Raw genomic sequence first — 69,775 nt, forward strand, 5'->3', positions numbered from 1 at the left:
CGATGCATTTAATACAATTCAACCTGATTTGCTTTGTCAGAAACTCCAGAAGACTCAGGTGGAGGCCTCAACAATCTCCTGGATCAAAGACTACCTGACAAACAGACCACAGTTTGTGAGACTGAAGGGTTGTGAGTCTAACCAGGTAGTCAGCAGCACAGGAGCACCACAGGGGACTGTACTCTCACCATTCCTTTTCACTCTGTACACCTCAGACTTCCAGTACAAGACAGACTCCTGTCATCTGCAGAAATACTCGGATGATTCTGCAGTTGTGGGGTGGATCAGAGATGGACAAGAAGCTGAGTACAGGAAGGTGGTGGACCGCTTTGTGGCATGGTGTGGAAACAATCATCTCATTTTGAATGTGACTAAAACAAAGAAGATGATTGTAGATTTTAAGAGAAACAGGAATAAGTCAAAAACTATTTTCATCTTGGGAGAAGAAGTGGAGGTGGTGGAGGAGTATAAATACCTCGGTGTTCACCTGGACAACAGACTAGAGTGGAGATGCAACTGTGAAGCCATCTACAAGAAGGGACAGAGCAGACTGTACTTCTTGAGGAAGCTTAGGTCCTTCAATGTTTGCAGCAAGATGCTGCATATCTTATATAAGTCTGTTGTGGAGAGCGTGATCTCTTCTACCATCATCTCCTGGGGAATCTGCATCAGAGCCAGGGACTTAAAAAAGCTCAACAAGCTGATAAAAAAGGCTGGCTCTGTTCTGGGGACTCCTCTGGAACCTCTGGAGATCATTGTGGAAAGACGGATTCTTCATAAAATGAAGAACATTATGGAGAACCCTGAGCATCCTCTTCATGAGACTGTCCTACAACAACAGAGTGTCTTCAGTCAGAGGCTTCTTCAGATCCGCTGTAAGACGGAGCGCTACAGGAGATCCTTCCTGCCCACAGCCATCAGCATCTACTACTAATATGAGCTATAACAACATTTAATTTCCCTTTGGGATTAATAAAGTATTTTTGAATTGAATTGAATTGAATTGAATTGAATTGAATTAAGCGCCATGGTCCCGTAAATATCCTGATCCACACTCCATTCCAGTTAGTGGCAGTAATGTCCCAAAACGTTGCATGCCAACTGCCATTGAACAAGAAGAGAAAGAAGAAGGCGAAGAAGAAGAATGACGCCATTTCGATGACAGAAACCAAACTTTAGCCTGTAGTAGCATAACAACTCGGCTTCGTGAAATATAAAGGCTCTCCGACGCACCTTATCCTGATTGTCATATTTAAATGCTGGCATGGGGCTGTAGGCAGTGTTTATAAGCAAAGGTAATGCTTTTTAAACTGGTTCCGGTTTGGGAATAGATAACTAAACTGAGCTTTTAGTGCACCGCTACAATACGAAACTGACTTCTATAGCAGCTAATACCGAGAAACACAAAATATATTTTAGTTTTTTGTAGGCACAATATTTATTGCTTTTTATCGTGTAATCTACCGTTAAATGGATAATGTCACCACTTTAACTGAATTTAAATGTTAATAGATACGATCTTAAACAAAGCAGCTCTTACACATTTCATTTTGAACACAAGGAGGAAACACCTTTGCGGCAAACATAATAAAACGCAGAATGAGCAGTTCATAGCCTCTGTTGGCTCTTTCAGTGTTGAGGAATGGTCTGACTGCAGCAGCAAACATGCACAGCCGTTTGCAGGAGCTGAAGAAGGAAGAGGAGACCCTCCTCAAAATCAAAGTCATGCTGCAAGACCAGCTCAACCGCCTGAAGGTCAGTGTGAGTGCATGAAGATAAAGGTGTTTTTGCACATACCCGTGCTTCATCTGTTGTTTGCACATTGTATTGTAGTTTGAAGAAGGGGCCTTGAAGTCCATCATCAACGCTCAAACAGAAGAAGGAGCCTCCCTGGACCCTTTACCAGAAAATAAGGTAAAAATAAATCACTTCAGGTCAGGACATCACATGGTTACAAGTTATGACAGTCTAAATAATGTCTGAACTTATTTAATGTCTGTAGAACCTCATTGATTATCCCAGTGGGAAAATTATGTTTGTTAGTAAATTGGGTATTTTGCAGTACATCTAATACATTTTATATAATGTTCACAATATCTAAGAAACCCATAGCCAGGTGGTTATTTTATAGCAATAATATAGTAATATACCAGAGTATTTTTTTGGCACCTCTTAACCATTTTTGGATGAATAAATGATTGCAGATAAATGTAAATACAGGGGATGTACTATTACAAAGCTGCATTTTGAATTTAATTGGATTTGCACAAACACTTAATCGGACATAAATGATTTTTGGTGTGGGGGTGCTTTTTTTCAGCAGGTGCAGGTAACCTGGTCAGAGGTAATGGGAAGATGCATGGAGCTTAATACAGGACAAACCTGTTGGAAACCCTGCTAGAGGTTGCGAAAAACCTTGCAGGAGGACAACAACTCTAAACATACAGCCAGAGCTACAATGGATAGGTTAAGATCAAGGAATAAATCCCAGTCGAAGTCCAAACCTAAATCAAGCTAAGAATTTGCCATTGATGCTCTCTGTCCAGTGCGATTGAGCTATTTTATAGAGACGAACGAGCAAAAATCTCGATGTACACAACTGGTAAAGATTTCCTAAAACACTTTTTGCTGTAATTGCAGTGAAAAGCAGTTTTACTAAATATTGGTTTAACTTGATTTTATTTAGAGGTATCAGAGTTAAGTAGACTAAATTCACATTTTGGATTTTTGTCAGAAACTTTGAAAACCATGTGTTGTTTTCCTTCTACTCTACAATGATGCAAACTCCGTGTTGCTCTATTACAAAAGATCTCAATAAAATACCTTAAAGGTTGTAGGTGTACCAACATGTGAAAAGTTTTAAAGGGTATAAACACTTTTGAAAGGTGCTGTATCTGCAGGGTGCAAATGATCTTGATCGGGTTTTAAAAAACTCTTTACATCATGTGACAGCATTCTGCCTAACATTCTCATACTGACTGTATCACTAAATGATATCTTGTTCACATCATTCTATAAATATTATGATGAGAAGTTGTGCCTTGCATGCTTTTTCTTTGCCTCTGATTAAAATCTAATTTGTTCCTGCTCTTCCAGGTTCATGTTAATCTTGATGATGAGAGCGAAATCAATCGAACCAAACTCCTGCTGAATAGTGCTGAGGATTATGACATGGAGGAAGAGGATGAAGACGAGGAGAATGAATATGATGAAGACGAAGATGACAATGAGCTTGAATTTGTGCCTGAAGTGGATGAGGAGGATGACGATTACTAAGAATAATGGGTTGTGTGTGTATTGCGCCACTTAATGAGAACATGGACACCTTTTATTTGTATTAGTTGATGAGTAATTTATTTAGATGGAGTTACAGTTACAGTGTAATAGTCAGCGGTGCTACCAGTGCCCATTCTTTGCCTGATTTAAAGCATATCTGCATTTCTCCCCATCATTAATTTCAAACTTAGTGAGAAATGTGTCCCTGATATGCATTAAGGTGTTGTCATTAGGTGCTTATTCAGTAGCTTTCTAGACATGTTTTTGTTGAAGAATTCAGAATCCCAATTGTTCATGTGTGTGTCATGAAACATTATGGCTGGGCCATAAAAGAGGATAAAGTGTACGTGTTATATAAGAAATGAGAATTGTAAGCACAAAAAATAAATGTTTTGCTTTGTTTTTTGTGTCTGATTTAGATATTGTTCACTTGTAATTTTTCTCAAGCGTGTTTTGCCTGGTACGTGTATATTACAGGTGAATTTCAGTAAATTACCATATGATTGAAGAGTTAATTCATTTCAGCAATTCCATTTAGAAAAATGCATCTTTTCAAGCCTTTACTTCAGATTTTTTTTATTAGCTGTAAGCCATAATCATCAAAATTAACAAATGAGTGGATGTAATAAGTCTAGATGTTTTGTTTCGTACTCGTACTCGTCGTCTTCCACTTATCCGGAACCTGGTCGCGGGGGCAGCAGACTCAGCAGAGATGCCCAGACGTCCCTCTCTCCAGACACCTCCTCCAGTTCCTTCAGGGGGAGCACAAGGCGTTCCCAGGCCAGCCGAGAGACATAGTCCCTCCAGCGTGTCATGGGTCGTCCCCTGGGCCTCCTCCCGGTGGGACGTGCCTGGAACACCTCCCGAGGAAGGCGTCCAGGAGGCATCCGGTATAGATGCCCGAGCCACCTCAACTGGCTCCTCTCGATGTGGAGGAGCAGTGGCTTTACTCCGAGCCCCTCCCGGATGGCCGAGCTCCTCACCCTATTTCTAAGGGAGTGCCCGGCCACCCTACGGAGGAAGCTCATTTCAGCCGCTTGTATCCGGGATCTCGTTCTTTCGGTCATGACCCAAAGTTTATGGCCATAGGTGAGGATAAGAAGGTAGACCGACCAGTAAATTGAGAGCTTTGCTTTTCGGCTCAGCTCTCTCTTCACCACAACAGACCGGCACAGCGCCCCCATTACTGTGGCAGCCGCACCGATCCGTCTGTCAATCTCCCGCTCCATTTTTCCCTCACTCGTGAACAAGACCCCGAGATACTTAAACTCCTCCACTTGAGGCAGGAACTCCCCTCCAACCTGAAGAGGACAAGCCACCCTTTTCCGGTCAAGAACCATGGCCTCGGACTTGGAGGAGCTGATCCTCATCCCAGCCGCTTCACACTCGGCTGTGAACCGCCACAGCGCATGCTGTAGGTCTTGGCTAGAGGGGGCCAGCAGGACCACGTCATCTGCAAAAAGAAGAGACGAAATCCACTGGTCCCCGAACCCCTCCGGCCCTTGGCTGCGTCAAGAAATCCTGTCCATAAAAGTTATGAACAGGACCGGTGACAAAGGGCAGCCCTGCCGGAGTCCAACATGCACTGGGAACAGGTCCGACTTAGTGCCAGCAATGCGGACCAAACTCCTGCTCCGCTTGTACAGGGACCGGATGGCCCCTAGTAAAGGGCCCCCGATTCCATACTCCTGGAGCACCTCACACAGGGCATCACGAGGGACACAGTCGAATGCCTTCTCCAGGTCCACAAAACACATGTGAACCGGTTGGGCAAACTCCCATGAACCCTCGAGCACCCTGTAGAGGGTATAGAGCTGGTCCAGTGTTCCACGGCCGGGACGAAAACCACACTGCTCCTCCTGAAGCCGAGGTTCGACTATCGGCCGGACTCTCCTCTCCAATACCCTGGCGTAGGCCTTACCAGGGAGGCTGAGGGGTGTTATCCCCCTGCAGTTGGAACACCCTCCGGGCACCCTTCTTATGTAGGGGGACCACCACCCCAGTCTGCCAGTCCAGAGGCACTGTCCCCGACCGCCACGCAATGTTGAAGAGCCGTGTCAACCATGACAGCCCCACAACATCCAGAGATTTGAGGTACTCAGGGCGGATCTCATCCACCCCCGAAGCCTTGCCACCGCGGAGCTTTTTAACCACCTCGGTGACTTCAGCCTGGGTGATGAAAGAGTCCAACCCCAAGTCCCCAGCCTCTGTTTCCACCACGGAATGCGTGATGGCAGGATTGAGGAGATCCTCGAAGTACTCCTTCCACCGCCCGATAATGTCCTCAGTCGAGGTAAGCAGTCTCCCGCCCCCTCTATAAACAGTGTTGGCGAAGCACTGCTTCCCCCTCCTGAGGCGACGGACGGTTTGCCAGAATCGCTTCGAGGCCAACCGGTAGTCCTTCTCCATGGCCTCACCGAACTCCTCCCAGGCCCGAGTTTTTACCTCTGCCACAGCCCGGGCCGCAGCACGCTTGGCCTCACGGTACCCGTCAGCCGCCTCAGGAGTCCCACAAGCCAACCACAGCCGATAGGACTCCTTCTTCAGCTTAACAGCATCCCTTACTGCCAGTGTCCACCACCAGGTTCTGGGATTGCCGCCGCGACAGGCACCGCAGACCTTACGGCCGCAGCTACGGGCAGCAGCATCGACAATAGATGCGGAGAACATGGTCCACTCGGACTCTATGTCTCCAACATCCCCCGGGATCTGGTCGAAGCTCTCCCGGAGGTGGGAGTTGAATACATCCCTGGCCGAGGGTTCTGCCAGGCGTTCCCAGCAGACCATCACTATTCTCCAGCGGATCCAACTCACCACCAGGTGATGATCAGTGGACAGCTCAGCCCCTCTCTTCACCCGAGTGTCCAAAACATGCGGCCGAAGGTCTGATGATACGACAACAAAGTCGATCATCGACCTCCTGCCTAGGGTGTCCTGGTGCCAAGTCCACTGATGGATACCCGTATGTTTGAACATGGTGTTCGTTATGGACAATCCGTGACTAGCACAGAAGTCCAATAACAAAACACCACTCGGATTCAGATCGGGGAGGCCATTCCTCCCGATCACGCCTCTCCAGGTGTCAGTGTCGTTCCCCACGTGGGCGTTGAAGTCCCCCAGCAGAATAATGGAGTCCCCGGGAGGGGCACCATCCAGCACCCCCGACAGGGACGCCAAGAAGGCCGGGTACTCTGCACTGCCACTCGGCCCGTAGGCTGAAATGATAGTCAGAGATCTCTCCCCAACCCGAAGGTGCTGGGATACGACCCTCTCATCCACTGGGGTAAACCCCAACACGAGACGGCTGAGCTGGGGGGCAACAAGCAAACCCACACCAGCCCGCCGCCTCTCCCCATGGGCCACTCCAGAGAAGAACAGAGTCCAACCCCTCTCAAGGAGATGGGTTCCAGAGCCCACGCTGTGCGTGGAGGCGAGCCCGACTATTTCTAGTCGATATCTCTCGACCTCCCGCACAAGCTCAGGCTCCTTCCCCCCCCAGCGAGGTGACATTCCACGTCCCTAGAGCCAGCCTAAGCATCCGGGGATCGGGCCGCTGAGGTCTCCACCTTTGTCCGCCATCCAATCCTCTTTGCACCGGTCCCTCACGGTTCCCCCCGGTGGGCCCACTGGGGGATGGCCTCACGTCTCTCGTTCGGGCTTGGCCCGGCCGGGTCCCGCGAGGAGCAACCCGGCCACCAGGCGCTCTCCGACGAGTCCCGACCCCAGGCCTGGCTCCAGGGTGGGACCCTGGCTCCACCGTACCGGGCGACGTCACGTGCCTCGATATTTTGTTCTTCATGAGGGATTCTTGAACCACTCTTTGTCTGACCCATCACCTAGAGCCTGTTTGCCATGGGAGACCCTACCAGGGGCATTTAGGCCCCAGACAACATAGCCTCTAGGATCATTTGAGCACTCAAACCCCTCCACCACGTTATGGTGGTTTTGTTTTCTCAGTTGAATTACTGATTTAAAAACATAAAGCTTTTTGATTATATTCACATATATACAGATGCACTGGTATGATGTTTTAACCTCTTGATATTGTCACAAACATGCCTTACACCACCACGTTGTCAAGTTGGCTTCTGTATACCACTTGATGCATGAATAGCGGATCATATTGAAAGTACTTCTCCATCTAGTGGTCAGAGTTATGCCCAATTATGTCAAATGTGGCTAATTTGCCAAAAGACACTTGGTAGTTGGTAGCACTGTTGCCTTGCACCAAGAAGGTCCTGGTTTCACCTTCTGGCTGGGGATCTTTCTGCATGGAGTTTGCATGTTCTCCCAAACATGCCTGGGTTCTTACTAGGTACTCCGGCTTCCTCCCACAGTACAAAAACATGGCTGTGAGGTTAATTGGTTTCTCTTAATTGCCCTGAGGTATGAATTGATGTGTGCATGGTTGTTTGTCCTGTGTGTAGGGTTGGGCGGTATCCAAATTCTGATACCTTCATACCGTCTCCACATTTTACCTCGGTAAACGGCATTACCGTGACTAATTAAAAATTATGACTTAAGGCTGAGACGGCATCACCAAACTGTTGACTTGTGCCTACTTGTTCAGAAATTAAATACCAAACACTAATAATGAAACAATAACAACATAATGTGCACAATATTAACGTTTATTAGAAACTGCTTAAAAAGTACAAATATAACAGTCAAAAAAATTAAATTACCCTGACCACCCAAAATAGTTTTTGCGCAGAATGCGCAGACAAATCAATTAAATTAAATCACAGCCTGAACAACTTTAAATAACAAAAAGAGCGACCTTTAAAAAAGTGGTAAAAGTAAAAGAAACAAATAATAGCAGTGAGCTGGGTGGCAAGTGTCAACAGGTTTAGTCAAGATTTTTAGCCAGAAAAACCAGCATGTTAACTTTTTCTGGATTTAACAGGGAACGTTGGGGACTTACAACTTTTCCCGCGGTGCTGAAAACCCGTTCCGACGGCGAGCTTGTGGCACAGATGCACAGGTGCTTTCTGGCCACCCGTGACATCAGGGGAAAACGCCGGGCAGCACATTTCCACCACAGAAGTGGGTCTTTGTCTGCTTGGATAACGGGCTCCAAACAGTAGGCTGTTATTTCAGCTCCAACTCGGTCTTCTACGCTGCCAATGGGACCTGCCACTGCATCGGCTTGTTTTTGCAGAAGACTTCCCAGAGTCACCCTTTTTCGTGGGGTTTCAGGTTGCGCCTCTCCCTCTTCCACTCTGATGATGACCACTGGACCTGCTGATGCTTGGTTCTCTAAGTTCACGATCTCAGCCTGTAATTCTGCCTTGGTCTCAGCCAATGCGCTGGCATCAGTCTCATATCCTCCACGGTAACGAGGGTCGAGGAAAGTGCATTTTCGCATTAATTTGCGCACTGAATCGGATTCATATTTGGCCTCTAGCTTTTTTAGAATTCCAGTTTTGATTGACTTTGTTAGCTGGAGGTCATATTCTGACAAAGCCAACACATTGTCCCTGCATAGCTGGAGTATGGGGAGGATAGAGGAACTGGTCACATAATGTTCTCCTGACAAAATATCAGTGAAGTCACCGACTGGTTTCAGTGCGTCGTGAACAGCTTTCAAGACGTCTGTGTCCTGCCAGGTCAGGGACAGGCTGCTCCTTCTGTCGTCAGACAAGACGTGTCTGATCCCCTGGGCCTGCTCCAGGATGCGCTCCACCATTGCCAGTTTGGAGCCCCAGCGAGTTGCGCAGTCCTGCCGATGGATGAATTAATTAATTAATAAACAAATGAATTAATAGATGAATAAACAAATGAATTGATAAATAAATAATAAATAAGCCCCTTAATGTATATGATTATATTTTTAGTTTGCCTATGTTATAACAGATTCAGATTTTTAGATACAAATTTCTGCTTACCGTTATGAGGCTATGTTCTGGGAGTCCCAACTCCACTTGCTTCTTGTGGAGTTCACTCTTACGTTGCCAGCTGTGTGAAAAGGCCCCGACAATACAACGGCACACTCCGAGGGCGCGCTCGGTTTTTTGCCTATTGTCATGCATTGCATTTGTGACAGCCAGGTTTAGATTATGACCGAAGCAGTTAAGCCACGGCCACTCCAGGGACCTGATTGCGGCAGAAATGTTGGCAGTGTTGTCAGTGGTTATGGCTGAAAGTTTTTTCTCGTCAAGTTGCCAGTCCTGAAGTGCAACTCTGAGCGCTGCAGCAAGGTTGTCCGCCGTATGACTCTCAGGAAAATACGTTGTTTGGAGGCATTTGGATTCAAGTTTCCACTCAGGTGTACAATGGTGTGGACAGTCAGGGACATATATGGAGTCATGTTAACTGATGACCACATGTCAGTTGTTAAAGAATAACTCTCGGCCTCTGACAGCAGTACTTGAACCTCGTCTCTAACTTTAATATATAAATGTGGGACGGCTGTTTGTGAGAAATGTTTCCGTCCTGGTAGCTCGTACTGGGCATCTAGGACCTTTACCATGTCCTTAAAGGACTTTTTTTCCACCGTGTGGAAAGAGACCATTTCCTTTGCCAAGTATTTTGTCACTGCATCCGTGCAGGTTTTCCAACGGACACTGTCCCTTTTGTACTTCGTTGTTTTCCCGAAGGCCCCTATTATTGTCGACTGCGTATAAGTGGCGGTGGACTTAGTTGTTGTTGGTTTTGGTCCTGCATCGGTATCAGCGGGAGGTGTTGAAACTGTTGCGCTTATTGAACTCGGGGCCAAATGCGTCCTCGCAGCAGTGAGTGGATGGTTAACTCTGAGATGCGTCCTTAGGTTTGACGTGTTTCCGTCCCTTGCAGTCACCTTTTTATCACACAATTTACATATTGCCTCATCAGTATTTACTGGCTCCCCCGTCTCATTTGCTAGGAACCCGAAGTATTGCCAGACTGCAGATGTCGTGTTCTTCTTAGCGACGAGTTCATACGGTGCGTGACTTGCCATCTTTCTCTCTCTCCTCCTCCTCGCTGTCACGTGGTGACGTCACGTTCATAAACATCAAAAGTCTCACTACTGTGGAAGTAAAACTGAAAATTCAACCACATATAAGTGCTGCTGGACATAGATTAATTTTTAGACATTGATTTAATTATCTTATATTTAATCCTTATCTCCTATATTTTATTGAAACTGATACCGTTGCTTTTGAAAGATACCGCAGGTATACCTTATTACCTTATTACTGCCCAACACTACCTGTGTGTCCCTGTGTTGCGCTGCGATGTACTGGCGACCTGTCCAAGGTGAACCCCACCTCTTGCTTCTAGACTGCTGAAGATAAGCACCAGCCCCCCTGTGAACTTGTTAGGAAGAAGCGGGTATAGAAAATGAATTGATGGATGGATATATGTGTGTGCTGTATTCAGATTAATCATTTCTAATCCATTTCTAATCATTTTCAATGCAAAATCTTTTATTTTTGTATGTAATTGCATATACATTCAGATGGTAAGGGTTTCATTTACTTGTAAGCTAATGCAAATACAGTCATTTCTATCCTCACCTGACCCAGACAAATGGGGAATGCAAACACTTTGAACTAAATAAACCATTCAGCATTTTCTAAACAGGTAAAACAATACACTGACTCTCACAATGCGGCCAGCTTTCACAATGACCCCAGCAGACGGCTCTGGAGAAGAGTGGTGCTACACCATGCTGTGCAGACTTCTTCATTAGACGTACCCAGCTTTCTACATCTGCTGCTTTTGGAGGTATTTTGGGAGTAATTTGTCAGCTTTAAGTGAATACGGTCTTCATAGGTTTACAGGTAAATAAGGCAAAGATGGTTTGGAGTTTTAATGTTTTTGTCGGGGAAGATTGTAAAAGATAATGCATGGGTAGAAAAAAATTGTTTTCTTTGTTAAAGCAAAGAAAGCACACTGATTAAAAGTGTGATACATGACCGTAAATTATATCAGGTTAATTATATTTTGCGCTATATTTCCAATTTGATATTTGAAGTGTTAGTGGCACTATATAAGTCAATGATTGCAGGATTTTAAAAGTAGCATGAAATCCCATACGAATGCTGAAAAATCCAAAGTTTTAATGTCCATATTTATTTGTGTGGAAACATACAAGCATTGTCATGTGACTGTGGACTGTAAATGTATCGGTCTCTCAAACATTAGCTTTGCTTACAGAGGTGAAACCACAGTTTGTATAGGATCTGTCTGCCTCAGCACGATGAGCTCACACTCCATTGAGTTAGAAAAGAGGCATTTGGCTTTGCATTAGGGGGCCGAGACCCCCCACAGACCATCACACTGGATGCTTCTAGACTGCTTGACCTTTCATGGATGTTTATGTTTGTCTATGAAACAAGTTTCCTTCATTTTCAAGAAATTTGTTGGCTGGTTTATAACATGTTTGTTCATGTGATTGAATGTTGTTACTGAAATTGTTCTCGTCCCTGTGCATACATCAGAGAGGATCTCATCAGCTGAGCTGAAGGCTTTGGAGTATCATGCAGCCCCGCTGTGCAATCAGTGTGTGCCATGTGTTTATGTTGGTGCTGTGTCTGTCTGCGGCTGAGGACTTCGACTGGACAAAGAACAACCACGGCTCCTTCTATTATGGCACTTTTCCAGCTGGTACACATATTTTGTACAAAGTCCTTTGTTAATTTTCCCAGACTTGCCCTCTGTGAGAGCTGACCAAACTCTCCGATTGTTGCATTGGTAAGGATTTTCGTGGGGTGCCGGAGGTTCAGCCTATCAAACAGAGGGAGCTTGGGACAAAGATGGAAAAGGACTGAGCATCTGGGATGTGTTCAGTCACAAAAAAGGCAAAATCCAACTCAATGACACGGGGGACTCCTCCTGTGAGGGCTACTATAAAATCAAGGTGGGGAGTTATACAGATTTTTAGAGACAGCAGGAATTTGCGTTGCATGGAGATCTAAATCTAAATATCTCACTGCATGGCATGTATTTTGTACAGGATGATATTTCTCTGATGAAGGACCTGAGGCTGAATCATTATCGCTTCTCGATCGCCTGGCCAAGAATTATTCCCACTGGTGTAAAATGTGAGTAGTGCTTTATGAAGAAATTCATACCTCTGGAGTTTTTTGTTTTACTTTTTGTTATATCATAACCACAAAAAAAGAATTTTATTGGGAGTCCATGTGATAGACCAAAACAGAGTCGCACAAAATTATGAAGTGGAAGGAAAAGGGTCTATGATTTTCACAACTGTTTACAATAACATTTTTTGCAAGTGTAGAATAAATTTGTATTCCAATCACTTTACTTTGATACACCTAAATAGTAAATGTGCAATGTGTATGTAATTAAAAATGAGTACAAATACAAGTATTCTGTGAAGGTTATAAAACACTATCCAAACCTTTGAATGTCTCATACAGCACAGTTCAATCCATCATCTGTAAATTGAAAGAATCTGGTGACAGGAGAACTAACAGTTGTGGACCACACAAATCTGGCCTTTATAGAAGGCAAGATTGCTGAATTGTTGGAGTAAAGCCATAATAAGTTCTGTATGTAGTTTGAGCCGTTCTGAGGACTTAGCAAAGATGTGGACAAAAATGCTTTGGTAAGATAACAACTTAGATGAAAACTTTGCATTTTAGCCATCCTCAACATGCTGTGGGAATGCTTTTCTTCAGCAGGAACAAGAAATCTAGTCATAGTTGATGGGAAGATGGAGGATGGAGGTTAACACAGGCCAATCCTGGAAGAAAACCTGTTAGACTTAAGACTTGGGTGGAAATTCCTCTTCAAGCTAAACATACAGCCAGAGACACAATGAATATGTTTGGATTAAAGCATAATCGTGTTAGAATGGCCCAGACAAAGTCTAGACCTAAATCAAATTGAAAATCTGTGGCAAGACCCGGAAATGGATGCTCACAGATGCTCTCCATCCAACCTAAATAAGCTTGAGCTATTTTGCAAAGCAGGATGGACAAGACTTAAGCCTCTTAATGTGCAAAGCTGTCAGAGACAGACCCAAAAAGACTTGCCACTGTAACTGTAGCAAAAAATCTGTTTTGACTCAGGAGGGCTAAATAGAAATGAAAAGTATATATTTTTTCTCCTTCAGTTATGTATTTCTTTGTTTTGGTCTATCACATTTAATCCCAGTAAAATACATTTGTTAGAACATGCAAACATTTGGGAAATGTTCAGGCGATCAAAGTTTTTAATGTTTCATGTAAAGAGTTATCATCGCTCTAAACTTGATCACCATTTGCAGCTGACCATGTAAATGAAAAAGGAATACAGTACTATGATGAACTAATTGACCACCTACTGGAGAGCAACATCACTCCCATTGTTACGCTGTATCACTGGGATCTCCCTCAGGTTGGTGTGTTTAATGCTGACCACCCCATGTTTAACTTTGATGCCCCTTCAAGTAATAAATTGTATTGTTTGTTCTTCTAGGTTTTACAAGAGAAATATGGCGGATGGCAAAACATAAGTATGGTCAATCATTTCAATGACTTTGCCAACCTTTGCTTTGAGAAATTTGGCGATCGAGTGAAGCACTGGATCACTTTCAACAATCCATGGGTGTGTTTGCAATTAGTATTTATATTGCTTTTGGAGTTTGCAACAGGTTTGCCATATTCAGAGTTCAAAATCACATTATTTTTCTTAAACTCAGACTCATGTCTCTTTACTTGACATCTACTTACAGTCTGTGGCTGTTGAAGGCTATGAGACAGGTGAGCACGCTCCTGGGATGAGGCTGAGAGGTAATGGGGCCTACAGAGCTGCACATCACATCATTAAGGTAAGAGGATGCTGTAGATGTGTTCAAACCTAATTAAAATTAGATAACAAATTAAACCTTAAATGGTAACTTTTTCCATGCAGGCACATGCCAAAGTTTGGCACACTTATGATACACAGTGGAGGGCGAAACAAAAAGGTAAACAAGGTTGGAAAATCTGTGGAAAAACGTTTAACATTCAACCAGCAGTGGGTTTCCAAATCCTGAGAGCTGCTTTTCATGTCTGCAGGTCTTGTTGGCATCTCTCTGTCGGGGGACTGGGGTGAGCCGGTGGACATCAGCAACCAGAAAGACAATGAAGCAGCGGAGAGATATGTCCAGTTCTACCTGGGCTGGTTCGCCACACCCATCTTTCATGGAGACTACCCTCAAGTAATGAAAGACTTTGTTGGTAAGTTATGTGGTAAACACTTCATTTTGCGGTAATGACTGAAAAAATGATTAATCTAGACTCGCGTGCAGGAAGGAAGAGTGTGCAGCAAGGACTTGGGACGTCTCGACTGCCCACGTTTTCTCCACAGGAGAAGAGCTACATAAAGGGGACGTGTGACTTCCTGGGCATCGGCCATTTCACCACCCGCTACATCACCCACAGGAACGACCCACCAGGCCATAGCAGCAACAGCTACTTCACAGACCGTGACCTGGCTGAGCTGGTTGACCCGCGGTGGCCTGATCCTGGGTCAGAATGGCTCTACTCTGTGCCATGGGGTTTCAGACGTCTGCTGAATTTTGTCAAGGTACAGAGTAGACATACTGTTATTTGTGCTAAACCTAAAGTGATCTCAGCTCAGACCCAATTTAAATAAACTGCACTGTTTTCTTCCTCCCACAGACTCAGTACGGAAACCCAAATATTTACGTGACTGAGAATGGAGTCTCTGAGAAGATGATGTGCACAGAGCTGTGTGATGAGTGGAGGATACAATATTATAAAGACTACATCAATGAGATGCTAAAAGGTGAATGATTCCAAACATAATATACAATAAAGGGTCACGGGTTAACTTATCTAATCATGGTTTTCTCTCACTCAGCTATCAGAGATGGAGTCAATGTAAAGGGCTACACTGCGTGGTCCCTGCTGGACAAGTTTGAGTGGGACGAAGGTTACTCCGAGAGATTTGGCTTGTACTATGTGGACTTCAGGAACAAAAACAAGCCACGTTATCCAAAAGCTTCTGTGCAGTTTTACAAACGGGTAATCAGCTCCAATGGATTTCCAAATCAAAGAGAGGTGAGAGACACTGGCAGAGTGCTGATTTATACATTTTTCTCCTTTCCTTGCTCTTTACATTGAACTGTGGGCTGCCTGCTGGAGCAGTTGCTCACAATACTGCCTTGCAGCAAGAAGGTCCAGGGCACAACTGTCCATGTGCTGATTTCCTCCTGGTGCTCCAAATTCCTCCATCTAAAAATATACATGTTTGGATAATTGGCAAGACAGTATGATGCCTCTCAACCACTGGCCCTGCCACATCCCTGGAAGGTTAAAGTGGGTGTAGAACATGGATTGGTGGATTTTATTCTTCAAACACACCAATGGCTGAATGACATTTTATCCCTTGCCTCTTAATCTTAGCCCTCAACAGTATGTTTATATTATATTATATATCTATATTATATATTTAACATTAAAAAATAATGCGTGTTCCAGAACCGGTAAGCTTATAGAAAACATTTCGTGGGAGCAGATAATGCATCTGCTTCTTGTACAAGAGTACTATTTCTTAGTGGGATGTTTCAGCCACAACCTTCATCAAGTACCAGTGTATAGGTGCAAGGCAAGGTTAGAGGTTACCAATGGAAAAGGGGCTCAGTCTAAGCCTATCATTTTTTTGGTGAATATTCACAGGTTGAAAACTGGAAGAGAAAGGCTGTGGAGATGTGTTCTTCCAGCAACCAGCTGTTAGCTGCAGGTTGGTTAATGTTGGTTTCTGTGACAATTTTGTCTTTGACATCTAGCTGGGGTAAACAAATAAAGATTTGGTAAAAAAAAAAAAAAAAAAGGTCATTTGTTAATGGTAATAAGCAGAAGTTATTACAATTTGTATTGAATCCAACTTTGGGGCACATACAATTACCTAGAAAACACAATTGTAAAAATGCAAAACCCAGTTCTCAGAATTTATTGCAGAATATCTGAGATATCTTCTTTGTTTGCCCTTCCAGCTAGAAGAAAATCCAAGGAACATGCTGAGATGCCAAAGGTTTGGCCAGTGCATGACGAAGTTTAAAGCTTCAGGGTATATGTCTTTTAAAATGTCCCAACTTCTCTTTTTGGACTGAGTGGTTTAAAATCTAATTAACACAGTGAGGCCTCTGCAGCTTAACAAGTAACTTTTTACCAAGCTTTTGGGGGAGGGTTGCATAAAGAGTATTTCAGCAAGCAGGACAATCTACTTAACCAAATGCAGTATAGTATGGTATGTTAAAAGAAATTTAGAGACTACTGACTAAGGTTCTGATTATACTTAAAGCAAGGCTTGTGTACATTGATCTGAAATTTTTTGGCCTCCTGATTTATTCTGGATTTGCTTTATTTTATATAAATGTTTCAAGTCAACAAACAATTTCTATTATCATAAAAGTAAAAATTTGCAAAGAATAATTTTATTCAATAAGGGAAAAAAATCTATCTAAATCTACCTAAGCTCTATGATTGCTCCACAAACCTAAAAACTAGTTGTACCTCCCTTGCGACTAAAAACTTCCATCAAGTGTTTGGACCAACTGGCAATACATCTTTTAGATCAATGTGGACACATTTTGGCCCACTTTGTTGCAGAATAGGACGGTTTTCATTACGTCACAGGATCATAAGTCCAGACTTCAACTAGGCCTCTCAAAAACCTTTATATTTTTTTACCATTTATAGATGGACATGCTGGTGTGCTTTTGGTCAATGTCCTGATGCGTTATTCCAGGTCCCCGACTTATGGCCAGACATTTTTCTTCAGAGTTTTGTGCTAGAAAGCTGAATTCATGCTATGGAGTAGCCCCAGTTCATCACTCTACAACCACCATGTTTGACCTAACGAAATGTTATTTTACCAAAGTGCTGTTAGTTTTGTGCCAGATTTTGTCTCATCAGTTCATGTACATTTTTCCCAACAGTCATAGGGGAAAAATAATATTTTCTGGCTAGTGTGAGGCGGGTCTTAATGTTCTTTTTGATGTAGTTTTCACCTTGGAAGTCGAATAATACTTTTGCACTCTCTTTCCTGTCATTGAACCATAAACAATGAGTGCTTTGGATGACCTGAAGACTTGAATACTATGGTTTCATAACGCTCTGCAGTCAGTGACGTGGTTCTTCCCATGTTCTTGAGGTTCTTTAAATTGGGGCACTGATGATTTACTTTTTGGGTTCACCTACTTCATTGTTGTCAAAGAAGGTTCTATTTAAGTGATGCTATGGGTCTGGCAGTAATCAGAACTCAGTGTGGCAAGAGAAATTCAACTTACCTTTTTAAAAACAAATGTGGTTAATCAGTTAATTCATGATTAAATGAGGGGCTCAACTATATTTTCACACAGGTTTGTTGGATAGCTTTTCCCAGTAGATATTATAATAAATAAATAATTTGAAAACTGCATTTTATATTTTCAAAATATATCTTTGTCTGATATTAAAATATGTTGGATGTGAAACATTTCAAGTGGGACAAAAAAGCAAAAACAGAGCAAATCTGAGGGTCCAAATACATTTTCACAGACGTACTTTCAGTAGATCAGTTGCAGCTTTCTGAAATACTCCCCAGCAGCTGCATGCAGTCCTCAAAGGGTTAAAGTGTCGTTAATCACCTCTAAGTACTTTCTCTTCTTTCATTAGAGGAACAGCGGAGTACTGCTGCCAATATTCTAAGACTTATACATGGTAAGAAATCTCTCATGCTCACAATGAATCAGACATTATGAATCTATGCAGAGGAGAAATATTAACCCTTTGAGTGCTGTGCTTGGGCGTTTACACCAGCTTCCTAAACAATGTCTGCGTAATACGACATGGTCGTAATGAGTGTAAATGTGCTTTGCAGACCCGCTGACCAGCCACATGGAGATGGTGACTGAGATCGTCGTCCCCACTGTGTGCACACTCTCCATTTTGATCAGCGCTGTCTTGCTCATGTTCCTCCTCCGAAGGAGGAACTAGGAGGCGTTCGAAGTCATGAACACCCCTCATGCAATTCTTGTGCTAAATTTCTTTAATATTTTTTGTGTGAACATTTGTGAGATCAATTAAAAGAGAAAAGCTAACTTTATTCATTTGATGTGTACGTGTTTGCTGACAAAAATGTAACTGATTCAGCAGATAAAGTAGAACGAAGAATCAGAGATTCCGACCAGGTGAATGCATCTGTAACATGCTACATTTTCCTGTTGTATTCTCCTATCAGAGGGCTGCTGTGAAATTTCTTCATTTGTGCTTTTATCTGGATTAAACTTTGTTCAACAGATAGCCTCTTCTAACTCTCTTAAAAGCCACACTGAAAAAAATAAAAACGTCGTCGAAAACAAATAAATCAACAAAAACTGATATCCTTACTATTCAATAAACAAATGGACATAAAAACCATATTATTAGTTAATGATGATATCAAATACAAATAGTAAATTCATGCAAAGCTGGTGAAACTGCAGCACATCATTGTGGAAAAGAAGGCAGGCTCCTCAATGTCCCCGTTTACAGTTTCATTCGGCAAATCTAGAAAACATAATAAAGAAGAAAAGAGTTATCTACACATCACTGGGGAGTTGTCGCACATATGGTGTATATACAGTCCCAGTAGGACGTTTACAAACATTCACCCTGGCCACCCAGAGCCATGTTTGTGCCCTAGAAGAGATTATGGTTTGCTGCCCCCATCATTAAAGGTTTATTTATGCAGACAAGCTATTCAAGATTTAATGTAGGTCATGTAGAAAACTTGATGGTTGCAGACTGAGTGTTCCCTGTGTAAACTATTTTTACCATCAAATAATGTATATTTTTGTTAACTTTTAGCATAAAAGCAGCTGCAGCATCTAGTCTGGGATTATTAGGCAACTTTGCTTTATTTTAATGGAGCTAGCCTAAGAAGATCAGACCCTGAACAATAAACAATAGCAGAGCTGCAACATGAACTATACACAATAAGCACAAATAACCTGACAAAAAAGGAGACATTCCTACCAAACAACATTTAGAAAAGTCCCGTTCTTTACCAGCAATAAAGACGAAGTCGAATCATTTAATCTGCAACTATTTTCTTAAGAAATTGGCTCCAAATGAATGAGATGATGATTGTATGTGAACATCTGTCCAGCACTGCAGATATATATATATATATATATATATAGATTACCTGTTTTAAAGATGGCATGATCAACCAGTGGCTTGTCACTGAGCTGTAAGGATGTCCGCACCTCACGAAGACCTTGACTGCTGGATATCTCAACTCCCCACACTACAGGATGTTCCCTGAGGAAAACACGTACACAGACAGAAGTATTTTTCTAAGGCAAAAACAGAACAAAAGGTGGTTGTACAAAGTATTGACTCAGAGGGGTTAAAATGTCAATGCACTTCACACTATTGTAAAAGAACTGCAACAAAGAAAAACCACGTCCCTTTCAGTCCACATTATTCTTTGATACTTTGTGTCTATCACATAAAATTCTAATAAAAATACATTATGGTTTGCGGTTGTAATGCGATAAAAATTTTAATTAATGGGAGATCAACAGTTTTACCCAGCACCAAATGATAGAGGTGGTGTAACTATGAAAATACATAAAATACATCAAACCAAGTTCAGATTGGGGGAAATGCAAAAAATTACAGCAAACAAACCCACAAAAACAAGAACGAATTTGCAACTTATTTTTTCTTTTAAGATTAAGTAACAGCTTGTATTCCTTACTTCTGATAGAAATGGCTAATCAAGGCTGGTTTGATCTGGAGTTTGAATTCATGCTCCTCGTCATATGTTGATGTTTTGTAGTGATTCAGACACGATCTGTAAAGAAAAATGGACATGAGATCCTTATCCTTTTAGCAGAATTTGCCTTTTGCATGCTCCTAAGTCAACAGATAAAGTAAAGGGGTTTACTGTGTGAGAACAAAGAGCCGGTCATAGGGCAAGCCCAAGAATGTGCCGCAGGTCACTATTATTTCCAGCAGGTGGTGCAGTTTTCTGAGTCGGATCACTTGTTCTTGCAGATCAACCTCTGTGCTCAGGTAGTAACACTGTCGAGTTGAATGTATTTATATTAGGATTTAAACCCTTTTTTTTTCTTGAAACTATATACTATAGATATATTGTCAAAATGTCAATAAAAGGTTTTTACTGAACTTACCAAGTGGTTTAAAGTTGTCAGTTCTTCACCTGATCAAAAAAATAAACAGGATTATAGATTTGCTTTGTAATTTTGTAATTCCTGTAAAACAGGGTTTATTACGAGATTACTTACAATAAACCTCACAAGTAAAAAAAAAACAAAAAACAGTTTACAAAGATAAAAAAAAAAAAACATTTACCAATCAAGTAGTTGATGTAGTCTTTTCTCATCTTGTCTAGTCCCATCTCCAGTAGCATGGTGACCGGGGTGATGCCTGTCAGAGACACGTGGTCAATCTGCTGGTGGTACGACTGAAGGATCAGCTTGCTGAGGGAGCTGTTGCTGTCTCTGTGAATCTGGAGGCAAAGAAAAAGAAAACCGACAATAACAAAATCATCTCGGTCGTGCTCCAGTATGTCATTTTAGTTTGCCAGAGTAAGCTCACTTCGTACCCAGGGCTTGATGTCACCGTATCGCAGAGCTTCGACAACCAGCTTCAGACAGTCTCCGATGTCCTGGTAGGACGTCACGCCTGTAATAGAAAAAGAAAGAAATGGTAGCCAATGTCAGGAGGTGATGCTACAAATGGATCAAATTGTTGTTTACAATTTATAAATAAAATACATAAATAATACTTTTTCTCATCCGATCCCACAACTGCTCCACAAAATCCAAATCTCCTCTTTCCAAGAAGGAGTTGAAAATGGGAGGATCCGTCTCCTGCTTCAGCTTTTGGGTCTTCAGCAAAAGATCGAAACACAACAAGTGTCTCATTTTCCTTCTAAAATACTTGTATTTAAGAGAAAATGCTCCTGCTTCAATTATTATCATACCTCTGTGGTCTTAGCAGCCTGATCCTGTAGTGTTTTTGACATGTTCCTAAGTTCTGAAAGAACAGAAAAAGAAAGCAAGGTTTTCTAGTCCCATTAAGAAAATGTTTTGTGCTTAATTCACCTTCGAGGTAGGCCTTGGTCAGATTTACAGCTGAAGGGCTTTCCACAGGTTCCATCCATTCAGTCTCACCAGTTTTTAAACCGTCTGCAAGAGTCTGAAACAGCAGGAAACAGATTTCTTTCTTTCTTTCAACCTTCATTGGCAAGGCAAGTTTATTTGTACAACACCATTCATACACAGGGTGAATCCAAGGTGATTTACTGAAATATGAATGAAAAGAGGTGAAGAAAACACTAAAACCAGAAATACGTTAATGAGTGAAACAATTAAAAATGGCTAAGACATGATAAACAATAATTGATCAAATAATATTCAACCATTATGGGTACGCTGCAGTCCTGATTTAAAGGAACCAACAGTTTCTGCACATCTATGGATTTCAGGGATTTTGTTCCAGAGCGGAGGAGCATAGAAACTAAATGCTGCCTCTCCTTGTTTAGTTATGGTACCAGGAACCCAGGAACACTGCGTGAGCTGGTCTCTTATGACCTGTGGGGGGGGGGGCAGTAATCTGAAATGTACTAAAAGCATTCAGTCCTTAATAGATAAATAGAAGATTTTAAAATGGATTCTTTTACAGGCAGTCAGTGGTGATTCAGGACTGCTGTGACAGTCCATGATCACAGCTAGTAGGTCTAAGATGGTAGTATGCTGATTCAGCAACAGTATTCATGTGGTTGTTGAAATTTAGGTCTGAAACCATACGTCATCTAGATTTCACGCATGATATGTGGCCTTTAGCCCCCCTTGAGTCCAGCTGAGTCCTGATCTCCAACCCTGTATTTCTGGGACCAAAAACAATTACTTCTGTCTTTTCCATATTAAGTTAAGGTATTTTTGACCAATGCAACCATTGATGATGATATAATGGACACATTGGCTCTGACTGCAAGGGACTGTGGTGGAACAGAAATGTAAAGTCATGAGATGTAATGCTCATCCATATATAGTGGCCCAAGAGTAGAGCCTTGAAGAACCCCACATGTGATCTTTGCTCCCTCAGATTTATAGCAGCCAAATGATACAAAGTACTTCCGGTCTGTCAACTGAGATCTAAACCTTATCTGAACAGTACCAGACAGCTGGTGCAAACAAAATGAATTACAAACCTGAAGAAACTCTAGCTCCCTGTACATCTCAAACATCGGACTTCTCATGTCTCCACAGACAACTTTGATATTCTACACAGCAAAAACAATGAAAAAACAAAACAATGTAAGAATCACAAAACATTACATTTTTATTATCTGGCTAACTGTTGTTTTATTTCTCAAAGAATCATCTTTGACTGTTCATTCATTTCAGAATACAAATATTTCATTTAGAAATCTGCAGCTTACTAGAGTTGCTGTAGAAGACAGAGGAGGGATCTCAAGAATACTCTCCACATGACTCCACTTGAAGTCCACTGTCACACTGCTCTGTGACTCGATGGTGGTGTTTTCGACAATGGTGGACCCAAACAAACTGAACCTGGCATTACCTTTTATCCCACTCTGGAAATATTGAAAGATCGAGTGACCAACTATCCATCCATGCAGCAAATCAAAAGAAGAACACGCCGACTTACAGAGGAGGGGTGATGCCTGTTCTTGTGCACTTGTTTCAGTTCTTCCAAGGTTACCAGAGATTTTTTCTCCACATCTGAACCTAAAGACAAACAGTTTATCAGAGACAAATGCAAAGCCTAAACAGGACAAAGATCATTAAACAAATAATATCAGACAAAAGTAACCTGAATGAATACAAAATAGTTTTCAAATGATTATTTAATTTATTATGATTAAAAAATACAACTATTCAAAACAACCTTGCCTACTTTTCTTTGCAAAACTGTTTTAATTTAACCACTCTAAACGTTGTACCTGCGTGAATGGCCTGTTTAAGCTCATGCCACCAGCATTTATTTTGAAATATTTTCAGAAAGGAAGAGGGGATCATCAAGATATTTTTTTTGGCAAATGTGAGACTTTATGTTCGTTTTGGTCTGCAGTTTGGGCTTGAACCCTACCAGGGTTGAATCACGAACCTTGATCTTAATTGAGGCAAGCGAGGCCTGCGCAGCTTTAGTGTTGTTATGACTTCTTTAATGAATGGGCTCCTGACATAATTTTGGTAGACGGGCCACTTCTAGGAAGGTTTATAACGTTTACATCTTCTGTTGTGGACAAAGGCTGTTTCTGTGGACTCCTAAAGCCTTAGAAATCGTTCTGTAACAACTTCTACACGGACAGATGCCAATGACTTTGTTTCTCATCTGCTCTTAAATTCTTTTAGATATTGTTGCCTACTCCATGTCATCAGACAGGTTCTACTTAAGAGACGTCTTGATTCTGAAGCATTGGTAATAATCAGGCCTGAGTGAGGGCAGTGAAACTGAGGTCGTGGGTTAATCACAGGTAATTTATGATTAAGCAAGCAGCAAATATATTTTCTGAGGTTTACCTTTGCAAGTAACAGAATACAATTTGACCCCGGTTACTTTATTTCCTGCACAGACAGGTTCAGCACCAAACCAGGCTGTTCCTGCAGGATCACACATGTCGCATCGCACCCAGAGAGGGTGTAAGATGGGTTTACTGTCTACCGCTGACACAGCTGGGTTTTGAGATAATGTGTACAAAGACAGCAACTCTCTATGGAAAGAGGGGGGGGGGGGGGGAACACGTATTAAACACACAACCTTGTTTAGATGACATGGTAAAAAATATCTTACTGGTGCTTACCTCGCTTTCATGACTGTGAGTGGCTGTGGTCCTTGCTCTGTGTGGAGAACATCACAACTATCTTCATCATCATCAGCTGAACAGTTCGATGTCTCTGTGTTTAGCTCATCACCTTGTCCATTAATTTTTGGTAGCTAGCAAAAATGAAAAGATCCAGCAGCGGTTAGCAGGAAGTGAGGAAACATTTTTATCATACAGTATGTATTGATTTCTAGGCATGTTTACATCTGTGTAAATATGAAAGGGACACAAATTGTTAAAGTATTAGTGTTACTTTGCAGAACCATTTCACCTACCACCAATGTTCAACAGGCTTCACCTGCACTCTTGATAAGACTATACTAAAATAAAATTAGCGGACCATTTTTGCCGGGAAAAAAATACAGTGACAATTTGTTTTTGTTGGGAGCTAAATATTTAAGGTAATTAAGGACTTAAAAACCACGTGTGTATTTCATCAGACAGCAGAGTTATCTAAAAAAATAAGTATATAAAATATAACATTTGTATCAGTGTCGGAACTAGTTTGTTTCCACCCAGTGAGAACCCACGTATGCACGGGGAGAACATGCAAACTCCACGCAGAAAGACCCCCGGCCGGGAGTCAAACCAAGGACTTGCTGCGAGGCAACAGTGCTACCAACTGTGCCACCATGCAGCCTTACGATGAAATCGGTTCTTTAAATTAATGCAATTCAAACAATGAATGTTGATATTTAATACTACATTTAAGTGTAAGCTGTATGGTGGTATTGTTAGTAGTGAGTGTTGCCTCACAGTAAGAAGTTTGACTTAGTTTGCCTGTTCTCCGTGTGCATGCATGGGTTCTCTCTATTTACACAGTCCAAAAACATGACTGTTAGGTTAATTTGTCTCTCTACATCCCTAAAAGGTATGAGTGAGTGTTTGTGCGCATGGTCTCCATGTTGCCTTGTGAAGGACTGGTGTTCTGTCCAGCCCCTCAGGATCCTGCAAATATAAGTGGGTATAAACAATGGATGGATTTTAAACATTCTTTATATCTATGATTTTAAAATATATGATTTTAGAATCTATTCCCCTTATAATTATGTCTACCTCCAGTATCTTTTCTTCATCATTACACAGTTCCATTCCCTCAGTGTTTGCTCTTGTTGTGTATGAACAGCACTTTATAAATAAAAACTAAATCACTGATTAATTGATCGACTGACTGATTGAAAACCTAGTTATTTGAAACCAAATATACAAGTATTTATCTGAGACTTTCAGACATCATTGACATTAATGTGTGCAAACTAGAAAAAAGTAAACTTACAGCTTTTTCACAGACAAAGATGGTCTGGTTGGCACTGTACACATTTACTGCAGTGATTTTGTCTCCTTTCGTCTTTATCATGTGAATGTCCTCCTAAAAGACCAAGATATATACAGATAATGTTAATAAAGAGAATAGCTATTTTTCTAAGTATTACTTTAAATAAAGGTACCTCATATGTGCATGAATTGCTGCTTTGGTCATCCTGAAGAGATCTTGGGCAAACATAAAAGCAACAGCACAACAGAATGTAACTTAAACTATATAAATAAAAACAGAATACTAAAGGTTTTCTCTTCGCAATGAACGTGTTGCATTAATTAAATGTGAATGAAAATGGTTTTTACGAGGTAAAAAAAACACTGCTAGAGTCTAGCAGTGCAGGACAAAACTCACCGAAGAAAACAGGAAAACCTCTCAGCACGAGATACCACCTTTGAGCCCATTATAAAACCACTATTAACTCCGGTTACAGGGCAAAATGTGTGACCAAAACTAATACTATCATCAGTTTACTAGATCTTGTTTGCGTTTGACAACCGCGCGCTCAGTCAGACGGTGACGACATGAGTTCACGGGTCACAACCACGTCAGAGCAGTTTATTGATAAAATAAAAAAATATGAATTATTTGGACTTTAGAAGTTTGCAATTTTTTCTCACACACAATATATATATATATATATATATATATATACACATATATATATATATATATATATATTTTATTTTAGAGAAAGTGAAAAGAATAAAGTAGTTCGGGATTTCCGTTTACGCTGCAAGACACTGCGCAAACATTCAATGAAGAAGTAGTCCCAACTCCAAGAACAAATTTAATGCTCCGTTTAATGATTTTCGTTTCATTTAACGTATCTAGTAACTTTACTTCGATTTGTATAAAATTTCTGTTTCGTTGATGTTTTTAGATGATTTGAAGCCCCGCACTAGTCGAAATAGTTTTAACGGAAGTGTTGTTCTCAGGGGCGGAGGCATATATTAGGGGAGCTGAGTAACCGACTTCCTTTTTACTGTGGCCGCCATACCGTGAGGAGCGTGGTTCCCGGCGAGCCGAAAAAAAATCTCGAATATGGTGAGAAATTACAGCCATGTTAATATATACACTCTGCAGTACACATATATATTGGTGACGTTGTACGTATTTTGCTAACTGGTAGGTAGTTCGTCTCGTGGAAAACCTAATATTGACACGTATCTGAGAACAGAACTGAATGCTAGCCGCTAGCAAGCTAACACGAGGAGCCATTTTGGACGAGCAGTTAGTGGTTATGCCGAGTTACACGTGTTGTCTGTTGCAGCAGCGGTTATTGTATTTAACTGATTTTGAGTGTTATATAGGTGACTCTACTTTGTTCCTGCCTCAGTAGTCGCTAAATACTTATGTTGGTTTCGTGAGTCTTTTGTATTTGTTCATAGTAATTCACACGTTAGCAACTGGCAAATATAAGATAACCTAATTGGGTATGAATAAATAGTATATAGTATAAATAACCGTGTATTTTCACCATTACAACAGCAAAACAGAAAGGCAATCCGATGTGAATCCTTTTTCAAAGCAAATCTTAGGTAAATTCTGAAGTAGAAACCTTTTTAAATTACGTCAAATTATTGTCAGTGCTTTTAAGTTTTTTGGTATGTTGCATGTAGTCAATATAGATTTTTACAACTTACATTTGCGGTAGCAAATAAACCTTTTTTAAATGTAGCATGATCCCATTTTAGGCCAAAACAAAAATGACGAATGAAGAATCGCTGATAATGACACACTAAAATGTTTTAATGCATTATTGAAGAAATAAATACATTTAAAAAATCGCCAGCAAGCAAATATTTATCCAGTTTTATGTGTCATTATATGCTCTGATGTGTATTTGACTTAAGAATTTGTTTTTACATTCACAGGCCTGTGCCCGACCCCTCATCTCGGTATATTCCGACAAAGGAGAATCATCAGGCAAAAATGTTGTTATGCCTGCTGTGTTCAGGGCCCCCATTCGCCCTGATGTTGTGAATTTTGTGCACACCAACATGCGCAAAAACAACCGGCAGCCATATGCAGTTAGCGAGCTGGCAGGTGAGCCTATGAAAATTATGTTCAATATTTACGCAGCGAGTTACCCCCTGCGAGGTGACTTCGGGGCAGTTTGTACCCACATTTAATACACACGCTTATATTTCCTCCCACTTCCATTTTGTATGGAGTATGTCTGATTAAGTGTGCCGATAAATCATAGAAACACTCAAATCTCGTATAGTCTATGAAGAGTTTGTTGCACCCCCCTTTCCACTGCTTGCTAATCTGATTCTGATTTGGACTTTTGGAAACGGGACACCATGACTCTCTAATAAAACATCCTCCTACTGGTAGATTCTATTTTGTGGAGTCACATAACCAAACTGTCTTTGAGTAAAATTACTTTAAAATCGCAGTGTGTCAAAGCAGGCATGAAACACTCCTTTCATATCCTAATCAAAACGGCAAAAGAAAAAACCTGTTTCATAAAATTACAATGTTATAAGCTACAGAGTTGGACTCATTTTCACCATGAGTACTGCCTCCATGTTTTGTAACTATATATTAAATCTTTCAGGCCATCAGACAAGTGCAGAATCCTGGGGAACAGGAAGAGCTGTGGCCCGTATCCCTCGTGTGAGAGGTGGTGGTACTCACCGTTCTGGCCAGGGTGCTTTTGGAAACGTATCCTTGTTTATAAACAAGTCTTTATGTTTCTATATTATAATGGCTAAATCTGGACTTGCAGTGATGGTGTAATTTGCGTCTGATTCTGTGACCAGTGACAGTATGCCTGCTGTCATGTGCTGGCACAGATGGCTGACGAACATTGAGTCTGAGCAGGTATTGGATGGGTAAATAGTTGTTGTTTCAGTAGGAGACAATCCTTGACTCTGACCTAGATGTGTCGTGGTGGCCGCATGTTTGCCCCCACTAAAACCTGGAGGCGTTGGCACCGCAGGATCAACAAACCCCAGAAACGCTATGCCATCTGCTCTGCCCTGGCTGCTTCTGCCATCCCTGCACTTGTGATGTCCAAGGGTAAGTTTCCCAAATAAAGTATTTTAATTCTGAAGTTAGGTCAGATTGTCTCTGTGGAACATTTACCTTGCTATGATGGTGTAATTTGCGTCTGATCTTGTTGAATGGCGACAGTTGCCTGCTGTCATTAAGCCATCACAGGGTATTGATGAGTGATAAACTCTGAGCAAGCTCCAGCATTAGTCATTTCAGCTGTTGGTGATTATATGTCCTTCAATGACATAAAACTTTTGATAATTAGGACATCGTATTGAGGAAATCCCTGAAGTCCCATTGGTGGTTGAAGACAAAGTTGAGGGCTACAAGAAGACCAAGGAGGCCGTGCTACTGCTGAAGAAGCTTAAAGCCTGGAATGATATCAAGAAGGTAAACAACCTTTGATATTGACAAAAAAGAATTTCACTGGTAGTTGGTGATTTCTAGAGTCTTAGGTGTTAATAGTCCAATACCACAATTAGTGCTTGGGTTGTCCTTAAAATGCGATTGACTTATTGAAGTGCTAAATTAATGCTATGAACTGTTTATTTGTAGGAGAAATTGTAGCTCTATACTGGTAATTACAGCGAAGCTTCTTTCTCCTTCACACATAACTAAAAGTAATATTACTAATACACATTAAAGTGAAAATTGGCATCAGTTTTCAGATTTTTAATAAGGTCGAAAGTTGGTTAATATTACATGCTGTATTTTATTTCCTTAAATCAATGGAGCTATTATACTTGTTATGGCTTAGATTTAATGTTTTTAGCATTTGTATTTTTGCCTGAAGTAACTCAATTAATATAAATCTTGTGTTCCTAGGTCTATGCCTCTCAGCGCATGCGTGCTGGAAAGGGTAAGATGAGGAATCGTAGACGTATCCAGCGCAGGGGGCCGTGCATCATCTACAACCAAGACACTGGCTTAACCAAAGCCTTCAGGAATATTCCAGGTGCCTTTATTACTGCATTTTACCACAGACACTGTATCCAGATATTGGCACCGACCATTAGAATTCCTGATTGTGGTTTTTAAGCCCAGAATAAAAATAGTTGATAATGCAATTTATTGCACTACTGTTTTTGGATTATGAGTTTATTTAGTATCTTATGTGCCATAACGTCTTGGGGGTTTGTGTTAATTATCCTCTTCTTCTTTTTTTTTTTCTTTTTTTTTTTTTTTTTTTTTTTTTTTTGGATAGGCATCACTCTGCAGGACGTGAACAAACTGAACCTTCTGAGACTCGCTCCCGGCGGTCACGTTGGACGGTTCTGCATCTGGACTGAAAGTGCTTTCCGCAAGCTAGATGAGCTGTATGGCACCTGGCGTAAATCAGCCTCTCTGAAGATTGATTACAAGTGAGTATAAATGGAGCATCAAGTTGTATGGGTGCATCTCCGTAATAGAGTATCGCAGAAAAGTTTATTTCAGGAATTTAATTTAAAAAGTTGTATTATTAAAGGTTCTTTACACATTGAATATTTCAATCATTTACTTCACTTAAATTTGATGTAGCTTACAGCTAAAAAAAAATAATCCTAAATTCAGTTGTTTCTAAAGTCTTGAATTATTACATCAGATCAAAGACTTTAAACGTTGTTGACTGCTGACCTGGCAGTTGTCCAGCAGATAGTCTGATAGGAGGGTAAACAACAAATGGCTAGTGCAGCTGCCCGTTTCAATGCAACATCTAAGCATATTGATGAAAAGTTGTGTGAAAAAAAATGTGTCAGACTAATTGCCTCTATAAAAGACTGCATGTACTGTGCAGTACATTGACCTGCTTTTTGACATTTTGGGTTTTCATTGGCAGTAACCCATGATCAGTCGATCAAAAATGTCAAATTGACAGATGCAACAATGAACCTTTAATTGGTCTCACTTTTTGAATATAATTCCTCAAATTAACTTTTCTGCATTCTACTTTAGTGGTGTGCACCTGTACAGAAGTAAGTTTGTTACTCGTGTATCTCAGTGATGAGCTTCCACTTCATGGTCCGTGTTTTTGAACTACGTGATATTTGCTGAAGTTCTGAGTTGGTTCAAAATGAAATTTGTCCGCCTGATGTCGTTATTTGGTTGTTGGCTTTAATTATTGGCGCTCCTTGCTTTCAGGCTCCCAATGCACAAGATGACAAACACAGATCTGAGCAGGATTTTGAAGAGTGAGGAGATCCAGAAAGCACTCCGTGCACCCAAGTATGTACTTTTCTTTTTAGGTTTTCTTGGCTTGTAACCTTGTTTCGGCTATGATGATGTTCCACTTCAGGTCCGTGTTTCTGACCCCTGATTATTTTGGAAGTCCTGAGCAACAAAACAAGTTAAAAGTCTTCTATAGTATCTGCCAGACAATCAGATTAAGCCGTTGCTCCTCTCACTGCAGCAAGAAGATCAACCGCAGAGTACTGAAGAAGAATCCTCTGAAGAATCTGAAGATCATGCTCAAACTGAACCCTTACGCCAAGACGGCAAGGCGTCATGCCATCCTGCAGCACGACCCTGCTGTAAGTGCTTTCTTTTTTATATATTTCTTTTCTCGAGGTGGCAATGAAATGAACTGATTGATGCTGACTGGTTTTTATCTTGTTTTCACAGATCAAGGCTAAGATGCTAAAACCCAAGAAGAGGCCTGCAAAGAAAGCACCTGCTAAACCCAAGGCATAAATCTAAACAGACTGGAGTTCAGTGAAATAAATCAGTTGGTTTAAATACACGAGTCAGAAGTGTCATTCAAACTATTTAATTCACAAGATAAATGTCACAAAAGCCAACAAATCAGTGGGGGTTGGTGAGGTATAGGGATGCACAATAAATCGGGACATCATCAGCATAGAGATTCTTAAAAATATACACGTTGGCCAAGATGATGATTTTCAGGATGTTTTACTGGGAAAGGATTGTTCATGCGTACTGAAGTAGGATGTGACCCCCACCTCTGGTGTTTGACTCTTGATGAGACATTGATTCCAATGCAGGAAGAGGCTTAATCACAAAGATATTAACACATTGAACGAGGAAAAACAATTCAGTATCGTACGTGATTGAAGAGGAGTGTCGACCACAAAAGGTTTAGCAGTGTTATTTTTCCAAAACCAGCTCATTACAAAAAGATGGCTTTTCAATCAGGCCTCTATAAAGTGGCCTAAACAGTGGTCCTATACATAACTGCATGTAAGTTTGTATAGCTGATATACAGGTGCATCTCAAAAAGTGTTGTGGGCTTATTTTAGCTATTAAAGTGAAACTTGTTTCATTACACATGAAGTGATATTTTAAGTTCATTGAAAATAAAGATTATTGCTCCATAAAATGATTTATAACAAATGTGCTGCTGTCTGCACATTTTTATTTCCAGTCAACATCCAACAAAAGCAAAAACTAAAATAGAAAAGAGCAGGATTGGGCTGCAGCTGAAGGTGAGAGCTACCTCAGACTTCTACAGGAGATGGGCTTCAAACGTCTCAATCCTTAGGTTGAGCCACTGCTAGATCAGAGACAATATCAATAGGAGACATGCTGGACTGTTGCTTGGTGGTATAAAGTCCTCTTCAGAGGAAAGGAAAGTTTTTATTTCATTTAAACATGATCTGAATAGAGAAGAGCAGAATCCAAGCTGCTTAAATTCCAGCTGTCATGCATTTCACCCCACAGGAGAACTACGGTGTCTAAATTCAGTTCAGAGAGGTTTAAATGAATTCCTTCAGGTACATAGATCACCATCTAAACATTAGCCAGTTCTTGTTCATTTTTTTTTTGTCTAAAGTTTAAAAATATGACCACAGTAATACAGAATAACTGTCCAACACTGAAAGTTGATGTTTTCCATGACAAATTGGAAAAACCACTAACTCATTGCATAATTTTAAATAAATCTACAGCAAAAGAACAAAAAAAAAAAAAAACAATGGCAAAGAATATATTATAAGAGGTTTAAATGCAATCTAACGTTTGACTGACTCGTTAGCTGACAAAATCTTCAAATCATACAATTTTCTTTTGGCTACTTAGATGGAGAGACATAGGAGTGTAACAGAAAGCACCTGCTTTTGTCTTTGATGTAGGGTGCCACGTCATCTTCTGATGTTAGTCTGTGTTTTATCAACTCCAGAACTTTTGGAGCACTTCATGCATCCTTCTGCTGACAAGCTTTATGGAGATGCTGATTCCAGCAGGACCAGTATCTGCTTGAATGGCTGCCATATTGCTGCCTTTGACTGGCCAGCAAACTAGCCTGACCTAAACCCCATGGAGAATTATCAAGAGGAAGCTTACAGGCATCAGTCCAAACTTAAAGCAACCTGGCCTAACACCTCGGTAGTGCCACTGCTTGATCACCTCCATGCCCGCCCCATGAATGCAGTAATTTGTGCAAAAACATCATTGACCAAGTACTGAGTGTATACACTACAGTACATAGACATACCATTTAGTAGGCAGAAGTTTCTGCATTAAAAGTTCTCCTTTTCTTGTATTATAATACTGTTTTTTTGGATAAATTTAATTTAGGGTTTCTTTAGCTGTAAGCCATAAAATATCAGAATTAAGTGCTTAAAATATTTTCCTCTGTGAGTAATGGGACTGAGTTTCACTTTTTGATTTAATTACTGAAAATTACAGACAAATTATATTTTGATCATTTTTAAATTTACTGAGATGCACCTGGAAGGTTCTGATTTAACCCCTTGCTTACTTTGGAAACACTTAGCAGTAATAAAAATCAATTAAAGGTCTTGTAGTTATGGCTTTGCAGTAGACGTCTCACATACTTGTGCCATGGGTGGGTGTCGCAGGCTGACTGAGTCCAATTGTGCTGCACAACCAGCCAGCGAAGTCCACCTCCTCAGCCTCTGATTTTTTGATAAAAGGGTGCACCTGAAAATGGAACGTTTAAGAATAAATATTTAGAAATAAATTAAGTTTAAATGTGTGGAAGTCATACTTACCATCAGCTGCTTTAAGTCTGCCCTCTCTGCAGGATTCTTAATCAGACTACAATGAATAAGAAAGATTTGAATGCTTTTCTGAAGAGTTATGTTACAAAATGTGTAAGTATGTAGATTTTCTTAGCAGTGAGTATAAAAAAAAAAATTCTCTTATATACCATTTATTAACAAAGTCCTGGAATTCTGAGCTAAATATCCCAGGAAGCTTTGGTGGAGGCTAAAAATGAAAGTAAAATAAATGTTAGCACAATGCTCAGCATACAGTATGCACATATGACACTAAACAAGGCAGACAAACTTACCTCATTGACTATATAATCGAGCAGCTCAAATATAGCCATAGGTGGTCTGCTGTTTGGTCCATATGCTAAGCAGGGAAATAAATGCATGTATCAAGATTAAAATTAAGAGTGAAAAATATTCAAAGAAATTTATCATGTACTGCTGGGTCTCACTTACAGCTCCCCGTACGTCCAGGGGGGCATGGTTTTGGAGAGGACTCGCTGGAGGCTGCCTCCCCTTCCACTGGGAATCCAAAGATCTGCTCTAGTTCTTTGGAATAAGGTGGAGGGATAGGGAAGCGCCCAATGGCCATTTCAACCAGGGACAGACCCATGCTCCATATGTCTGACTGAACAGAGTAATGTGTGCCCTGTAGACGCTCTGGCTGCACAACATGCATCAGATTTGATCAGTCATTACAACAGAGCTTAGTGATAGAACATTCATTTGAATAGTAAAGATAGCTGCTTTAGGAATATTTTCTGGTGCAGCGACATGAAAGCCCATTTGTGTCCTGAACTCACCGACATGTAAGAGCGAGTGCCCACAAAGGAGTTGGCCATGGAGTCTATGAGCTGTCCGCTCACGCCAAAGTCACACAGCTTGATCTCACCACGGGAATTCACCAGGATGTTAGAAGGCTTGACATCTGAAAGACAGCCATCCAGTGTGTACGTAGTGGTCAACAATGAAAAATAAGCAGCCCAGAATAAGCTGCTCCAGGATGACTTTCATTTTATAACTGAGGTGAACAACTTCTGACATCAAAATTGTGTTGTTTTCATTTACAAAAAGTAAATGAAACAAAAGCAGTTTAACTTAGTGTCTAAACCTGCTCAGAGTTTAACTTGCATCAGCCCCCTGGGACTGCTCAATGACAATCCTGCCATTTACAAAATCAAGCAAAATTATATCATTATCGCACATGAAATCTGGGATTAAAGTTAAAAATATTATTGTAAGAAAAAACCTCACAGCATCAGATTGTTTATATCCAATCCATAGTAAACAGAGATTTGTCATGCATCTTTGAGTAAAAAAATCTATTTTATTCCCAGGATTTCTACATAGTCTTGAAAGGACTTGAAACAAACCTCTATGCATGATCTTGTGTTTCTCACGCAGATAGGAAAGGCCTTTTATGACCTGTGAAACACATTTTGGATTGTAAGCACACTGACACATTATTTGATGTTGCAAATTAAATCTTTTACTAGTTAAAACTAAACAGTGGAAAATCAGTTTTCTATAAACATAAATAGCATAAAATGGGTGGGAGAGGTGTCGGAGCTACCCACAGCAATGCTGACTTTGCCAAGGATCTCCTCTGGGATTTTGCCTGCTGTCTTCAGTGACTGGTCCAGAGATCCACCATCCTGAAGCCAGAAAGAAAGGAAACAAAATGGAGACTTTTCATTTGACATACATGTGGAGCACAACTATTATAGATAGCTTGCGTTTCAACAGTGCTGAACACGGAGATAAAAGTAGAGAGCAGTTTAAGGGCAGCCTGTGGAAAGAAAATGTACCATATGCTCCATGCAGATGCTGATTTCTCCATCGCTGTAAAAAGCACCATAGAATCCCACTATGTATGGAGAGTTACACTCGTGTAACACCTGCAGCTCCCGGATGATCTGGTTCCTGATGGCCGGCTTAATCTCCAGGTGGATCAGCTGGAACATAGGGCAGCATTTTATTTATATTCCAAAAAAAGCAAAGACAAGACTTGTTTTTGGATATTTGAGTATTGTTTATTTGGGTGCTAAATTTGTTTAACTTTTGTAACAGGGGTTTTTGCCTACCCAAGCCTCCTGTATTTCTGTTTTATATTGTCGTGCAGAAAGTAGCTTCTAATTCAGTGCCTGGCATAAGTCCACAACCCTTGAAATTTTTCAAATGTTGTCATATTACAACCTCAAATAAACTATATTTTATTGGGATTTTAGACCATCGCAAAGTAGTGCATAAATGTGAAGTGAACAAAAATGATCTTTGAATGTACCAAACAGTTTCACAGGCAGGGCAAGGAGAGCATTAATGAGAGAAGCAGCCAAGAGGGCCAATATAATTCTGGAGGAGCTGCAGAGATCCACAGCTCAGGAGGGAGAAACTGCTGACAGGACAAATATTAGGCATGTAGTTGACAAATCTGGCCTTTATGGAACAGCAGCAAAAAGACATATGCAGCCAGAGCTACTTTGGAATGGAATACATCGAAGCATATTAATTAGAAGGAATGAAGGTTGGTGCTCACAGATGCTCTCCATCCAACTGGACTGAGTTTAAGAAATTATGCAAAAATTTCAGTCTTCAAAACTGGTAGAGACACACACAAAAAAATGTATTGCATCGAAAGGTGGATTTACAAAGTGCTCAGATGGACTGAACACAAATGCCACACTTCCTTTTAGTTCTCAATTATGCACTATTTTGTGTTAAAGTGAAGTTTTTGGTTTTAATGGGACAAAATGTGAAAAGGTTCAAGGGGTATGAATGGTTTTGATGATAACTGTGCATGAGGGTACATACCCCATCTAAAGTGTTTGAAGGAAACAAGCACTGTTCTTATGCAACAGGTCAGATTGGTGTTTGCAAAACAGCAATAGAGAAATCATCTGCACTGCTTTCTTTAGAGTCAAAACATCGACTTCGGCAATGGAATCTGAATTTTAGAAGATTTAAATGTGAGGACATTTCAGCTGCAATAGCGTTAATACTTTTAAAATCCAAAACTATTTTTAGATTTATACGTACGGTACATTTTCTAAGCAAACTGTATGTAGGAGGAAAGTTTTTCCAACCATGGATAAATATTTTATGATATAATGAGTAATTATAAGTTCCTTTTTGTAGAAATCATTTTGTATCCCATCATGTATCTGTGCTCAGTGACTGTAAAAGAAGAAACTTGTTGAATATTGAAGCTAGAGGCCTGTTTTGTAGTATTATGTGTTAGAAAATTAGTTACGTTTCAAGCAAACAAAGCTTTTTCACTGACACTGCACACGCAGCTCACCTTCCTGGCCATAATAAGACCAGAGGGTCGGTGTGAGACCTTAAAAACGACGCCTCCGTTGCCTGCACCGAGCTCACAAATCTTCTCGAAATCATCATCCTTCAGCTCCCCCACTTTCTGCTTCTGTGTCAGGAAGGCCTCCAAGCGTTTTCGCTGTTGCTCATCCAACTCGAGCTCCTCAAGTTTTTTCTGCAAAGCCTCCAAGTTTGTTCTAAAATAATAAAAAAAACACGATAAACAAAAAAAAAGGCAAAAAAATAAACAATATATTATATGTATAATTTGTGTATTCGTCCTTTAATAAAAAATACTTCAATGCATTCAGACATAGGAAAAACCTTCCTATAAGAAGTCAGAAAGAGCCACCTGGTGTGTTTTAATGTTATTTCACAAATCCCAAAGTGATGACATTTTAACTCTACAGACCCGCCTCCCCAATAGTAACACTTTATATACAATCTTTTATGCAAGTATTCATAACCCTATAACTGTTACTCATTTTTTCACCTGAACTTGTCTTCTGCAGCCCACATTAAGGATAGTAGAAATCTTCAACTTCCACCTTCTAATACAATCATTTTCACAGATAAAATGTTTAATCTGCATGAAAGAGGACTGAAGGAGAGATGAGACGCTTTTCATGAAGCTCAGCGATAATGAACACTTTTTTCTTTTTTTCTTTGCACTAAGTAAATCACGAGTTGCTGGAGAGCACCTGGAGGAGGGAAAAGCACACTCCTCTCCACACAGCCTCATGCAACACAGAGAGGGTTAAGTGCTTTTATTTTTTGACAGTGAGACTGCATATCCATGGAGACGAGGCTCTGAGTTTCAGATGGATGTGGGAGGTGTGGGCGTTTGTTCGTTTGACAAGGAGGAGGAGGACACAGAACAGTAGCAACCTGATACACACTCATACAAGATGTGTAGCGTACCCCCCTCCAACCACCTTCAGGTTCAGGCGGAAGCTGGAACAACACTGGGTTTTGTTTGCCATCCACACAATATCCAAGGACATTCAGCAGAACATGAAGCAGAGGAGAAAAAAGCTTTCTGCAGGTTGTCATAAAGGTCTGTAGATAAGATGCCTTTTTAGTCCTGTTTGGAAAAGGTACACCTAGTAGACAAAATGATATACAACATGGGATACAGTGCAGTTCAGAAGTTTGCATACACATTAGCAGGAATTCCCAATTAATTCTGAGCTTTTATGGATTTATTTAAACTCTTCTTTTTTGGAAAGAAATGATAATACAACATACAAGATCCTGGTGCTCACATCAGAATTTTGAGATTTTCTGTGATCTCCAGAGGGCCAAAAAGGTTCACACAGTGATACATACACTTCATGAACCCATCCTCAAGTTTCTTGCAAATTCTGGCAGAACATTTGACCACTCTATCAGAAATAGTAGAGTTCATTTGAACTGGTTGGTTTCCACGCACAGACCAGGCTTTTAAGCATAGTCTGCAAAGGGTTGAGGTGGGGGCTATTCCAGATGTTTTATCCTGCCTAATCCATTCCAAAACCATTTTGTGTGATGTGTGTTTGGGATTTTAGTTTTATTTAAGTAACAGACTGTGTCAAAGTTAGAAGCATTTAGCTAATTATTTGAGGATAATAGAAAAATACCACAGACTCTCAGCATTATTCTACCACCATCATGCCTTACAGTTTGTACTGTGTTCTTAGGTTTGAAAGCCTCGCTTTGACTCCCCCAGACATCATTTTTGTTATGTATAAACATAAAACATTTGGCTCATACTTCAGAAAACAGCAGTGTGTCTGAATACATGTCATGAGATCCTCTTTTGGTTAGATAACACTAACACCTTTTGATTTACTATCATCTCTCCTGCTTTAATATTGCATTCTTGGGTTAAGCATGCAGTGGGTCTTTGTGTGTGCAGCAGCAATAACCAACAGCCATCTCACACCATGAAAGCTTCTGGCCAACTAGAATGGCAATGCTTTTATTTTCACCATGCTGTAATGGTCTGGTTTCAGGGAAGTGTCTCATCATCAACTTAGGCTCATTAACCACCATTATGCAATACATTTACTGACTGGTGTCAGTAACCAGCCATCTGTGGTGGTCCAAACAATGTGTTTATTCAAATGGATGTTTTGAAACAGGACCTAGTAACTCCGTTCACATCGGAAACACTATCTTTTTCAACTATGATTTTGATGGTAGAAAGAAATACCGTACCTTTACAAACTGTATTTCCAGCAGATCGTTTAGACATGGGAGCAGTCATTTTTATGATCTGCTGATTAAATACACAAATTTAAACCATCATATTTAAGTACTCAATTGAATTACCTCTCACCCTTTTTGTTTTGTCTTTTACAACAAGGCAGATTGTCTTTTGAAACAAAAGCCATAACACAAGATTATTAAAAAGTAATTTATGTGTCCTAACAATTCTGTAAAGTCATGTTTAACAGCAGACATTTTTGCACGTGAAGAGAGCCCTGTTCTTGTCCATACTCGTTTCTCAGTTTTTGCTTATTGGAAAATTTAAAGGTACAATGGTGTATTTCTTTTTCTTTCTACTAAAATATGTACATCGACAATAAAAACCTACAGAAATTAAGAAAATTAAAAGTTTTTTTAAAACTGTACTGAGGGAAAAAAAACCCTGGTAATTCTGCTTTATGTGTATTTGGGTCGCTGAAGTCACAAGCCAGCGTTAGTAAACACTATAGCAGACAACTTTTGATAGATTTAAAAAAATATTTCAAAACATTGAAGTTGCTATTAAGGTGTTTCACCTTATTTCTTTGAGCAAGAATTGAACTCTGATGACCTCCTAAACCATGCTTTGGATTGTGACACTAAAGGAAACAGTGATGACGATTGCTTAAAGTATTGAGCAATAACCAAGAGGCTGAGCTGAATAGGTTGCACAATAACTGAAAAGCCTAATAAGGGGCTGACTGGTGAAAGCATCAAGCACCATAAAAGCAATGCTGGAGGAGGGAACGGGTTGTTTCCTCGCAGAAGACCAGCGAACAAGATCGGATGGAGAAAAGAAGCTTAGATGGAAAAGGAACAGAGACACAGCCCAACTGATCGACTGCATTAAAAAGAGGATCAACCCGTGGGCCCAGAAAGGACCGTGCCTCAAGATTAAGAATCTGATTTAATCTAAAGCCTTTTTATCCAGACAACAGAAGTGAACTTGATCAGTGAACAGCTGATTGCTCTAAGTTTCAGGCTTCTGGAAGTTCTGAATCAACCTCATTTATGTCTCCAGGTTTCCTTCAACTCTTCAGCCACTGGAAACTACTGTCTTCGGAGACAAATGACAACAAAGATCCTGTTTAACCATTAAAGTCTGGAGCATCAGTGCCTGCCACCTAAAGGAAGAAAACTGAATTAAGTCGTATTCCCTTCAAGGAACCACTCGTTGTTACCAGAAGAATCTTCTCCATCAGGTGCATGGATGAGCCTCCGTCTTCAAAGCCTCTCCAAACCCACTAGTTTCAGCATCAGGTAAAGACAGGTTGAGTTGATTGATTCATTTCTATTATTGAAATTATTGTGTGTTCCCGAATTTAAGCTGTTACTGACCCCTGCAAAAGCGTTACTAATTAAAGAAAGCATATAAAATTCTAGTTAAATCGTGGACATTCAATTATTTGAGTCACCGTATTTTTGGATTTTTCATTGGTGGTAAAAAGTCTTGTTGCCTGGTTCCAAGATATTTTAGGAGGTTTTTATAGGTTGCCTTAGCCAAGTTTGTTAAAACAGCGCCCATGGGGCTCGTGCCAAGCCACTAAAATTAACCTAGCCCATATACCAAGAGCCAGTTGTAAAATTAGGGAATGAGCAGCCGTGAACAAAAGTGACTGTTGAAAGTGTGGATGACTGCGATAGGCTACTCAGTCGTCCAGACCACCATTTGAAGAAGGGCGAGACTTTTGTATGAAGGCTGTCAGAGGCTAGGCGAGTCATTTCCCGACACCAGCTTAAACAGAACTTTCATTAAACCTGCTTAGTAAGATCTTTCAGGTTTAGGGAAGTCCGGACCCGTTGGATGGAGAGCTGGATTGAGCAATCCCTTTAGAAATAGGGAAGTAGGAGGGAGGGGTTAGCTCATCGGACAACGACAGGTGGCTCCCGAACAGGGACCCTGACAGAGATAAAGGGGCCCCAGAAGAACGATCCTCAGCAGAAGGATGTCTCTGCCTGAGCACCGAGAGCCTGAAAGGGAGTAAGGTTGTCTGTGACTGATAAGGCCGTCAGTCACAACCCTCGCAGTAACTGCATAGCGTGCAGGTGAGGATAGGGCTTTATTGAGGGTAGACTGACCAGACCCAGACAGTAAAATTAGTATCCAAATAGTCTTAATCCGTTCCTACTCGAAGGATCCTCGAGAGGCTTTGGAGATGGACAACTCAAGATGACAAAGACATAGCGATAGACGAAGAGAGTGAAACGCAGGAATGGACGGAGCGGGGAGCTGAAGAACCACTCCTGTCAACAGAACAACCGACATGAACACCGTTAGAGCTGCACAACTTACCTACCGAGTTGGTGTTAGGTGTGGACGGATATTCAACATGGGCTTCATCAGTAAAGAAAATGTTCTTCAATTTCAACAAAGAGCAATCGAAAGAAGTACTAGAGAGTCAGCTAGCACACCACCTCCAAAGAGATGAAGCATACTATGGTTCAGAGATAAAACATGGATTTAGACTCGCCGTTGTACCATGCCCCAAAGCAGTCCAGAGGAAGGAAGACATTAATCGATGGTTACGATGGTGGACAGAGTTCCTTGAACTTTGGGGACTGGGGAAACTGGTGTCACTACACAGTCCATCCGAAAAATATGACCCGATTGTAAAGATGGTTTCCAGTGAATCTGGACTGAACGGGTACCTCACAAACCCCAACACTAGAGCCACGGCGAGGTTGAAAGAGTATGAAATAGAGACCAGAAAGATGACCCAGTTCAAAGAAAAGCTCCGAGCCATCCAAGATGACGACAAAGAGAGTTTGCTTGAGGAGTGTAGTGAGTATGGCAGACCGGATCATAGAAAAGACCACAGAGCTGACTCAGAGATACTAACTTATGATTTAACGAAAGAAACAGAGAGTGAAGAAGAGGGCAACGAGTCAGAACAAAAGCAAGACCCAGCCAAGGACCAACTATTACCCCATACGCCGCAAGACCGACGGGTGAAATCCTTCAACGGATTGCTCAGGCCAGACAAGAACTGCGAGAGACTACCAGGCAGGAAGCCCTCTTATCAGCAGCCCTCGAGCGCCATAAGGGAAACCTCCAACGGATGGCCAACACCCCAAGCCACAGGGAGCATGACCCCACACAAAGTAAAGTAAGAGACCTTACCTTCCAATTTGAACAAGAAGCCAAAGAAACCAACTCAGAATGACAGGAAAGACGGATTTTGAAGGAAAAGAGCCAAGAAAGGTTAGTCAGAAGTCAGACAGTGTCATGATGAGGAAAGTCCTAGACCCTATGCCCACAGATGCAAGACGAATTTCCCTGCAAAACGGGACTCGACTATACCAAGTTATCGGAGACCCCTGGGACATAGAGGGAGATGGACTGTTAGTTTTCACAAATGACAACTTCAAGATCCACAATACCAAATTCAGGAAAAGGTTAAGAGCCCAGGCACGGGAAGATTACAAAAAAGAGGTTCGAGAGCTGAGAAGACAAGTGAGCCAGAGCAAAGCAGGCAAAGTGCATCTGACTAGTGGGGCCGACCTCACTTATGCTGTCATCCACTCTCCCATTGCCGCTTACAAAAAGGGAGAAGATTTGAAAGAGTATAGAGAAAAAATGTGGGTAGCCCTGGAAGAAGGACTGAATGCTGCCATCAACCACAGTCTGAGAAGGGTAACAATATGCCTAGACGGACTGAGATCACATGACCTGCCATGGGAGTCGGCAGAAAAAGTAGCTGTTGCAACAGCACACCATGTAGTCAAGAATCCGCTGACAGATGCCTCACTGACCGAAATAGTCATCGTCACTTCCCTTAGCCAGCATGAGAGTCGGAGGAAGAGAGAGCTGGCGTTAGTAGAAAGGATGGATGAGAAGAAGCTGAAAGATCCCCCTCACTTAGAGATACCAAGAATCCAACAAGGGAACAAAATCAAACCACACCCTGATGAAAAACGCTACCTGCACAAGAGTGAGACCAACCAAGTGTCCCGCCTGGAGAAAAGACCAAAATCAGCAAAGAAAGACGCAGCTGCTCCTTCAACCTCCGTGCAGGCTGTGGAACGTAGCCTAGCTAATTGCAGCATGGAAGATCTAGATAAAACAGAGCTGGTTCCAACAAAAGATTTAAAAGCAAAGAAAAAGATAAAACAAAGTGTAGCCCAAGAAGAGCCCCTGAGTCCATTTAAAATGGAGCCCTTGAGCCCAGAAAGAGAAGACGGTGAAGTCAGTGGCTCGGAGGAAGAAAAACCATCAGAACATGAGACCTCTGGGGCAGAGCGTGATGACAGTGAAAGCCTGTTTTCAATCCCAGTGCAGCTGGCAACCCCTCACAAGCCACTCAAAGTAGGACAGAGAAAAGGAGAAAAGAAAGCAGTGGAAGTGTTTGACATCTACCGGGACTCAGAAAGAATGGCCAGAGACCTGACATGGGGGCCGGTTCAAGCGAATGATGGCCATCGAGCGTACATTTCAGAAGCTGGACAGAGAGACTACCACATCCCGTCTGTATGGGCTGACCGCCTGGAAGACAAAGTCGAACTCATGGTAAAAGCAACATTTGGGGAATGGGCCAACATCCTAATGATGCCATCCTACCACACCCTAGCAACTTATCAGCCCCTGACCAGTAAGTTCAGATCTGCTTATGTAGGAGTTGTGCATGATGTGATGTTAAGAAGACTAAAGAAAGCCGCATACAAGTATGCACAAGAGATTGAGCGACAGGTTGATGAGCTATCAGCCGAGGAAGAAGAGGAAGAACCTCCACTGCCGTCAGCACCACGCTCCACGAGCAAGCCCTTAGGGAAAATGTCTGAACAACCCACGGCATCCAGCCCTGAAGCTGATGTTTTTCGTGAGTACAAAAAGATCAAGACCTTAGTTAGAGAGAAAAGATCAGAAGAGAGTAGTGAAGATTACATCAAAGATGTGTGGCCGATGATCACCAATGCTACTGAAAGTGACGAAGCTAAAAAATTGTGGCTGAGCCATGTAACAGCACATCCCTTAGACAAACAAGGAACAGCTCAAAGTCATTATGAGAGGTTAGTGTTGGAAGACATGGATGATGAAGACTCCCAGATCAGAAGAGCTAGACTGCGCATGGATGGAGGTCAGCGCCTTGCACCGGTGTGGCATGTGCTTAAGCAAACAATCTCACCAGCTAGATATGTGAAGGCCCTCCGAGAAGTAACCAAAGGGAGGAGAGGAGAGATCGCTTTTGCCAAAATGCCAATGCAGGGTACAACAGTTCCACAGATGGATCAAGCAGTAATTTCTTATGATCTGGAGCAGCAGTTTTATGAAGAAAGAAAGAGACAGGACAAGGGGCCAAACCACCAAGTAAGGCCAGTGTGAAAGCTCCAGCCAACCCCCCTAACAGACCGCCGCTTCAGAGAAGAGAAGAATCGCAAAGAAGATTTTACGGACCACCAGCATCGCAAGGCCCACAAAAGAAAAGCACCTTTCTCCCTAGGGAGGAGTACGACAAACTGTCTTCTGAAGAAAATAAGGCCCTCTTCGAGTCCCGCAGATCCGGGACAGGGGGGCCAGCCAAGTAATGATGACACGGCTGCGAGTCACCCTGGAAAATGCCTACTGGAGGGGGGACGAAATCTACACAAAGGTGGGAGGAGAACCCTATCTAGTGGACACCGGGGCTGAGGTATCCATGGCTCGCAGAGGCCTAAAGACAACGGGATACCTTATGGTCCAATTTGCCAACGGGACCGTAGAAGAGATGCCGTATGGAACTTGGCAAGGAATCATTTGGGTGACTGGTCCATACAACCTCATCACCATCACAGACTTGAAAGAACTCAACAAACCATGGGGAGAGCGCCGCTCTCTATCTCAAAGGCTGAGCCAGCTACAGTCAAGGTTAGTAAAAGTAGGATCGACTCAGAGTGGAACCAGGGCTCAAGAGTGGTACAAAGCTGTAGATGTGCCAGAAGTAACTGAACAGAAGCTGAAAGAAAGCGACTTCTCCCTGGCTGGGACTCTGCAACTACAGTGCCTTGCGAAAGTATTTGGCCCCCTTGAACTTTTCAACCTCTTGCCACATTTCAGGCTTCAAACATAAAGATATAAAATTAAAATGTTTTGTGGAGAATCAACAAGTGGGACACAATCGTGAAGTGGAATGAAATTTATTGGATGTGTCAAACGTGTTTAACAAATAAAAAACTGAAAAGTGGGGCGTGCAATATTATTTGGCCCCCTTACGTTAATACTTTGTAGCTCCACCCTTTGCTGCAATTACAGCTGCAAGTCGCTTGGGGTATGTCTCTATCAGTTTTGCACATTGAGACACTGAAATTCTTGCCCATTCTTCCTTGCAAAACAGCTCGAGCTCAGTGAGGTTGGATGGAGAGCGTTCATGAACAGCAGTCTTCAGCTCTTTTCACAGATTCTCGATTGGATTCAGGTCTGGACTTTGACTTGGCCATTCCAACACCTGGACACGTTTATTTGTGAACCATTCCATTGTAGATTTGGCTTTATGTTTTGGAGCATTGTCTTGTTGGAAGATAAATCTCTGTCCCAGTCTCAGGTCTCTTGCAGACTCCATGTTTTCTTCCAGAATGGACCTGTATTTGGCCCCGTCCATCTTCCCATCAATTTTGACCATCCTCCCTGTCCCTGATGACGAAAAGCAGGCCCAAACCATGATGCTGCCACCACCATGTTTGACAGTGGGGATGGTGTGTTCAGGGTCATGAGCTGTGTTGCTTTTACACCAAACATATCGTTTTGGATTGTGGCCAAACAGTTCGATTTTGGTTTCATCTGACCAGAGCACCTTCTTCCACATGTTTGGTGCGTCTCCCAGGTGGCTTGTGGCAAACTTTAAACGAGACTTTTTATAGATATCTTTGAGAAATGGCTTTCTTCTTGCCACTCTCCCATAAAGGCCAGATTTGTGCACCTCTCCCACCTCAGCTGTAGATCTCTGCAGTTCATCCAGAGTGATCATGGGCCTCTTGGCTGCATCTCTGATCAGTCTTCTCCTTGTTCGAGATGAAAGTTTAGAGGGACGGCCAAGTCTTGGTAGATTTGCAGTGGTCTGATACTCCTTCCATTTCAATATGATTGCTTGCACAGTGCTCCTTGGGATGTTTAAAGCTTGGGAAATCTTTTTGTATCCAAATCCGGCTTTAAACCTCTCCACAACAGTATCTCGGACCTGCCTGGTGTGTTCCTTGGTCTTTATGATGCCCTCTGCACTTTGAACAGAACCCTGAAACTATCACAAAGCAGGTGCATTTATACGGAGACTTGATTACACACAGGTGGATTCTATTTATCATCATCAGTCATTTGGGACAACATTGGATCATTCAGAGATCCTCACTGAACTTCTGGAGTGAGTTTGCTGCACTGAAAATAAAGGGGCCAAATAATATTGCACGCCCTACTTTTCAGTTTTTTATTTGTTAAAAACGTTTGACACATCCAATAAATTTCATTCCACTTCACGATTGTGTCCCACTTGTTGTTGATTCTTCACAAAAATTTTTTATTTTATATCTTTATGTTTGAAGCCTGAAATGTGGCAAAAGGCTGAAAAGTTCAAGGGGGCCGAATACTGTGAGAGATCATGTTCCTAATTATCAAAGATATGCTAAGCCGTTATATGCCTGCCTAAAGAAGCGAGAAGGAGAAGAAAAAATGACAAAGAAAAATTGGACATAGACTGCATCAAACCAGAACGACCTGGATAAGCTCAAAAGAGCAAGCCAAGAAGCCGTGAGGTTTGAGCCGAGGAGTTTGACTCCTCGGCTCAAACCGAGGCGAGGAGTTTGACTGAAAAGTTGGTGGCCGAGATCAGCTGTGAAGATGAGGACTCCATGCTGAAAGTGAGCAATGAAAATGGGGGGTTAGTAACTTTGTGGAGTTACACTTTGTCATCTGTAGAGAAGAAATTCCTCCAAGAAGAAAAAGAGTTAGCGGTGCTTGCTAGATACTCACCTTAAAAGATCTAGCACAAGGACAGCAGATTAAAGTCATCACTCAGAGCCAAGTCCACAAGTATCTCAGAAAAGGAACGGTTGAAAGCACAAAAGCAACAAATACAAGGTGGGGAAGATGGGAAGACATCCTGCTGGACCCCGACCTTGAGATTGGCCCAACACAACCAGCCAGCAAGAAAGCACCCTTAGAGCCGTCTGTGAAAGAAAGGCCGCCAGAGTGGGTCCTATACACTGATGGGTTGAAGAAAGGACTGGATCAGATGGCCTACTGGGGGTTTATTCTCAAACAGCACGATCAAGAGAGGTGTCGCCAGAAAGGTAAAACTCCCGGTATTGCACAGGCAGGAGAAGTGACAGCAGTGCTGGAGGGAATGTTAGAGTTGATGAAGAGAAGAATCAAGAGAGCAAAGATAATCACAGACAGCCACTACTGTGCACAAGCCTTGAACGAAGACTTATCCATTTGGAAAGAGAATGGATTTGAAAGCGCCAAAGGAAAGTTAGTGGCCCATCACGATCTGTGGAAGAAGATCGCCGAGTTGAGGATGAGCCTGGAGCTTGAAGTGGAGCACCAGAAAGCTCATACCCGAGAAAGGGCTAACTGGCGTGGAAACGATGAGGTGGATTGCTATGTTCAACAGAGAAAAGTTGTCTTTGTCGGGATCGAGAAGTGGGACAGAACGCCACAAGGACGGGCAGTCCCTGAAGAGTACGTGGATGAGGTGGTACGGAGTGTGCATGAGGCCTTAGGACATGCAGGCGTGCTGCCTACCCATAAAGAATTGGAAGAGCAGGAGCTCTGGATCCCTATGAAACACATCCGGCGCGTACTACGGGACTGTGAAGTATGTGGTCAATACAATGCAGGATGCCGTGGACAGCGGCTGGAAGGTCTGACCATCAAAAGCACCATCCCCTGGGGCTCAGTGTGCATGGATGTCACGGGCCCCATGGGGATAACAGGGAAGAAAGGTGAGAAATACCTCCTGGTGCTAGTAGAGTCAATGTCAGGGTATGTAACTGTAAGAGCAGCAAGGAGAGCTAATGGCAGCAGTGTCATTGCCATGCTGGAGCAAGTCTGTAGTTCCCTTGGGGTGCCTAAGGAATTGCGAACAGACAATGGGACTCATTTTTGCAACGCACAGGTTGATCACTGGTGCCAGAGATATGGCGTAATGAGAGTTTACTCTCCACCATACACTCCCCAAGCGAACGGAGTGGTGGAACGCACCATAGGTCTGGTGAAAAACTGGATAGCAAAAAATGCTAATTCTCGTGACTGGAGCACCAAAGCTGTAGAAATAGGGCAAGCACTGAATGACAGACATCGAGTCAGTAGACCCTCCCCTGCAGCAGAACTCAACCAACGACCATTCTCTTCACAAGAAGTGGGGCGGAGCTCCAATGAGAAAACAGGGAAGCCAACGCCTAAGGTGCCATTCCGTGAGGGACAACGAGTGTGGGTGAGAGCACGAGATCACCCTGTGTCGACAGCAGTGAAACCCAAGTACAATACTACTGACATTGTGAAACAAGTATTAGATCGTTACACAGTGTTGTTACAGAAGAGAGGGATCCAAGGAGTTGAACAGCTCAAGCCAATTCTCAGGAAAACCAGAAACCGGAGAGATGGACAGTGAACCAAGCACCATGCCACCCTACATCAGGCCACTGTATTTGGGGTGGTTGCCATTCGAAGAACCACTTCAGGGCTTTGGACAGGAAGAGCCTTGAAGAAATTGGAACTTGCTAAAAAAGGATTCCTGTCAACAGAAGATGAAATACTGTGGTGGCGAGAGGTCAAGAACTGTTGCGCAATCTGCACGGGCCCAAGTCAGCTCAAAGTCTGCTGGGAAGGACCAGGACGTGAGAAACCACTACATCATAACACCGGTGGCATCGAGTTAGACAAACTGCCATACAAGCCCGTCAAGGTAATGGACATCTTCATTTGTGGGGGGTGCCGAATCACCACTCTCCCCAGAGTGGTCTTTGTGACCCAGTGGGATCTGCGTGAAGAAAGACCTAGAGAGTGTACCTACCTGTGGGACGGTTCATTTCTTAAGTACTGTGACTCTTGTGGAGCCCAGACAAGATCAGGAAGGCTGATGCAGGTGGTTCAAGCAGACGGGTGGCAAGTAAAGCGATTTTATGATCCACTCAGATCCTTTAAGCCACATCCTGATGAAGAGAGGCCTGCACCATATAGACAAGCCACCCAGGACCAAGACAGCGTGGTATTAATAGCTCAACCATCAGCTCCTCCACTATATGAAGGGTTATGTGGAACCAAAGGATGGGGTCACCTGAATGATGGCCTGGATGGGGGACCAACAGATCTGCTGACAGCATCAATAAGGGAGTCCTGGCCATATGATCCAGCCTCTGGCCAGGTAAGCCGCCCACCTTTGACCACCACACAGTATTCCCTGGTGTTCCGAGTGTATAGAGACCGGGGTCCAGAGGTTGTTGGCACGGCAATGGAACAACCTCCTGACAATGAAGAACAACAGGCACATCCAAGCGGATGGTTTGGGACCTGGGAGTTGACAACCTGGGGACAGTTAATATTAGAAGTTGTTGCAAATCCAGACCTCCACCTGGAAGATTTGCCCAACAATCCCAAGGAAAGGGGTGTTCGGAGTACAGGGCTATACTACTACACCACCAGTTTAGATGCCTGGGGCAGCCAGGGAGCCAGACCCAAACAGAAGGTGGGAGAGTTCATCGTAACCTCTGAAAACTGGCATCATGATAGGGTGCTACAGATTCCAGGTACTGTGGCTCATTGGACAGACACGCCCACTGACCCTGGCTCCACCCAGAGGGTACAACTGGCAGTGCAAATGGTTGTAGTTCCATTTAGAGGTGTGTACTCCGTCGGAGCAACAATAACAGTCATTCCAGAACAGCAAAAAGAAGACCCTGGAAAAGTAGAAGTTGCAGCAGCATACAGGAATAAACACTCACATTCCTGGCCTTGGCCCTCTTTGCCACAGAAGTGGAAATGGACAAGAAAGGACAAAAACTGACAGACCAACAAGGAAAAGGGACAAAAGTTGTCAAGCGTCAAAGGAAAAGAAAAACACAAATGGATGAATGTTATTCCCCATCAGGTTCCTATACTGACGACAGAGTTAAAATTGGGCCTAACACCTGGAATGGCCTGATGCATGGAATCCCCTATCTAAAACTGCCATCAGGATTAGTTCTACTGGACAGACCGAGAGCGGATTTTGCCCCTTTTTATCCATCCTCAGAAAGTTATTTTGTCTCCAATATAGAGTATCATAGAAAAGCAGATCTGCAAAAGCCAGACCATGCTGGAAAATGCCAAGCCTTGCCATGGAATGTAAGTAACTTTTTCCTCTCATATCACAAAATGTCCTGGTCTGGCAACGAAGGGCGTCACCCACTGGATACCCAAGTTATAATCTCACCAGAGGGGCCCAAAAGCCTGCCTTAGATATTCAATACAGTCCACCTTGAAGTAAAGGGAGCAGTTCTGGGAATCAGATGGGGACCACATTATCAAGAACCATTACAAGACATGTATTATGAAGTTTCAATGGCCGGAGCTATAATTTGGGCTACATCACCTTCTATGTCAAAAGAAGTCAAGGGAAAAGAGCGTCAACCTGGCAGATATGTCTTCAACAGCACCCAATTACCCATTTCAGTGAGAGACCCAAACTGTACCAGCCAGGTCGTCGGGTTGAACTCCAGATTTACAGCCACACACTGTACACGTCAATCAGTACCCTGTCAGAAGTGGGGTTGGCTTATGAGACCTATAGACAAAGGCGGGCCATAGACGGATATAACCTTGCAGGACCACATATACAACCTGATTACTGGCTAGTCTACCAGTGGACGTGGGTGTGGAAGGGGTTGGAACCTGGATTGCCTTACCCATCACCTATTTATCAAACCCTGCTCAAAGGACGAGTGGACAGAACTGAAGAAGCAGATCAACTGGAATTAGCAGGCTATTCCTGAAGATAACCATGCCAGAGACTTATTCAGACATGATTCCTCTCAGTTATTTAGCTACTTTTAATGCCCAAGATGAAGAGCTTCCCGACGACCCTGACAACACAAGTCCCTCTACTCAACCCAAGCTATGGAAACGGATAAAGATCACGGATAAAGGGTCTTGTTTAAAGACTTTGCTTAGGCTTTTTGCTTTGCTTATTGGCATTATTCTTTTGTTAGTTATACTTTACCAAGCTGGAGTGGGACCATGGAACTTAACCCATGTTAAAGTCGCTCATGGTTCTTCAAAATATGCCAACCAAACTTGCTGGAACACAACCGTCTTTTTGCCTTGGACAGAATACCCTCCCCTAAAGAACCAGTCTGTGTTCTTTCGTGAAAGCCAAGAAACCAATTTCACCAGACTGAAGAAGGTTCTACAGAGAAACCCAGCATGGATAAACGACAGTTTAAAGGCCATGGTTATTGGGAGCCTGAAGTTATCCACAAGGCTCCTTCAAGAGTTGTGAGTTGCCCAGCCTGGTTTCTCCATTGGGAATTTTGGGGGAAATATCAGTTAAATTGTGATGAGAATGTGTCCACTAAACCAGACGCATCCCAGCACACCAGCAACCACACCGACTGGGGCCTTGTCATCCCCGCAGGAGGATCCAACGCCACAGCGCAGAATCGCACACGCCTACCTGACACTCCTAGGCCTAAAAATACTTCGTCAACCAGAAACCGTACAAATTACCAGCTGGCATTTCGGAATTGAGAAGCCCTGCAGGAATGTATTAATACCAAGCTCAGACATTTGCCCAGCTGTTTTTGGAACATATTCTCTCACTCAGAACTATCTGCCTTTAGCCCCTCTTTACACTCATCGAGTCTATCTGTCCTTCATAACCTCCTGGTCAAAAACTATCTGGACTGAACATGAAGAATGGCTGAACACAACATTTCCCTGGGTATGGAAGGCTTATGGTGTTCCCCACTTCAAAGGAGACTTCCCAGAGGCTGAAAGCCGAACACATGAAGGTTTGAAAGGACCTTATTATGCAGATATGTATGTCCAAAAACTACCTAAGCCAGATGAACTATTGAATGTAACGGCAGGAGATTTTCACAAAATTGACCAGTGTGTGGCACACCAAGTTTTTGACAGTCTTAACAACTCTGTGTGGTCAAGCAATGGAGCTTCCCCCTGATGTGACCTTTGGCAAACTGACATTTCAGTCATGTCAAAATGGCGATATGACTGCTCCGTCCTAAATAAAATCAAAACAGCAAAGATGCTCCTGCAGGCCCGGGCTGAAGGACACAGCAGAGATTGGTCCCGAACCTGGTGGGGATTGCAGGAGTATGAAGTTGAAGAGTGGGTTATTCCCTGTTTGTCTCAGACTGATAACTACTGGGTTAAATACCAATATCTGGCAACAATTTATTCCAAAGAGAGAGACATTTGGCCACAACCCTTCTATTGGCCAGAAAGATTTGTTCACCCAAGACCCTGGCGTATGGAGTAACACTGCCCGTACTCAGTGTACCATAGGCCTTGCCCACAGACCCTGCCAAGAGCTCACAGGTTGGACTGAATTATGCCAATCCCATTATGATAACGAGTACAACACCTATGCTCATGAAGTTGTGTGGAAGAAAATTGGAGGAGTGTGGAGAAGATCTCTCGGTGGAGGCTCGACTTGTGGCGAGACCGTACTGGGACACAATCTCAGGCATAGGAAAAGCATCATGGATGTTATTGTGCCTTTCATTCCTGATTCAGTAATTGCTCTAGCCGAATTGTATGCTTTCCGACACCATTTACGCTCTGGCTGCATAGATAAGGGTTTAGACTGGGTAGGATATAATCTTTTCTACTCCAACCTCACATGTAAGCCACCTAAAGAAACCTGGAAGAATTGTGGGGAAGGAGCGTATCAGCATGCTTGTAGTTGGTATGAGACATTAGGACACTCCGTCAGCAATGTAGTTTCTACACTTGCCCAGGAAGCCGGACACATTATAGGGGAAGGGGTTTCAGTAGTTGAAGGTTGGATCGCTAATTTGTTTATGATGCTTTGGCCTTATTTGCTTGCTGCTGTAGAAGTGATTATTGTAGCCATAATATGTAAAGTCCTTGCGCAACAATTTCTTCGGTCCATGCTTAGCCCTGGAAGGAGGAGCTACCAGCCCCTCCCCCTAAGGGAGGTGCCACCCCTGGTATAAGACCCAGGGCTTGGAAGTTTTGAGTGCTGCTTCCCCCAACGCCTCATTGAGTGACACTCAACCTCCACTTTTTCGCTCCCCTTGGCTGGCCGCCCTGAGACGGAACAGAGAATAGTCTAGCACTATAGTCTGATTTACGCCCGCTAGAACGCATGCTTCTATAATTAGTTCAAGCTCTTCATTTTGTTTTTAACCCTGGAGGTGATTATCCAGGGTCACCATTATGTTCCTGAAAAATCCACTTCCAGCCCTCCAATATATCTCTCCAGGACACTGTCTCCTGTTCCAGATGTGGAATTTCAGCCTCAGTGCTCAGATACCTGTGGGTTACGCCTGGGGCGCACTGGTGTCACTACTGTCTCTCTATCGCTGTCGACTATGCTACAGTGACAAGTGTTTTCTGCATTGAGGGTCCTGGGGATCTTCCCTATATCTCCATGACCATGAGCCAAACTCTTCAGACATGATACAAGGTGACCTGGACATCGGCCTTCGGAGCTGCCGCGCACATTTTTAGGAAAAAGACACAGCAAGGGGGAATGTATCTCCCCATCATCAGTTACATCTGGGAAGATCCTAAAGATCGATTGTGGTTGTCTACTGTCCATCTACTCGATGGGAGGGTTGTTGCTGTTGGCATCCATAGCTCCCCTGATTCGCCTCCTCCAGGCACCGATGTCAAAGGTTGCCAGGTGTCAATCACTACTGCAGAAGGCAGCACTCAAACCTCGGTCACCACCAAGACCGTCACCTGTCAAACCTCTGCCGGTGATGATGAAGAGCAACACCAGCCAGCCTCGCTGGAGGAACTAGTCTCCCAGACTTCTGCAACAGGTGATTCCATGCGAGAGGAGATGGCTCCTCCCCAGCTGTCTGATGGCTTGCTGGCCGAGGTCATGTCGGCAATCCCTCCTCAACCCTTCTCCCCCCCTTTGCCCTTACCCCCAATCCTCTCGCCTCTGCATAGTCCTGTTGACACCATCTCACATGGAAGGCAGCGGATCCCCGCTGCTGATAGGTCTCCCTCACCACCTGTCCTCCAGAGGGAGCCTGTGTCATCTCCTTTTTTGATGCATCCTGACTTCATCGACGAGTTTGAGATTCTCGACATCTGGTCCCCGCCACAAGTCCCCCGATCACCATATTACTCAGATTTCTTGGAAGATGAGGTCCTCTCCTTGTGTGTTTATGACACAGACCTTGATTTTCTCTGACTTTTGGGATTTTAGGCATGGATACAGTCTGATCTCAAGAAGGGGGTGTCAAAATAGGTGAGATCTTTCCATGTAATCCATGCAACATTTAGTAACTGCTCACAGTTAACTCCATAAAAGTTACAATAAATATTCTTATGTGTAATCCATGCAATAATTATTAAAACACACAGTTGAAGCAGTGGGGAGTGAAACAAGCTTGTTCTCATATTCTGGAGCAGAGAGACTGGAGAGGCCTGTGTGGAGCCACATATTATCAACCACATATTATCTGCCACATATTATCTGTCTTATCTGTTGCAGAAGTATAAACAACAAGTATCCAATGATGTATGATGATTTTACATTCTTTCACATGTATTAAATGCAATTAGTAACCTTTGATTGACAAGTTAAAAGATGTATGATTGAAATGTGGGTAAGAACTGAGGATTAGAGTAAAAAACATTAAGGTTTGACATTCTCAATCAGCTATATATGAAAGAGATATAACGTTAATCATTTGTGAAGCATGAATAAAAAGAATTAAGTGATGGTTTTGCAATTGTGTTTTAAAGTAAATGCTGAAAGCTGAAGAATGGAAAGTGTAATATTGTGTAAAGTTTAAAACTGACCACATTAGGGAAAGAACTGTAGGATGACTGGGAGTGACGAGAGCCAGCTGACGTATGCTGGCATCGAACCTTTTGAAGTCTAAACGGGAGGAAGGGAGGATGCGACTACAGCCAGCTGCGTGGCTATTATCGGCATCTCCAAGGCCAAGAAACAGAATCAGTAGGTCACGATGACCATGACTAAAGTATTGAGCAATAACCAAGAGGCTGAGCTGAATAGGTTGCGCAATAACTGAAAAGCCTAATAAGGGGCTGACTGGTGAAAGGATCAAGCACCATAAAAGCAATGCTGAAGGAGGGAACGGGATTGTTTCCTCGCAGAAGACCAGCGAACAAGATCGGACGGAGAAAAGAAGCTTAGATGGAAAAGGAACATAGACACAGCCCCACTGATCGACTGCATTAAAAAGAAGATCAACCCGTGAGCCCAGAAAGGACCGTGCCTCAAGATTAAGAATCTGATTTAATCTAAAGCCTTTTTATCCAGACAACAGAAGTGAACTTGATCGGTGAACAGCTGATTGCTCTGAGTTTCAGGCTTCTGGAAGTCCTGAATCAACCTCATTTATGTCCCCGGGTTTTCTTCAACTCTTCAGCCTCTGGAAACTACTGTCTTCGGAGACATATAACAACAAAGATTCTGTTTAACCAACAAAGCCTGGAGCATCAGTGCCTGCCACTTAAAGGAAGAAAACTGAAGATTGAGTCGTATTCCCTTCAAGGAACCACTCGTTGTTACCAGAAGAATCTTCTCCATCAGGTGCATGGATGAGCCTCCGTCTTCAAAGCCTCTCCAAACCCACTAGTTTCAGCATCAGGGAAAGACAGGTTGAGTTGATTGATTCATTTCTATTATTGAAATTATTTTGTGTTGCCAAATTTAAGCTGTTACTGACCCCTGCAAAAGCGTTACTAATTAAAGAAAGCATATAAAATTCTAGTTAAATCGTGGACATTCAATTATGAATATTGAGTCACCGTATTTTGGGGTTTTTCATTGGTGGTAAAAAGTCTTGTTGCCTGGTTCCAAGATATTTTAGGAGGTTTTTATAGGTTGCCTTAGTCAAGTTTGTTAAAACAGCGCCCATGGGGCTCGTGCCAAGCCACTAAAATTAACCTAGCCCATATACCAAGAGCCAGTTGTAAAATTAGGGAATGAGCAGCCGTGAACAAAAGTGACTGTTGAAAGTGTGGATGACTGCGATAGGCTACTCAGTCGTCCAGACCACCATTTGAAGAAGGGCGAGACTTTTGTATGAAGGCTGTCAGAGGCTAGGCGAGTCATTTCCCGACACCAGCTTAAACAGAACTTTCATTAAACCTGCTTAGTAAGATCTTTCAGGTTTAGGGAAGTCCGGACCCGTTGGATGGAGAGCTGGATTGAGCAATCCCTTTAGAAATAGGGAAGTAGGAGGGAGGGGTTAGCTCATCGGACAACGAAAGGCCCTGTGGCAACTTCTCACATGATATCACATGGATGAACGTCACATTTAGATATAGTAGTCCACTGTCCACTGGTAAAACACCTGGCATGCATAAGACATTTTACCAGATCTACAAGCTCCAAAACAATGAAACAGTCTTTCCATAAATATTACACAATCTGTAAAGTATTAAAAGGTGTGCACGCTGTTTAGTATATTCTAATATATACCGAATTGAGGTTTATTAGGTCTGAATAAGTCTCTTATCACCATTGGGGTAGGTATCCTAGGTGTCGGTACTTATCCTATGTTATCTTTGACCTACACTGCAACATATAATACCTTCTTGTATAATTTTACCACTTTCTGGTTTAAAAGAAAGGGTTTGAGATATAGGAGAAATAACATATGTGTGATGTAAAGACTGACAGGTCTATAATTTACAATCACTTGACTGGAAACAGCTTTTTCCTCAGCGAGAGAAGAGAGACAGATAAGAGCTGCACAACCGTCTTTTTATGGAAAAAGTGACAAAATAGTACCAGTATGCAACAGACTGTCAATGTGAGATTTATAGTGCATATTAGAGTCCTATTATAAGTGAGGAGATTCCACACTTTCAGGGTACCTAATTTTTGCTTTATCCCAACATGCTGCCGTTCGTCCTGTTGGAGCTTGTCCACGGCAGCAGGAATGTTAACAGCTCTCGCCAATAAGGATGAAATCATCAGCAGGTTCTAACAATGCCAAGGTATAGCTCAGTTGAAGGAATGTATGTTAAAACATTCCACACAGCTTTGGATAAAGTTGGTATATCTGAATTTGCATGAATAAAATTTTAGGTTACTTATTCTCAGAAAATGTATTTACAGCTAATCTAAGTTTTAGTTTAATACAAATATACAGTTCAGAGCAAAAACCTTCCAGTAAAAGGCATCTCACACTTTTTCTATGCTATGCTGCATTCAGTGCGTCTCAATTGCAGTATTAGATTTTAGTCTATTAGCTTCCTTTAGGTCACATGTGGCCTTAGATGTTTGATCTAATAATGAAAGTATAAAATATTCCATCCTGTACAACATGTTGAGAAGCAGCCTTTACAATAGTCAACATGTTATATAATTCTCATCTTAGTTTATCCAATTCATAGCAGCACTGGCATAAGCTTTTCCTCATCTCATGCAATAAAACCGGGCTTTGTGTCACAACTGTTTTGTTTCTTCATTATTATTATTTGGGAAAAGGTGGTAGGAAAGGAACAGGTGTACAGACTAAACCTATAAATATTTATTATTCAGCATACTGCTTCTGCTGAACAGCCCTGTAAAATGAGCTCTGCCGAGCCATGGTTTACATACAGTGGTGTGTGGATCAGTTATACTGGGAAGAAGTGGCGAACAAGTCATTTTTAACTGGTTTTTCCAACTAAGGTTTGAACAAAGTAGAAATATAGACCACAATAAAAATATGTTCCTGATCCCCTCTTCACCCCAGTGCCGATCAGTCATAAAATAAAAAATATATATTTTAAATGCTCAGACATTTCGTGGTGTTAAATATGTTTTAAATGATAGGAAAATCATTTAATTACTACCAATAACTATTCATAGAAAGCAAATTGGCAACAAATTCATATAATATATAATATTGTACTTATAACTATCCTATCGATGCAGATGGGAATTGGCATGTTTGTTTTTTTACTTTATCTTTTAAACAGCTTTTTCTAAGTTCTACTACCTATTCTGACTAACTGCTTAATACTCAAAGCAGAAGTGGTGCACTCTCTGCATTTATTTTTTTATTTTTTGACAAACAGCCATAAAAATCTAAATAAAACCTGCTAGGATTTATATAATTCTGGTTTAAATTCAGGTTATAGATTTAATTTAAGATTAAACCATAAAGTGTAAAGCTAATTAATAGGTGTATCTAATAGACATCATGTCTGTCTACTGGCTTGAGTTTAATTCAGGAACATATCATGGCATTTTTTAAAAACGCTCTACAAGGTGTTGTGAATTTAAAAATATTAAAACACTATATGGATTGCTAACAACATTGATCATACATGGAGGTGCAGGTAAACACCTGGGGCACAGTCTCAGGTTGGAGTTTATACACGCAGGAACACGCACATACACACACACAGTTGTCATGAATTTCCCATAATTTAGTCATAGCTGAGAATCTGGATATGAGCATTAGATTAATGATGTACACTCACTCTGAGGCTCCTGTTCCGTTGATAGTGTTCCCATCAGGAATCGGATTCAGCTGGATCGGTTCTGGCTTCTTTCTTTTCTGCATGTTTGGTACAAGAAGCAAGCGGGCTGGGATACAGATACACAGACGCAGAAATGGGAGAAACAAAAAGAGATCTGGAATCAAACTGGAGATCTCAGGGTGGAAAAATCACTGCTGTCATAAGCTGCAGGGGCAAAGCAGCTGATGGGTGGTGGATAAACGTCACGACAATGTTTACACTGGTCTTCCGGACAGCATGGCAGTGCTAGGTGCAGCGCTCCCTCTGCTGGCAAAGTCTGAAACGGACCTAATGGTGCTGAATACAGGGCAGAAACCTTCTTTAATTAAACCAACAGCTTTCTTTTGTTTATTCTTTTTTTTATTTTTTTTTTTATCAATTATAGAATTATTTATAAAAATAAGAAATGAGGTCAGATGGTTTTTCTGTATTCTATAGTAATGTTGACATTCGTTTATCTTTTGAACACAACCTATTAACCTGCCCACACAAGTTGAAATATTTCCTCAGTGTCACTGCAGATAACCTGAAGATGTGAATTATAAAATAGCCATGGAATAGATTTTCAAACAAACCACAAGCTTATTAACATATCTAAATATTGACAGAACAAGCAAAGGAGTTTGGTTTCTTTTCATCGATTTTCATTATTCTACATCATAACTTGATTTTGTTGCATTTTAAACTAAATAAATTGAAACAACCTCTTTAAAATGAAGGATTGATAAATTTGCTATCTGAAATGAGCTTTGGAGATTATTTTTTTAACCTCCCTTACCATCCTGTTGGGGCGTGATGGCATAATAAACATGGGTCCTTTACCAGCCTTGTTTGTCTCAGATCCAGTTGTCAGAAACGTTTTAACTATAGTTTTGACTGTAGATAGAGGCAGGTTTTACCAAGTAGCTATTTGCTTAGGCAGATTCACATACATATGCCATACTTAAATTAAATGATCTCTTGTCTTTATGATTTTGAAGAGTGTTCAATAGAAATGGGCCTTTACATCACATCATATTTATACCCATTGGACACAGAAAAACCTCCCAACATTCTGCTCAACTTAATGAAGTTTAGATTTTGAAAAAGCATCAGTTATATTGATTTCGTAGAACGTGTTAGTGGTGCTGATATTGTTAAAGAAACTTTTTTTTTTTTTCTTCAGTAGGGATTTTCCCCAATTACGTACGTTTATTCAAATTCAATGTTAAAGTTTAGTAAATGTCTCTTTGTGGTGTCACCCCAAAATGTATTTTGTTGTTTCACTTATTTTAATATATATATATATATATATATATATATATATATATATATATATATATATATATATATACAGGTCCTTCTCAAAAAATTAGCATATTGTGATAAAGTTCATTATTTTCCATAATGTCATGATGAAAATTTAACATTCATATATTTTAGATTCATTGCACACTAACTGAAATATTTCAGGTCTTTTATTGTCTTAATACAGATGATTTTGGGATACAGCTCATGAAAACCCAAAATTCAAATTCTGCATGTCATTTGGAAATCAAGGTGCCAGAGTCTGGAGGAAGACTGGGGAGAAGGAAATGCCAAAATGCCAGAAGTCCAGTGTCAAGTACCCACAGTCAGTGATGGTCTGGGGTGCCGTGTCAGCTGCTGGTGTTGGTCCACTGTGTTTTATCAAGGGCAGGGTCAATGCAGCTAGCTATCAGGAGATTTTGGAGCACTTCATGCTTCCATCTGCTGAAAAGCTTTATGGAGATGAAGATTTCATTTTTCAGCACGACCTGGCACCTGCTCACAGTGCCAAAACCACTGGTAAATGGTTTACTGACCATGGTATCACTGTGCTCCATTGGCCTGCCAACTCTCCTGACCTGAACCCCATAGAGAATCTGTGGGATATTGTGAAGAGAACGTTGAGAGACTCAAGACCCAACCCTTTGGATGAGCTAAAGGCCGCTATCGAAGCATCCTGGGCCTCCATAAGACCTCAGCAGTGCCACAGGCTGATTGTCTCCATGCCACGCCGCATTGAAGCAGTCATTTCTGCAAAAGGATTCCCAACCAAGTATTGAGTGCATAACTGTACATGATTATTTGAAGGTTGACGTTTTTTGTATTAAAAACACTTTTCTTTTATTGGTCGGATGAAATATGCTAATTTTGTGAGATAGGAATTTTGGGTTTTCATGAGCTGTATGCCACAATCATCCGTATTAAGACAATAAAAGACCTGAAATATTTCAGTTAGTGTGCAATGAATCTAAAATATATGAATGTTAAATTTTCATCATTACATTATGGAAAATAATTAACTTTATCACAATATGCTAATTTTTTGAGAAGGACCTGTATATATATATATACAGTGCCTTGCGTATTCAGCCCCCTTGAACTTTTCAACCTTTTGCCACGTTTCAGGCTTCAAACATAAAGATATAAAATTCTAATTTTTTGTGAAGAATCAACAACAAGTGGGACACAATCGTGAAGTGGAATGAAATTTATTGGATGTGTCAAACTTTTTTAACAAATAAAAAACTGAAAAGTGGGGCGTGCAATATTATTTGGCCCCCTTGCGTTAATACTTTGTAGCGCCACCCTTTGCTTCAATTACAGCTGCAAGTTGCTTGGGGTTTGTCTCTATCAGTTTTGCATCGAGAGACTGAAATTCTTGCCCATTCTTCCCTGCAAAACAGCTGGAGCTCAGTGAGGTTGGATGGAGAGCGTTCGTGAACAGCAGTCTTCAGCTCTTTCCACAGATTCTCAATTGGATTCAAGTCTGGACTTTGACTAGGCCATTCCAACACCTGGATACGTTTATTTGTGAACCATTCCATTGTAGATTTGGCTTTATGTTTTGGATCATTGTCTTGTTGGAAGATAAATCTCCGTCCCAGTCTCAGGTCTCTTGCAGACTCCAACAGGTTTTCTTCCAGACTGGTCCTGTATTTGGCCTCTTCCCATCAATTTTGACCATCCTTCCTGTCCCTCCTGACGAAAAGCAGGCCCAAACCATGATGCTGCCACCACCATGTTTGACAGTGGGGATGGTGTGTTCAGGGTGATGAGCTGTGTTGCTTTTACGCCAAACATATCGTTTTGCATTGTGGCCAAACAGTTTGATTTTGGTTTCCTCTGACCAGAGCACCTTCTTCCACATGTTTGGTGTGTCTCCCAGGTGGCTTGTGGCAAACTTTTAACGAGACTTTTTATGGATATCTTTGAGAAATGGCTTTCTTCTTGCCACTCTTCCATAAAGGCCAGATTTGTGCAGTGTACGACTGATTGTTGTCTTATGGACAGACTCTCCCACCTCAGCTGTAGATCTCTGCAGTTCATCCAGAGTGATCATGGGCCTCTCGGCTGCATCTCTGATCTGTCTTCTCCTTGTTCGAGATGAAAGTTTAGAGGGAGGGTAGATTTGCAGTGGTCTGATACTCCTTCCATTTCAATATGAGTGCTTGCACAGTGCTCCTTGGGATGTTTAAAGCTTGGGAAATATTTGTGTATCCAAATCCAGCTTTAAACTTCTCCACAACAGTATCTTGGACCTGCCTGGTGTGTTCCTTGGTCTTCATGATGCTCTCTGCGCTTTGAACAGAACCCTGACACCATCACAGAGCAGGTGTATTTATACGGAGACTCCTACGGCCTCCTCCACGTCTCCTGGTGTACTGGTCTGTCTCCTGGTAGCGCCTCCAGGCTCTGGACACTACACTGACAGACACAGCAAACCTTCTTGCCACAGCTCACATTGATGTGCCATCCTGGATGAGCTGCACTACCTGAGCCACTTGTGTGGGTTGTAGAGTCCGTCTCATGCTACCACAAGTGTGAAAGCACCACCAACATTCAAAAGTGACCAAAACATCAGCTGGAAAGCATAGGTACTGAGAAGTGGTCTGTGGTCCCCACCTGCAGAACCACTCCTTTATTGAGTGTCTTGCTAATCGCCAAAGATTTCCCTCTGTTGTCTATTCCATTTGCACAACAACATGTGAAATTAATTGTCAATCAGTGTTGCTTCCTAAGTGGACGGTTTGATTTCACAGAAGTTTGATTTACTTGGAGTTATATTGTGTTGTTTAAGTGTTCCCTTTATTTTTTTGAGCAGTGTATACATATATATATATATATATATATACAATATTAAAGCTGGAATCTTCATGCTGTATTTTTAAAAAGCCAAGATGTGAGTTGTGTGTCTGCTTGTTTAAGTAAATGCACTGCTAACATTAACTTCATAAACTGCAGCACAAATAAAGCAAAAAAATTAGTCATACATTTTCAATTCGGGGCCCTTTGATCCTCATGATAGTTTTAATTATCCTAAGATCTGAATAATAATTAGGCACCTGGCCTCTTCAGCGTTCTTTACGCTAACGTGTAGCTCATTATTTTAACAACTATGCCTTGGGTAGTTTTCCTTTTTCTAGCTGTCAGCGCACAATGCAGAAAATGACAAAAGCCTAAAAAGAAAATTTTATTGCAAGACACTTGTGTGGACACATCTGAAAGCCACATGCAGTGTTGCCTGTCACTGAAGTCTGATTAAGATGCAATAACTTATGAATAGAGAAAAAAAGGTCAGCATGCGAATACTGAGAGAAACATTCTCTGATATGACATTCAAACTATATTTTCAGTTTTTTTATTGCTTCCACATTATGCTAAAAAGTTTCCATTTCTTGCATGCATCTGACTGGACTGTGGTTTCACTTAATAACATTTTAAAGTCATGTTACTGTTTTATGTCATCATCAATCTCGCAGTCAGCTAGAGAAAGTTCCTGGACATCCTCAGCTTCTGTTTTATTTATTGCAGTTTTAAATCATTACGCATTTAGAATCTGATTTCATCCACTGCAATATTCTTTCCTTTTTAATACACCCCTTCATCCACATTTTTGATCTTTTTGTTTGCTCTTCATGGCAGTTCAAGATCTGTTGATCATTTTTCCACAAGCTTATTGTTATTATTATTATTATTAATAAATCAAATCCTTAAATACAGACCTTCAAAGGTCACATCTCCTTCAAAATTACAAATGTGTCCATTTGCACTTCACAAGGGAGCTAGGAACATGGGACACTTGAGAGGTGGAAGAACGTTTTAGTCTCTGATCAGAAAAGGTTTTATCTGAGTGGTCCAAATGGTTTCTAACATTACTGGCATGACAAAGTGATCCCACTGATGATGTTTTCATCCAACATGATCTGGTAACTTTTTGCTTTAATAGAACAATGGAGCTTCAGGTTGTGTGGGGGCATCAAGTTCTGACCAGGTTTATGGAGATGTTGCAGCAGTCATCAATCTTGACTTAGGGCCCTTGTCTAGCCCCCACAGTCACATCTGTTAACGGCTGCTCACTTCCCTAATTTTGCTCTAATTTGCATTTGGTAACTGGGCTACGTTAGATTTAGTGACTTGGAACTGAGTCCCTTGTTTTAAGCATATTATTATTTTTTATTATTTTTGAACCATGCTCCAAGACATTTTTACTACCATTGAAGAACTCAATTATGAGGTGACACAAATAATTGACTGTTCACAACTCAAAAACTTTGTATGCTTCAATTAGTAATGTGTTTGCAAGGGTCAGTAACAGCATACAATTCAGCAACACAGAATAATCAAATAATAAAAAATAATCAATAAATTTAACCTAACCTTCCCTAATGCTGAAACTGGGGAATCTGAAGTGGAGGCTTTGAGGGACGGATAATCTTCCATATAACCTTTCGGATGAATCTTTTAGGTGACAAGTTGATTTCTTGGAAGGAAGGCAAAGTGAACTCCTCAGCTCCCTCCTTCTGAGCAGACGATCACTGATGTCCCAAATCTCGATGGTCAGAAATACTGATGTCTTAGGTCTTGAGAGTCAGAAACATTCAGAGTCTGAAGAGTTGAAAGAAACCCTTAAGGTGTAAAATGGTTTTGTCCAGGATGTGTGAGAATAACCAGGCTTGTTGAGTCCACTGACCAAGTTCACTCAGTTGTCCAAATATGAAACGGCTGACAGTTTTAGATGCCTAATTTGAAGTCACAGTCTTTTAAGACTCTAGCGTTGAACCTCAATGCAATGCAGGCTTCCTCAGCATTTCTCTGCGACTCCAGGGTACTCTAAGGCATCTGCTGCCCTTCTTGTCTTCTTGGTTACTTGTCAGATTAGTTGAACTTTCCTGTGGGATTCCCCCAACATCCCGTTAGTTTACAAGGTTGACATCAACCTTGAGTCATTTGCAGCTGACTCCTGCCGCTCTCAGTTCCCCAATTCCTCAGCCTCTGCTCCCACCTTCACTCAAAATTACACTTCCTCTTTAACTTTATACTATAATTATTAATTTCATTTGACACTTTAAAGAATTTTTTTTTGGTTAACACTTTCAAAAGGAAAGATAACAATTACATGCCTCCTTTACAGCTTTAGAATATGAATATTTTAGAATCTGAATATTTCCTGATTTGTATTTTATTTCTTTATTTGTGAGAATTTAATAATTTCTGCAAGGATACATGGAAAGATCTCAGTCCATTTTTACAAGGGTATATTGTTTCTCTTTTGGACCAATCTACATCTCTCCCTGATCTAAACCATATTAAAACCTTCTTCACCACTTGGAGCAACATTCCTATCAGCCTACTGAAAACCTTTGCATAAAACATGTCTAAACAAATTTAAGAAGCGATCAACAAGAACCCATTGTTCTGATGTGTGAATCACTTTTAGTTCAATCTTGGGTTCTTTTGGGAATGATCAGTGGAACAATTGAAGTCCAGTTAATTAAATGAGTAACAGCAGGGAGTATGAACAGAGAAAGGCTAGAAATGACAAAAAGGGAAAAGGGATTTTGATCTTTTAGCTAAGACAGTTTGGGTGGCAATTTTTTTTAAGGCAGATAAAATAAAACTACAAATGTCTCTCAGCCTGCAGTGTCTTGAACTGCGGATTAGAAAACAGACAAAACAGCAATGATAGACAAGCACAGTGGGACAGATACAGCGTTGTAGATAATTGATTACAGGTGAGTGGAAGGAGCAATCAGAATTTGCCAACCAGCCACACAGAGAAAGACAGCAGACAGACAAGGAAAAACACATATATACAAGGCAAACAATGAGGTATATAATACCCCAGACAGGAATAATTTTCATTGCTGTTTAAATTATCCACACTTAGCTTTAAATATGATAGTGTGATTTTCAACCTGTTCAAGAAACTGTGTTTAACTTTAAATGGTTATATAAACCCTCAACAGCAGTAGCAAAATAAAATTAGCAAAAAAACCTCTTCAGATCTTTTAATACTGATGCTTTATGTCTGATAACTTTCAAGGGTATTCTTGGCAATGAAAATAATGTTTTGTGAACTCCACTGTTTGCTACCAGCAGTGGTATGTGAACAGTCAGAAACATTAGTTACGGCTAAATCAGTCTCTCTCTTTTTTTGTTCAACATGTTTAATACAATTACACTGCTATTTAAGATTTTAAATATTGCAGGTCTGTATCTTAAATTACTTCTGAGTTCAGAGTATTACTTTCTTCTTTCATCCTTTGCCTTGGCTCGCAAAAAAAAAAACACCCCACATTTAAAGGCTTATACAAGGTTACGCCCCACTTACATTTTTAGATTTTTTTTTTTACATGACCACCACAAATTTAATTGTATTTTACCAGAATTTTATATGATAGACCAACACAAAGCTTTATCAAAAGATAAGGTTGAGCGCATTTGTATTCAGGCCCTTTTGCTTTTATAATCCTAAACGAAATCGACTGGAGCCATCTGCTTTCAGAAAGCATCCTATTGGTAAATAGAGTCCACACATGTGTAATTTCTTCTCAGGAAAAATCCAGCTTTTTCTCTGAAGGCTTTAAAGGTTTGTTGGAGAACATTAGTGAGAAAACAGCATCAAGAAGACCAAGGAACACTGCAGACAAGTCAGGGATAAAGCTGTTGAGAAGTTTATAGCATCGTTAGGTTACAAATCAATATTCTAAGCTTTGAACCTCCCACAAAGCCCTTTTTAATCTACCATCTGAAAAATGAAAGAGAATAGGACAACCATCAATTTACCAAGACATGACTGTCTACCAAAAATGACAGACTAATCACGGAGAGCATTAATCAGAGAAGTCGCTATTATTCATGCAATCCACCAACTGGTCTTTATAAAGGAGTAGTAAGAATAAACCTTTGTTGCTAAGAATAAGCCATAAGAAGTCCTGCTAGCTGTCTGGCATAAGCCTCATGGGAAGATAAAGCAAACATTTGGTAGAACGTGTTGTAGGCCAACGAGAGAGAAATTAAATATACTGGCTTACTTCCACAATGCTACTTTTGAGGGAAAACTGTACCTGCACCTCATTCTAAACACAGCATTGTCAAGGTGTGACATGGTGATCGCAGCAACATGCAGTGGGGATGCTTTCCTTTAGTAGGGACAAGAAAGCTGATCAATTGATTAGAAAATGAATGATTTTCTAAAAGGACAGGAACATAAACCATACAGCCAGAGTTTATGAAGTGATTTAGATAAAAAGCCTATGAATGTAGGATGACCCAGTCAAAGTCCAGGACCTAAATCCAGCTGACAGATTGTGACAAGTCTTGAAATCTGATTTTCATAGAGACTCGCCATCAAATCTGACTGAGCTTAAGCAATTTCAGAAAATTAAACCTTTCAGTCACCAGATATACAAAGCTGGTAAATGCATACCCCAAAAGACTTACACAACAGTAGCAAAAGGTAACTGGATTCAGGGTGGCTGAATCAGTACAATCCAAATTCAATACAAAAAATATTACTTAGAGCTTCATTTGTGAAATTATTAAACTATGTATCAGTAAATCACACTTTTGAAAGGCACTGTACAACCCACATATCCCCTTTGTTTTAAATATTTAACTTGGAGTTAGGTATTTGCTTGGGCCTTTCCTGTTTACCCACACTTTCGGATTAATGGAAAAGACTCTTTGCTCCACAAAATGGGTGATGCAGGTTCAGACTTAAACATGATATAAAAGAGAAAATATGCCCTTACAACACGCTTCCAACAGAACAGTTTTGTAAGTAAAACAGTATAAGCACGTGATCAGTTGTTAAACGAGCAGAATGCAGATATGTTGTATCCTCATCCTGTACTCAAAACCTGCATTGTCTTCTTTTAATAATCCAACCCTTGAGGCTACAGCTGCAATTTGCTTGTCTTAATAAGTGTATACCCTAATTAAGAAGCTACGTTCCAACACAAAGTAAATGTAACAAAATTAGTACTGATAAAAAATAAAATCTTTGGTTACAAGTCACCTGACAGAGTTTCACATCAAAAGAAAAAAAAACAACCATATAATTATATCTTTAATCTAACAGGATGACTTACTTTCTCGAAGATCTGAAGCTGTTGGTTGGCACTTGTTAAAAACACCAGAAGAAAGAAAGACCACATTAAGGAGAAGTGGACGTGATTGCCTCAACCATTTGCCAGCAGTGAAGAAATTAAACACAGCTTCCTCTGAAAAGTGTCATCCTACAGAGGTGATGTGTTAGCTGTCAGTCTAACTAAGCAATGCAGATTAGGTATCTGGCTGCAATTGAGAACAGCTGTCATTTTTACAATCTGCTCTGCAATCGCTACAGATTCCTCCTGACAGACACAAGGCCAGAGAACCGTGCCTGGTTTACTGAAAGGATCTTGCTGCCAAAATCATCTTTTTCTTCATAAACTAGGACTGACAGAAGAGAAGATTGGTTGTGTCCCATCACCAGCATGTGGACAGGGATCTTGTGAGTTGCAAGACTTGACTTTGTCGGCCTCCCAGCATGAAACAGCTATAACTGTAGATTACCTTTCTGAGTGAGGACAGAGTTAAGGAACTGGAGTTTTAAAGATGAGAAACAAATTCAGCAATAAAACCAAGTGACCCAGATTCCTTTTTACCTTTTTCTGTAAACAACAATGTGCAATCTATATTGTTTGAAATACTGTGAATACTTGCTGACAACTACATAGATTCCCGCTGTGATGAGCAAATTATTTGAGATTTTAAAGTAGATAAAATCGGGAGCTAGTACTTGCTCAAGACTATCAGTTTAGGAGGCAAGGCATGGATTTAACTGATTTAAACGATGCATTTGAAGCCATTATTTTTCTGGAGTGGAATGATGAGACAGCTAACTGTTTCAGTGAATTTTAAAAACGAGGGTGGGTGCATAAATCTGTATTTAATGCAAGCTTTCTCTAATCCCCATAGGGTCAAAAATATGCACAAAGGTTCCAATATATTGGCCTATATCAGGTTAATTGTCCTTCAGTAAGTTTTTAGAGACACTAGACGTTTTTTGTAGCCATCAACAATGTCCCCCCATGACTGTGGCTTGATATTTCAGCACTCTTCCTATCAGAAATGATAAACTTGATTTAAATTGGTTGATTTCCTGGAATGGACCCAACTTTTTTAGCACATTTCTGTTATGATTTGGGGTTGTTTGGTTTTTGGTTTCTGGGTTTTTCTTATATTTGTCTCACAGCTTTTGAATCAGGCTTCTGTTTATTATTTTTCTGGTCTTGTTTTAGTCTTGTTCATGTTTTGTCAAGTTTGGTTTTGTTTGTATATTAGAGTCTCTGTTTTTGCCCCAACCACGTTTTGTTCTGTCTGTCAATTAAGTTTATTCGGTTCACCTGCTTCAAGTTAATCTGTCTCCTTGCTCCACCTGGTTTTCACTCCATATATACACACCTGTTCAGTTAGTCATGGCGGAAACATTTCTCAAACCACGTCTTGTTTTTTGATCATGCCATGCCTGTCTCGCCTGCCCTTTTGTTGTTTTGTTCCTGCCTCTTGCTGTAAGTGAGTTTTTATTATTAAACCTTTTTACACTTACCATCACGCTCCCTGCTCGTCTGCATTCTGGGGTCCTATATCTCACAAGCCATAACAAGTTCATATGTTTTAAAAGGGGTTGAGGTCAAGGCTTTTAGGATCCTATTTAAGAAGCTGAATGTAAGCCTTCCAAAACTATAAACTGTCAATATTGTTGACGTCTGGGCCATTTTAGAAAGCTTATTAGTCTGCTTTATTCATCCCAAAACTCTTTCTAGTGAGTTTGGGATCCTCATTCTTTTAGAAGACCCAGTTGTGTCCAAGTTTCAAACGTTTGACATAAAATGTCCCTTTCAATAAAGTGAATTTGTTAGGATGTTCAGCCATGAAAACAGAACAACCAAGACTTAGGCCTATAAT

At 41.4% G+C, this 69,775-nt stretch overlaps 6 protein-coding genes and 4 non-coding genes across 15 annotated transcripts; 7 read left to right on the forward strand and 3 right to left on the reverse strand.

Moving 5' to 3' along the window:
• Positions 1–1,111: 1,111 nt before the first annotated feature.
• snapc5 (small nuclear RNA activating complex, polypeptide 5) lies at positions 1,112–3,678 on the forward strand. The gene is made up of 4 exons (XM_047385310.1): positions 1,112–1,295; positions 1,634–1,755; positions 1,834–1,914; positions 3,097–3,678. The coding sequence occupies exons 2-4, from the start codon at positions 1,666–1,668 to the stop codon at positions 3,274–3,276; spliced, it is 351 nt and encodes a 116-aa protein (XP_047241266.1). The 5' UTR covers positions 1,112–1,295; positions 1,634–1,665; the 3' UTR covers positions 3,277–3,678.
• Positions 3,679–8,125: 4,447 nt separating this feature from the next.
• On the reverse strand, positions 8,126–9,989 carry LOC124883484 (E3 SUMO-protein ligase ZBED1-like). The gene is made up of 2 exons (XM_047390595.1): positions 9,165–9,989; positions 8,126–8,998 (listed from the first exon to the last, which is right to left on the reverse strand). Exons 1-2 carry the CDS (start codon positions 9,306–9,308, stop codon positions 8,126–8,128), a joined length of 1,017 nt encoding a protein of 338 aa, XP_047246551.1. The 5' UTR covers positions 9,309–9,989.
• An 838-nt stretch (positions 9,990–10,827) lies between these two features.
• lctlb (lactase-like b) lies at positions 10,828–18,500 on the forward strand. 6 transcript variants are annotated; one of them, XR_007041281.1, is made up of 16 exons: positions 10,887–11,042; positions 11,703–11,868; positions 11,961–12,121; positions 12,218–12,305; positions 13,496–13,605; positions 13,687–13,815; positions 13,943–14,038; positions 14,122–14,176; positions 14,268–14,429; positions 14,501–14,778; positions 14,874–15,000; positions 15,076–15,275; positions 15,894–15,957; positions 16,211–16,284; positions 17,874–17,918; positions 18,079–18,171. XR_007041281.1 is itself a non-coding variant. In XM_047385248.1 (15 exons), the coding sequence occupies exons 2-15, from the start codon at positions 11,742–11,744 to the stop codon at positions 18,192–18,194; spliced, it is 1,758 nt and encodes a 585-aa protein (XP_047241204.1). In that variant the 5' UTR covers positions 10,828–10,986; positions 11,703–11,741; the 3' UTR covers positions 18,195–18,500. The 6 variants fall into 6 exon arrangements, 5 of the variants coding, with proteins under 5 accessions (XP_047241204.1, XP_047241238.1, XP_047241194.1 ...); XM_047385248.1 differs by lacking the exon at positions 16,211–16,284 and having other exon boundaries at positions 10,828–10,986; positions 18,079–18,500; XM_047385282.1 differs by lacking the exon at positions 17,874–17,918 and having other exon boundaries at positions 18,079–18,500.
• zwilch (zwilch kinetochore protein) lies at positions 18,229–25,916 on the reverse strand. Its single transcript, XM_047385230.1, has 18 exons — positions 25,736–25,916; positions 25,512–25,554; positions 25,340–25,432; positions 24,043–24,176; positions 23,762–23,952; positions 22,887–22,966; positions 22,657–22,812; positions 22,426–22,497; positions 21,317–21,410; positions 21,196–21,248; positions 20,998–21,100; positions 20,815–20,894; positions 20,562–20,718; positions 20,381–20,409; positions 20,134–20,270; positions 19,945–20,040; positions 19,387–19,502; positions 18,229–18,746 (listed from the first exon to the last, which is right to left on the reverse strand). Exons 1-18 carry the CDS (start codon positions 25,783–25,785, stop codon positions 18,658–18,660), a joined length of 1,773 nt encoding a protein of 590 aa, XP_047241186.1. The 5' UTR covers positions 25,786–25,916; the 3' UTR covers positions 18,229–18,657.
• A 359-nt stretch (positions 25,917–26,275) lies between these two features.
• rpl4 (ribosomal protein L4) lies at positions 26,276–31,103 on the forward strand. The gene is made up of 10 exons (XM_047346996.1): positions 26,276–26,428; positions 27,259–27,430; positions 27,948–28,054; positions 28,273–28,411; positions 28,653–28,777; positions 29,213–29,342; positions 29,592–29,748; positions 30,506–30,589; positions 30,774–30,894; positions 30,986–31,103. Exons 1-10 carry the CDS (start codon positions 26,426–26,428, stop codon positions 31,052–31,054), a joined length of 1,107 nt encoding a protein of 368 aa, XP_047202952.1. The 5' UTR covers positions 26,276–26,425; the 3' UTR covers positions 31,055–31,103.
• Positions 28,114–28,212, forward strand: LOC124861685. The gene has a single exon (XR_007036716.1). It is a non-coding gene; the product is annotated as a small nucleolar RNA SNORD16 (small nucleolar RNA).
• On the forward strand, positions 28,480–28,580 carry LOC124861696. The gene has a single exon (XR_007036718.1). It is a non-coding gene; the product is annotated as a small nucleolar RNA SNORD16 (small nucleolar RNA).
• LOC124861679 lies at positions 30,360–30,430 on the forward strand. The gene has a single exon (XR_007036713.1). It is a non-coding gene; the product is annotated as a small nucleolar RNA SNORD18 (small nucleolar RNA).
• On the forward strand, positions 30,635–30,702 carry LOC124861681. Its single transcript, XR_007036714.1, has one exon. It is a non-coding gene; the product is annotated as a small nucleolar RNA SNORD18 (small nucleolar RNA).
• Positions 31,104–31,114: 11 nt separating the features above from the next.
• Positions 31,115–58,756, reverse strand: map2k1 (mitogen-activated protein kinase kinase 1). The gene is made up of 11 exons (XM_047347009.1): positions 58,496–58,756; positions 36,635–36,845; positions 35,145–35,291; positions 34,914–34,991; positions 34,710–34,761; positions 34,140–34,264; positions 33,793–34,000; positions 33,636–33,700; positions 33,492–33,550; positions 33,334–33,379; positions 31,115–33,262 (listed from the first exon to the last, which is right to left on the reverse strand). Exons 1-11 carry the CDS (start codon positions 58,576–58,578, stop codon positions 33,149–33,151), a joined length of 1,188 nt encoding a protein of 395 aa, XP_047202965.1. The 5' UTR covers positions 58,579–58,756; the 3' UTR covers positions 31,115–33,148.
• Between the last annotated feature and the right edge of the window lie 11,019 nt (positions 58,757–69,775).

Source organism: Girardinichthys multiradiatus, chromosome 2, assembly GCF_021462225.1.
Source record: "Girardinichthys multiradiatus isolate DD_20200921_A chromosome 2, DD_fGirMul_XY1, whole genome shotgun sequence".
Classification (NCBI taxonomy): domain Eukaryota; kingdom Metazoa; phylum Chordata; class Actinopteri; order Cyprinodontiformes; family Goodeidae; genus Girardinichthys; species Girardinichthys multiradiatus.

Coding starts and splice junctions, on each gene's coding strand:
- snapc5 (XM_047385310.1), top strand. CDS start 1,666: ATGCACAGCCGTTTGCAGGAGCTGAAGAAGGAAGAGGAGACCCTCCTC. Junction 1,756..1,833: donor ACCAGCTCAACCGCCTGAAG/GTCAGTGTGAGT, acceptor ATTGTATTGTAG/TTTGAAGAAGGGGCCTTGAA. Junction 1,915..3,096: donor ACCCTTTACCAGAAAATAAG/GTAAAAATAAAT, acceptor CTGCTCTTCCAG/GTTCATGTTAATCTTGATGA.
- LOC124883484 (XM_047390595.1), bottom strand. CDS start 9,308: ATGCATGACAATAGGCAAAAAACCGAGCGCGCCCTCGGAGTGTGCCGT. Junction 8,999..9,164: donor CAGAACATAGCCTCATAACG/GTAAGCAGAAAT, acceptor ATCCATCGGCAG/GACTGCGCAACTCGCTGGGG.
- lctlb (XM_047385248.1), top strand. CDS start 11,742: ATGCAGCCCCGCTGTGCAATCAGTGTGTGCCATGTGTTTATGTTGGTG. Junction 14,039..14,121: donor CTGCACATCACATCATTAAG/GTAAGAGGATGC, acceptor TTTTCCATGCAG/GCACATGCCAAAGTTTGGCA. Junction 17,919..18,078: donor TATTCTAAGACTTATACATG/GTAAGAAATCTC, acceptor TGTGCTTTGCAG/ACCCGCTGACCAGCCACATG.
- zwilch (XM_047385230.1), bottom strand. CDS start 25,785: ATGGGCTCAAAGGTGGTATCTCGTGCTGAGAGGTTTTCCTGTTTTCTT. Junction 21,249..21,316: donor GACCAAGGCCTACCTCGAAG/GTGAATTAAGCA, acceptor CTGTTCTTTCAG/AACTTAGGAACATGTCAAAA. Junction 20,041..20,133: donor CGGCTCTTTGTTCTCACACA/GTAAACCCCTTT, acceptor TTTTCTTTACAG/ATCGTGTCTGAATCACTACA.
- rpl4 (XM_047346996.1), top strand. Junction 28,778..29,212: donor CCTGGAATGATATCAAGAAG/GTAAACAACCTT, acceptor TTGTGTTCCTAG/GTCTATGCCTCTCAGCGCAT. Junction 29,343..29,591: donor AGCCTTCAGGAATATTCCAG/GTGCCTTTATTA, acceptor TTTTTTGGATAG/GCATCACTCTGCAGGACGTG.
- map2k1 (XM_047347009.1), bottom strand. CDS start 58,578: ATGCAGAAAAGAAAGAAGCCAGAACCGATCCAGCTGAATCCGATTCCT. Junction 36,846..58,495: donor AACGGAACAGGAGCCTCAGA/GTGAGTGTACAT, acceptor TTATTATTTTAG/AACAAACTTGGAGGCTTTGC. Junction 33,701..33,792: donor CCCTGGACGTACGGGGAGCT/GTAAGTGAGACC, acceptor TTCCCTGCTTAG/CATATGGACCAAACAGCAGA.